At 36.4% G+C, this 71,436-nt stretch overlaps 7 protein-coding genes and 1 pseudogene across 8 annotated transcripts in view; 3 read left to right on the top strand and 5 right to left on the bottom strand.

The window, feature by feature from the left end:
• The first annotated feature begins 32,275 nt into the window (after window positions 1-32,275).
• LOC145113473 (putative boron transporter 2) lies at window positions 32,276-37,577 on the top strand. The gene is made up of 12 exons (XM_079049559.1): window positions 32,276-33,667; window positions 33,783-33,865; window positions 33,962-34,154; window positions 34,230-34,368; window positions 34,446-34,611; window positions 34,697-34,863; window positions 34,956-35,129; window positions 35,215-35,310; window positions 36,065-36,202; window positions 36,295-36,614; window positions 36,728-36,998; window positions 37,083-37,577. Exons 1-12 carry the CDS (start codon window positions 33,564-33,566, stop codon window positions 37,401-37,403), a joined length of 2,172 nt encoding a protein of 723 aa, XP_078905685.1. The 5' UTR covers window positions 32,276-33,563; the 3' UTR covers window positions 37,404-37,577.
• Window positions 37,578-44,861: 7,284 nt separating this feature from the next.
• On the top strand, window positions 44,862-46,527 carry LOC145115201 (transcription factor MYB98-like). Its single transcript, XM_079051435.1, has 3 exons — window positions 44,862-44,969; window positions 45,546-45,672; window positions 46,066-46,527. Exons 2-3 carry the CDS (start codon window positions 45,559-45,561, stop codon window positions 46,525-46,527), a joined length of 576 nt encoding a protein of 191 aa, XP_078907561.1. The 5' UTR covers window positions 44,862-44,969; window positions 45,546-45,558.
• A 30-nt stretch (window positions 46,528-46,557) lies between these two features.
• LOC145115200 (phosphoenolpyruvate/phosphate translocator 1, chloroplastic-like) lies at window positions 46,558-49,435 on the bottom strand. Its single transcript, XM_079051434.1, has 9 exons — window positions 48,952-49,435; window positions 48,174-48,296; window positions 47,924-48,076; window positions 47,741-47,826; window positions 47,540-47,624; window positions 47,333-47,452; window positions 47,173-47,241; window positions 46,955-47,084; window positions 46,558-46,853 (listed from the first exon to the last, which is right to left on the bottom strand). Exons 1-9 carry the CDS (start codon window positions 49,333-49,335, stop codon window positions 46,777-46,779), a joined length of 1,227 nt encoding a protein of 408 aa, XP_078907560.1. The 5' UTR covers window positions 49,336-49,435; the 3' UTR covers window positions 46,558-46,776.
• Window positions 49,436-51,168: 1,733 nt separating this feature from the next.
• LOC145111257 (mitochondrial dicarboxylate/tricarboxylate transporter DTC-like) lies at window positions 51,169-53,867 on the bottom strand (annotated as a pseudogene).
• A 1,673-nt stretch (window positions 53,868-55,540) lies between these two features.
• On the top strand, window positions 55,541-57,585 carry LOC145111066 (uncharacterized). The gene is made up of 6 exons (XM_079047370.1): window positions 55,541-56,029; window positions 56,217-56,330; window positions 56,514-56,594; window positions 56,711-56,883; window positions 56,967-57,063; window positions 57,246-57,585. The coding sequence occupies exons 1-6, from the start codon at window positions 55,730-55,732 to the stop codon at window positions 57,354-57,356; spliced, it is 876 nt and encodes a 291-aa protein (XP_078903496.1). The 5' UTR covers window positions 55,541-55,729; the 3' UTR covers window positions 57,357-57,585.
• A 759-nt stretch (window positions 57,586-58,344) lies between these two features.
• Window positions 58,345-62,799, bottom strand: LOC145114831 (Phox (PX) domain-containing protein). Of its 2 annotated transcripts, none has more exons than XM_079050921.1 (6): window positions 62,672-62,799; window positions 60,684-62,322; window positions 59,631-60,578; window positions 59,184-59,409; window positions 58,930-59,072; window positions 58,345-58,812 (listed from the first exon to the last, which is right to left on the bottom strand). In XM_079050921.1, exons 2-6 carry the CDS (start codon window positions 62,160-62,162, stop codon window positions 58,525-58,527), a joined length of 3,084 nt encoding a protein of 1,027 aa, XP_078907047.1. In that variant the 5' UTR covers window positions 62,163-62,322; window positions 62,672-62,799; the 3' UTR covers window positions 58,345-58,524. The 2 variants fall into 2 exon arrangements, with proteins under 2 accessions (XP_078907047.1, XP_078907048.1); XM_079050922.1 differs by having other exon boundaries at window positions 60,684-62,325; window positions 62,672-62,793.
• Window positions 62,800-65,185: 2,386 nt separating this feature from the next.
• On the bottom strand, window positions 65,186-67,690 carry LOC145116520 (Mitochondrial import inner membrane translocase subunit Tim17/Tim22/Tim23 family protein). Its single transcript, XM_079052850.1, has 6 exons — window positions 67,374-67,690; window positions 66,299-66,382; window positions 66,106-66,210; window positions 65,755-66,010; window positions 65,589-65,666; window positions 65,186-65,500 (listed from the first exon to the last, which is right to left on the bottom strand). Exons 2-6 carry the CDS (start codon window positions 66,335-66,337, stop codon window positions 65,370-65,372), a joined length of 609 nt encoding a protein of 202 aa, XP_078908976.1. The 5' UTR covers window positions 66,338-66,382; window positions 67,374-67,690; the 3' UTR covers window positions 65,186-65,369.
• A 3,515-nt stretch (window positions 67,691-71,205) lies between these two features.
• LOC145111256 (uncharacterized) overlaps window positions 71,206-71,436 on the bottom strand; it is a 918-nt gene continuing 687 nt past the window's right edge. Inside the window, exon 2 of the mRNA XM_079047552.1 lies at window positions 71,206-71,436. This exon is cut by the window's right edge and continues 473 nt beyond it. Coding sequence (XP_078903678.1) covers window positions 71,206-71,436 — 231 coding nt within the window.

Genomic DNA, 71,436 nt, shown 5'->3' with positions numbered 1-71,436 from the left:
AATTGTTGATTTAAATAAATACATGAAATTATATCACCTTATAATATATATTTATTTTATTTTATTTTTTATATTAATATTATTAATTTAATGTAATTAGAGTGTAAAATTTAAAATTTGAAATTTGAAATGAAGAATCAATTTAAAATTTGAAATATAAAATGAATAGGTTGACATGTGACATGATATATAACATATAATAATAAAGATTTCTAATATTATGACATTGTCAATAGAAAAATAAATTTATTCATTTATTAGAATAGACAGATGTAGACCGTTTTTGGCTAATATAAATGTCACATATATTATATTTATATAAATTATTTATATAGTTGTTATTGTTAGACTAATTATGATCATAAATAGCAAAACACGATAAGATGACAACAAATCAGAATTTCCCACAATGGTTTGGCAGATATTCATGGGTGACATGCGAATGCAACTTTACAATTTGTTGTCTTTTTCCTACTGCAGAAAGCTACACTTGAAGTTTTATTAACTTTATCTTATTACAGATAATTTATCCTAGTAATATACTAATATGTATAGTTTGTATATGTTTATTTGTTTTCTCTTAACCTATAAGGTAATATTTACATAGCGCAATTTGTATGTAGTATTCCATTGTAGTATGACAGTGCGTATTAGGTTGCTAAAAAAATATAGCTGTCGCAGTGACAAGGGTAAGTATATCTTTGGTGGGTCAATTGACTTTTTATTTATTTTTTTATTTTTTTTGGAGTTTACAATAAAACATAATTAAAATTGGTGACTTATCTTAAATTTTTTTTAATGAATTTTTTGGCAAAAGTAGCCTAATACAACTTTAAAAAAAATCATGTGAACAATAATAGTCATTAAGGAACCACATTTAATCTTCACTCATCAATTACAGCTTCAGTTTTCACAATTGTTGATCACCATCAGGCACAATGCTCCCCGTCGGTTACAATTGTAATTTTTTTTTTGGCTTATATGACTTATACAATTGGACCTGATCCGAACCCACAACTAGTATTGTTTGATTTTTTTCATTTTATATTGGTTTCATTTAAATAGTAAAAAACCATGTTGTTTTACTTTCTATACTCGTCGCTGAGTTGTCGTTGCCAGGATAACATATAAGGTATTCATGACAAGTTATGATGCTCAAGTTAAGACGACGATTGACCATTTATTATTTGCTTGCCCTGTGTCGGCTTCTGTTTGAAGCTAAGTTGGTTGTTGCTGACATATCAATATCCCTTCTTTCTCTATGTTCTCGGGTTAAGTTTATTGGATTGATCACATGAAGATTATTGAGGTTTAGTGAAAGTGTTTAGATGTCGTTGTTATCACTACCTTTTGGGTTCTTAATTTGGAACTTTTGGAACTTATCGATTTTTAGAACGGTCAAGTTAAATAAGTTGGTCATGTTTGATGATTATGATAGTGTTATAATTTCTTATGGTTTTGTAATAGAAGCATAAAGTTGAAAGTTAATTAAGTGTGTGTTTTGGATAACTTCTGAAAATGGCTTATTAGCTTTTTAGCTTTTCAAAAAGTTAATAAGCTAAAAAAAGTGTTTGTGTATTTAAAAGACGCTTTTTAAAACAGTTTTTTGGATAGGAAAAGTAAAGCTTTCAAAATACTGGAAAATCCTAGCTTTTTAGCTTTTTAGCCATTTTACTCCTAAAATGTAGCTTTTCTTATCTAAACACGTTTTAAAATCTGTTTTTCCTAAAAGTCATAAGCTAATAAACATTTTTCTTAAAAATCACTTTTGTGATATAAAAGCTAACCAAAACACACCCTAAGTTGGTTGACCAAAAAGCTTTTGCCTTCGCGGTATCAAGGTGTGTTATATGTTCATCATCAAATGGTTGAGTGTTTAAGTCATGGTATCAAGGTGTGTTATATGTTCATCATCAAATGGTTGAGTGTTTAAGTCATGTGGTTGACAAATGTGTCATGTTTTGAAAACTTGATTGGAACGGCCGGTTCAATCGGTATAACTGGGAACCAGTCCAAGATCCGGTTCTTAAAGGCAAAAAAACTGTTCGTCATGTGAACCGGTCAAAACCGGTCCAGCCGAACCGGTCAAAAAAGGGATTTTAATTTTGTTTTCATTTTTTGTATTTTTATTTATTTAAAATTAATAATAATATAAATATTACATCATTCGGTTTTTGTAACCGGTTTGACCGGTCATACCAGTTGAACCATTGAACCAGTAAGACGGTCGGTTCGGTTTCCGGTCCGGTTTTCAAAACCTTGCAAATGTGTAGATTTAAAAGAAGGATTAAAGGGTGTGTATGTGTTTACCATAAGAAAAGGAAAAAAAAAACTAATTAGTTAGCTTCCCAATCATCTTAATGCAATTTCATTCTTCTGATGCACTTTTTTAGCATGTTGTTTCTTTTAGATTATCGGAATGTTTGGCAAAAATAGTTATAAGTTGAAGCTTTTATTTGTATGTAAGATTAAGCAAAATAAGATGTAAACTTTTGAAAAATATAGAATGTATAAAATATAAAAAATAAAAACTAAAAGCTCACAAAATAACTTTTGTATTATACATTTTTTATTTAAATTAAAAGCTTTAAGTTCATATTCTTGCATATATACTTTTCTTAAAAACAAAAAAGTAAAACTCATAGTCATATATGTGCTCCAACCAAAGGGTCGTAGCAGTACCAAGATTTTTTAAAATGTGTGCCTTCCATATGAAATTGATGGTCCAAGTCTCATCATTAATAAAAAGAGTAGTTTGAATGTAAGCTTTAGTGGATATGTATTTGTTGTAACTTTGTTTGTAAGAAATAGACTAAATTAAACGAATCGTCTCTCATGCAGGTGTCAAAACGCATATTTAGTCCTTATTTTTAAAAATTAACTCGGACCGTCCATCATTTGTTTTAAACTTACACGCTTTATCCCTATTGACATGAAATGACTATTTTGCCCTTAATAATTTCTTTTATCATTTTCTTTTATTTCTTTATCAGTTTTAAATTGAAAAAAATTATAATAATAAAACAAATATCCCCACCCCTCCCCCTCCCCTTCCATTTCCCCAACTCTTGCAACAAGATTCTCCATAGATTACTCACTACACCTATTATCACCTATCATCGCCAACACCTCCGACACCACCACAAATCACCGCCAGCTCCTCCTACACCGTCAGTTCCTCCGACGCCACCACCTATCACGTCCTTTCAACCAAACCATAATCTGTCACACCCCCGGACCAGAACGGCGGAAACGTCCGGAGGCGGGTGACGTCATTGTGCAGTATCATAACAATTATATATAATTGAAACATAGCAAATCCAAACATCATACATCAATATAGCAAGCTTATATTGTTTTACATCATGTTCATGTTCTTAAATTTTACACAAAAGAGACATCGGTAAGCAAATCCAAAATATAGCAAATAATCTTGAGTCCGCGATCCACAACCTGCTTATTGGTTTCCTGAGAATACAAGTCGTTTATAAAAGCGTCAACATAAAATATGTTGGTGAGTTCATAAGCATTTTTGTATAAAACTTTGATGATAGTTTAGAAATCCAGAAAATCCAATATTTTCTTATCAAATGGTTATATGTCTTGTTTCAACTCGTGTATAGTTGCATGTGCGTCTTAGTTAGTCGTTTTCGAAATCGTATATAATTGTTTCCCCCAGAAAATCCTATATTTTCTGATGTATAAAATAATAGCTTTGAAAACCATAACACTTGTGTAGAAAAGTTTCATTTGAACAAACCAAAACATAGTTGTTTGTAAACCAAAAGTGAAATCTGTAAAAAAAATGCATTTCTGATATATTCTAGTGAGTCGTTATAACCATACTAATATGACGGAGTGTCCATTATGACGTTCTTCAGGCGTCGGTTTCGTTTAAGACATTTGTCACCCTAGACTGGCTGATCAAGCTGTAGCGAACAGCGAATGTGCGGGGTGTCAACCCCGTATAGATCCATACACAAATTCTCGTTCCCCCTCCAGGAGACTCTGGTAATAACTCTTACAGGACTTTAGGCGTAACTATTATATATAAATATATATACAGTGAAGATTGTCTGACTAGAATACCAACAAATTTTTGAACAATCGTGAAATCTATTATTTATTAATTAAATAATAGTAGTTGTACTCGTTGACTAGATATTTCGTTTCGTTTCGTTTGTTTCGTTTCGTTTGTTGAAAATAATCCGTTTTGCATATTTATCGATCGACCCAATATTAGAGAAGTCGGTAAAATGGCTCTTGCCTTTATAAATTTACTAAGTGAGATCCCATTTGTCGGAAGGTGTCAATTTATGATTTATGTAAACTATGACTTGTGTGCACTCATGACAGCAGCTTTATGACATGCAAATTTTTCTGTCATAAAGGCTCTATTTGTACATTTTCTTAATGAAATTATTTATATCAAATATTTATAAATAATTCCTAACAATTTGCAAATAGTCCTTAATAGAACATAAGGTTCCAGTTTTCAAAAATTCTAGAAATAATATTAACATTTAAAAGTCTATTTCAAAAACTTTTTATTTCTAGATATGAAGGCATGGATAAAGGGAGTATACTGGACACACCCAAAAACTTGGGAGGCTCTTTTGTAAACAAGTATTCTTTATGTGGTATTTAAAATATTATTTATATTTCATGAGATTCGTGAATTCTCACGTTCATGGAAGGTTATAATAAAATAATAATATTTCAACACACACCCCAAACACACAGTACATGCAATTATCCAAGGATTTAGAACAAGAGTTGACTTGTATTCTCCCCCAAAAACATTAAAAACTTAGAAAGAGGTGGGGTATGAAGCTCACCTTGGTTAACTTGTTGGGTGATTTGAAGAGATGATGAGGAGTTTCCAAGTTTCAACACTTGAAAGGTTCTTGAACTCTAGAATATCCCAAGAATAATTCTATGTGTAAATATAAGGAAGTCTTAGTACTAATATGAAGAATCAATAAGGAAGATGAGATACATACAACAACCTGGGAATCTTCCTTGAAGGAGTGAGATTTGAAGCTTGAATGAGTTGAGAGCTCACTTAGGAGTTGTTGGATGTGAGGAATGAGGAGTGGGATATGGGAAGGAAAAGTGGAGTTCACGTACTAAGAAGGAGGGGATAAGGAGTGACTTGACCTTTTCTTGGAGGACTGGTGTACAAGGCTTAGTTCTCTTTGGATAATACATGTTTTACTGAGATTTGCATAGGAAAATGAAGGATTTACATCACATCACAAAGTCAAACCCCTTATCTTCTTAGAATCCTAAAAAAAAATCTTAGGTTTTATTTTATAATTAATTTTGGCATAAAATAGGGGTTTAAAGGGTCTAAGATATGAAAAATATGAGTTTGGTGTGATTTCCGACGTCAAAATGCCTTAAAATGGTGAAAAAGTAGGAAAATGACAAAAATCCGGAGTGGAGGCTTGTTCCTGCGAGGGTCCGAAGTACTTAGAGAAGTTCCGGAGCCAATAAGCAAATTCCGGAGTCAACAGGTGCGGTCTGAAGTTAGTCTCATATTTCCGGAGTGCTCTTCTCGGATCCGGAGTCAGGCGCGAATCAGCGGTCCGGTCCGGCCAGGAGTTTCCCAAGCGAGGCGAGGCGAGGCAAAAGGCTTCCGGTGCTGCGAGATTCCGGAATGTGTGGTCCGGATGAGAGGCTTCCGAGATGCGATTTCCTCTTGGATTCCGTAGAAGACATTCCGGACTAAGAGGGTTCCGGACCAGGAGGGTTCCGGACCAAGAGGGTTCCGGATAAGAGATTCAGGACTAAGAGGATTCCGGACCAAGAGGGTTCCGGACAAGAGGTTCAGGACCAAGAGAGTTCCGGACCAAGAGGGTCCTTTTGGGTTTTCTCCTCTAGTTTTGGGCTGTTTTCGACTAAGGAAGGTACATAGAGAGATTTGGGAGAGATTCCACATACTTGGAGAGATTTGGGAGAGATTCCACATACTTGGAGAGATTTGGGAGAGATTTCATATTCTTGGAGAGATTTGGGAGAGATTTCACATACTTGGAGAGATTTGGGAGAGATTTCACATGCTTGGAGAGATTTGGGAGAGATTCCATATTCTTGGAGAGATTTGGGAGAGATTTCACATACTTGGAGAGATTTGGGAGAGATTTCACATGCTTGGAGAGATTTGGGAGAGATTTCATATTCTTGGAGAGATTTGGGAGAGATTTCACATACTTGGAGAGATTTAGGAGAGTTCACATGCTTGGAGAGATTTGGGAGAGACTTGGGAGAGAGAGAGAGAGATACAGTGGAAGAGATTGAGAGAGAGTTTGCCGGGAGTCTTTATTAATGTTTTTCTTCGTAGTTCAAAGACCGTAGGCTTAGTTACCTCCTATTTTGAGTGTTATACACCCCCGAAGGGCACTTAATAGTATTTTATAGAGCTGTTACTTCCCTCAATCAGATTAGGGTTTTAAATCTTGAACATTTGAAACTTTCAAGTGTTACTTTTCATTAGGATTTATAGTTATACATTAGTAAACATAAAGAAATCCCTAACATATAAACACTAGTTGAGTTGACCAGATTGACTTGTTGACCTTGACTTGACTTTGACTTGACTAGAAGCTTGCCGGTTATCACATCATCCCCCACTTGAGGGAATTTCGTCCTGAAATTTTGCTTTGAAGTAGCCTTCAAGGGTTAGAGTATAGGTGGGGGTACTTCTGCAGCATTTGATCTTCACGTTCCCAGGTAAATTCAGGCCCGCGTTTGGCATTCCAACGAAATTTTACAATTGGGATGCAACTTTGTTTGGTACGCTTCACTTCTCTGTCCATTATTTCGATTGGTTCTTCAACGAACAATAGATTCTCGTTTATCTCAATCTCTTCTAGCGGAATAACAAAGGTTTCATCCGATAAGCACTTTTTCAAGTTCGACACATGAAACATGGGGTGCACGTTGCTGAGGTCGGAGGGTAACTGCAGCTTATAGGCCACTGGACCAATTCAGGCAAGAATCTCGAATGGTACGATATATCGCGGGTTTAACTTTCCTTGTTTGCCGAAGCGGATTGTCCCTTTCCAGGGAGAGACTTTTAGTAACACGCGGTCACCCACTTGGAACTCCAGTGGCTTTCGTCTTTTGTCTGCGTAACTTTTCTGTCTATCCCAGGACGCTTGGAGTCATGACTTAATTTGGACGATTTTCTCCGTTGTTTCCCGGATGATCTCAGGTCCTATGAGGGTACTATCTGGTAGTTGTCCTCTTTCCAGCTGGGTGTCACCCACTTCGGCCCAACAAAGGGGTGATCTGCACTTCCGACCATACAAGGCCTCGAAAGGGGCGACTCCTAAGCTGGTGTGGTAGCTGTTGTTATATGAGAATTCAACTAGGGGCAGGTGGCTATCCCAGGCTTTGCCAAAATCTATCACACATGCTAGGAGCATGTCTTTTATAGCCTGAATGGTTCTCTCGCTTTGGCCATCTGTCTGGGGGTGGTAGACAGTGCTCATATCTATTCGGGTTCCCAATGCTCTTTGGAGTGACTACCAAAAGCGAGAGGTGAATCTACTATCCCGATCTAAGATAATAGATATGGGGACTCCATGAAGTCTCACCACCTCTTTCAGGTATATCCGTGTGAGCCTTTCCATTTTGTACGTCTCCTTTATTGGCAGGAAATGGGCGGATTTTGTTAGTCGGTCAACGATCACCCAGATAGCATCCAGGCCGTCTGCCGTCTTGGGTAATTTGGTTATAAAATCCATTGTGATCCTTTCCCATTTCCACTCGGGTATTTCGGGTTGTTGAAGTAGACCCGATGGCTTTTGATACTCCACTTTAACCTTGGCGCAAGTGAGACACTTGCCCACGTAAGTGGCAATCTCCGCTTTCATATTCGGCCACCAATAGTGTTGTTTGATATCCAGGTACATCTTGTGGGAACCCGGATGGATAGAGTACCTTGTTTTGTGAGCCTCATTCATTACCACGTCCCGAAATCCATCGAACCTCGGTGTCCGGATTCGGTCCATCAGATAATAGGCTCCGTCTTCTTTGACCGTCAAATTCTTTTCCATTCCGCGCAATGCCTCATTGGTGACATTTTCCGGCTTCAAGGCTTCGTGTTGAGCCTCTTTGATTTGTGAGGATAGATGGGAATGGACGGTCATTGTCAACGTCTTTACTCGGCGACCCGAGTACTCCTTTCGGCTTAAGGCATCGGCTACCACATTTGCTTTGCCTGGATGGTACTTGATTTCGCACTCGTAGTCATTTAGCAGTTCGACCCATCTTCGTTGCCTCATGTTTAATTCTTTTTGATTCAAGATGTGCTGGAGGCTCTTGTGGTTTGTGAAAATAATGCACTTTGTACCATACAGGTAGTGCCTCCAAATCTTCAAGGCCAAGACCACCGCTCCCAGCTCTAGGTCGTGGGTGGTATAGTTTACTTCGTGGGTCTTTAGTTGTCTTGACGCGTAAGCTATCACTTTTCCTCGTTGCATAAGCACACAACCCAGCCCTTGGTTAGAAGCATCGCGGTATACTACGAAGTCCCCCGTTCCTTCTGGCAAGGACAACACTGGAGCAGTACAGAGGGCTTGTTTCAGGGTTTGGAAAGCAGCTTCTTGTTTTTCGTCCCAATGAAAAGGTACGCCTTTCTGGGTGAGAGTGGTGAGAGGCTTGGCAATCTTGGAAAAGTTTTGAAAGAACCTTCGGTAATAACCAGCAAGGCCCAAAAATTGTTGGATTTCAGTTGGGGTTCTTGGAGTTGCCCAGCCCTCAATGGCTTTGATCTTGGTAGGGTCCACGTGTATCCCCTCTTCGCTGACTACATGACCCAAAATTTCCACTCTACGAATCCAGAACTCGCATTTGGAGAATTTTGTAACGCCACGATTCTCAGGTATTGACTTAAATAAGAATTTCTTTGGTTTTGAGTCCTACTTGGCGAGTTGGCTTCCCTACTCGTCGAGTAGCAGCGGGGTGGGATCGCGTGTTTAGTGGCCTACTCGCCGAGTCCATTAAGGGACTCGACGAGTAGGAGCTGGCAGATGAAACCCTAAATCTCATGGTTTCGCACCCTATTTAATGAGGCTTAAGCCTCCTTTGGCCTCTTTACAGTTCTAGAGAGCTCTTAAGAAACCCTAATTCGTGTGGTGCTCTATTGTGTGTGTATTAAGCTTGGGAGGAAGATCTTTGGAGAGAAGGAACTTGGAAGGTAAAGGAATTAGAGAAAGGAAAGTGTGGGAATCAGAATCTACCTCAGTTAGCATCTTCCAGAGGTATCAAGTCGCCACCTTTACTTCTTTTCCCTTCTAGATCTCTTTTTGGTTGAGTTTGGGGCTTTATGGATCTTTGAGTTGATAAGGTGGACTATGGGCTAGATCTGAAGTTGTAACTTTAGATCTGGACCCTTCTTAAGTCTTAGAGTCATGAAGTTTCTGGTTTGGGCGTGAATGAAGCCTTCCTTGGGTAGGAAACCCCATTACGGGCTTGGATTGGACATTTGGATCCTTTATAGCTATGCATGCACGTAAAGTTTGCAACTTTACGTGAAAAGCATGCCTTAGAAGCTTGGATCTGTAGTTTGGAGCCGCTGCATGGCTCAAATGATTCTGTATGGAAAAAAGGACTGAAGGGACTCGGCGAGTCATATGAAGATAGGCATGAACTCGACGAGTTGGAAGAACAACTCGGCGAGTCCGTTGGAGATTGCCATAGACTCGACGAGTTGTATGAACAACTCGGCGAGTCGGATGAGATTTCCCCAAGTTATGTATGCGTGGGTATCCGTCGAGTTGCATGAAGGAAACTCGACGAGTGGCCGTGGAAGTTCCGATCGTAAACCGAAGGAACTCGACGAGTCACCCCGGTGACTCGGCGAGTGGGCAAGTACTTCAAGGAACTCGGCGAGTAGCCGAGGGTACTCGGCGAGTTAGGGTCAACATGGACTGTTGACCTTAACTGAGGACTTTGACTTTGGCCAATGGTTGACTAGTTGGTTTATGGAGTACCTTGTAAGGTTGAGGACTTATGGGTATATTCGTATTATGGTAATAGGTGGTGGAGTCTTTGGCAAGTGATCCGAGAGTTGGAGTTTATCTACCGAGTCGACATCCGCAAGGTGAGTTATCCTCACTATATCGATAGGGTCTAAGGCACCAAGGTCGGCCCTTTAGTTGTTATCGTTATGGTATGTTATATGTGGATATGATCTGTTAGATTAGAATCAGGATAGACAGTATGTTATGCTCTTATGATCCGTAGGGATTAATATGTTAGTGACCTGCTAGGTCAGTGCTCTAGTTATGAGAGATTGCTATGTTTGGCGATCAGTGAGATGGATATGTTTGATGTTTGTATATGCCAGTATATGTTAGTTATGCGCACATGGTTAATTGCTTGTTGCTTGGGTTGAGGCGGCCCCGCTCTGTGCTGAAGGCCATCACACCTTATAAGCGGTCCGGGGAGACTGTAGGCCCACGTGGCGGTCCAGTCATGCCGAAGGCTCGGTATAGATTCAGTTGGACTGTAGGCCCTGTAGGGCGGTCCAGTCAGGCCGATGGCCCAGTATGCATGTTGATTGATTGATTATTACGGATATGGTATTATCAGTGTGGTATTGGTATTTTGGGGGTAGCTCACTAAGCGCTCGGGCTTACAGTTTTCAGTTTATTGTTTCAGGTACTTCATGAGATCATGGCAAGGCGAAGGCGTGACCGTAACGCTCCTCATCCTTATGATCTTTTGGGACACTCTGATTGAATAACGATTTGAAAACATTTTTGTAAACAATACTATTGGGTTTTATCTATGCTTGAAAAGTTTAAATTTGACGTAAAATTTATGGATGTTACAAATTTTGCGTAAAGTTTTTCTGCTCTCATTGTTTCCAAAATCTGTCGTAAATGTTGGATGTGCTCTTCCTTGCTCTTAGATTAAATGAGTATATCATCGATGAAAAAATTACGAAGTTGTCAAGAAATGGTCGACAGAATCGGTTCATCAGATCCATAAAGGCTGTTGGTGCGTTTGTGAGTCCAAAAGGCATGACTACGAATTCGAAATGCCCATAACGAGTTCGGAAAGCAATCTTTTGAATATCCTCTTCTCGGACTCTTAACTGGTGGTATCCAGACCTCAGATCTATCTTGGAAAAGCAACTGGCTCCTTGGAGTTGATCAAATAGATCATCGATTCGGGGAAGTGGGTATCGATTCTTGACAGTGAGCTTGTTTAGCTCTCGGTAATCTATGCACATTCTGAAAGATCCGTCTTTCTTCTTGACAAACAGAACCGGAGCTCCCCAAGGTGAAAAGCTCTGCCAGATGAATCCCTTGTCAAGAAGTTCGCTTAGTTGACTAGATAACTCTTGCATTTCGGCAGGAGCTAATCTGTAGGGTGATTTGGCGATTGGAATGGCTCCAGGAACAAGATCGATTCGGAACTCAACCTGGCGCTCGGGAGGGACTCCTGACAAATCCTTGGGAAATGCGTCAGGAAAGTCACGTACTTCAGGAATATCGTTAAGGTTCTTCTCTTCCTTTGTTTTATCAACGACATGAGCAAGAAAGGCATGATTCTTTTTATGCAAGCACTTTTGTGTTTGAATGCAAGAAATGAGTCGGAGGTTTGAAACGGGTTTATCGCCATACACTATTAGGGTTTCGTCGTTAGGTAGGTGAAGACGAACGGCCTTGTCGTGACACATAATCTCAGCATGGTGGGGGCTTAACCAATCCATGCCAACAATCACATCAAAGCTCCTAATATTAACAGGCATCAAACTGATTGGGAAGGAGTGATTATTTAACAATAGTGTGCACCCTACGTAGATATCGTTGGTTGATTTTGTTTTACTGTTGGCCATTTCGACCGTATAAGTTTCGATCAATTGGTGGGGATTTTGATTGAGTAGTTGTTTGAATTTGTGACTTATGAAGCTTCGCTCAGCTCTACTATCAAATAAAATGCACGCATAAGAGTTGTTGAGGAGAAATGTACCAGTCACCACTGTTGGATCTTGCACCGCCTCTCCTTGCCCCATGGCTAAAACCCTTTCAGCGTTCTGATTGTTGTTCTTGGGGCAGTTGCGTTTGAAATGGCCGGTTTCCCCGCATCCGTAACATGCGCGGCTGGCACCGACGTTGTTGTCATTGGGCTATTTGTTCTGCTGTGGGGGCATCTTGCAATACCGGACAATGTGTCATTTTCGATTACAGTTGGTGCATTGGAAATCCTTGCATGCCCCATAGTGGTGATAGTTACACTTGTCACACTTGGGATGGGATCCCGCGTATGGCTTTGTTGGCGTGGTTGTAGTTGAGGCTGGGGAGGTTGGGGCTGGTGCTGCTGGAGTGGTAGTAGAATGGACTGCTACTGTCTGTGCTTTCTTGGACGACCCTGAATTTTGTCGCCCTTTTCGCTTGTTCCCCCAGTTCTTCTTGCTCCCACTTTCTTGTTTGCTTTCTCCCTCTGTTTTTTTGGTACTTTTATTATCACTGTGATCATAAAGTTTCTTGGCCAGGCGTTTTGCACTGTCATAGGTCTCGGGTTTTGAGGAAATCACGTTGCCCTGAATGGGAGGTGTCAACCCCCAGATGTGTAACAACCTAAATTTTCAAAACAATTTTTCATTTTTAATCATACTTTCAGTCACACAATAACATCAAAACATAATGTATCCAATGTTGTCGTAACAAACATATCCCAGAATCTCAAAACATAAACTCCATAAGTGTGTACGAATCATGTCGGCGCCTTCCCGCGATCCTCGCTAGTACCAAAAACACATAACATAACAACTGTAAGCATAAATGCTTAGTGAGTTCCCCAAAATGCCACATACGCACATACGCCACTCAAGGCTATAAGACCTTCCGGTCTCTGTGTCTCAGGGGAATTCTGTCCCACAACCCCGGTATACCTTCCGGTCCTACCCGTAATGACCTTCTGGTCCATATCATAATGACCTTCCAGTCCGCATCATAATGACCTTCCGGTCCTTCTCATTCATAACATACATAACACATACATATCACATAACAGCATACAGCACATACACCTCATAGCATACAAGACCTTCCGGTCACACATAGGTACCATTCCAGGTACAGTATAGTGAGAAGACTCACCTCGTACGATATCGGATAATCTCCCGTGTTCGGATACCCGATCTAGCCTCCTCCTATCAACAGAATAACATTCCTAATCAATACTCTCTCATAAACTCATCTCTAATGATGGGTAGAAGACCATTCTACCCCTCCCAGAACTCTCTTGAATCAGTTTGACCAAAACCCTAAGGTCAACTGAAGTCAACGGTCAAACTTTGACCCGACTCGTCGAGTGCACACGGGCGACTCGGCGAGTCCATACGGATCCTCTGAATCCTTCTAGCCTCACTTGGCACGTCGAGTCATCCCTTCACTCGACGAGTTACGCCTATCACGAATCGCGGGGCAACCCCGACTCAACTCGTCGAGTCCACTTATGCACTCGGCGAGTTACTTCCATGGCAACACTCAAATGACCTTCTGAGGTCAGATCTGCTTCTCTAACCTATAGATCTGACCTTCCCAACCACGATAATCACGTAAAGTTTCAGTCTTCACATTCATGCAACGCACACAAGGCTTTCCTTGGTGAAATGGCTTCTAAAATGGCAACATAGTCTCATTCCCTCCATGAACCAACATAAAGCAGAATGGATAAGGTCCTCGGGACCTCTAGAGGTCCAGATCCAGAGTCTAGCACTCAAAGGGACATCATACTCAACATTTCAAGCCAATAAAGGGTATAGAAAACCCTAACATTCAAGGATCTTAAACCAAACAGAGAAAGGGGTCGATTTACTACCTCAAAGTTGCAGATCCAAGCTGGAAATCCACAAAATAGCAATCTCCTTGACCTCCTCTTGCTGAAAACACCTTCTTCTTTGCAAAACAACACCAAAAGGGGTTAAAATGGCTTCCTCTCTCACACAACTCGTTCAAGATCTCTAGGGTTTCTCTCTCTGGACTGGTAGCCGCAGATTTAGGGTTTCTGTCCACAGCGCGGACTCGTCGAGTCCACCCATCGACTCGTCGAGTCCCTTCATTAATCCAGTCAGCAAATCGCGATCCTACTCGACGAGTCTAGGCGTCGACTCGTCGAGTCCCTCCTCAAAACTCAAAATAAATTAACATCGTAGAATACCTGGGAATCCGGATCTTACAATTCTCCCCCACTAGAATTAGACTTCGCCCTCGAAGTCTCGCTCGGCAAACAACTCTGGATGCTGCTCCTGCATCTCTAACTCTGGCTCCCAAGTCAGCTCGGACCCTCTCCTATGCTGCCACTAGACCTGAACCAGGGGCACCTCCTTGTTCCTCAGAACCTTGATCTTCCGATCCAAGATCGCGATCGGTCTCTCAACATAATTCAATCTCGCATCCACCTGAATATCCTCCAGCGGCACCACCGCCGACTCGTCGGCTATACACTTCCTCAACTGAGACACGTGGAAGGTATCATGAATCTGGCTCAACTCCGCAGGTAGGTCCAAACGATACGCTACCCTGCCCACCCTCGCGGTCACTCTGAACGGACCGATGTACCGGGGCCCCAGCTTGCCCCTCTTCCTGAATCGGATCACTCCTTTCCAAGGAGACACCTTCAGGAGTACGAAGTCTCCCACCTGAAACTCAAGCTCGGATCGTCGCCTATCCGCATAACTCTTCTGGCGACTCTGAGCTGTCAACAACCTCTGCCTGACCTGTTGTATCTGCTCAGTCGTCTGAAGCACTATCTCAGTGCTACCCATCACGCGTTGCCCTACCTCTCCCCAGCAAATGGGAGTCTGACACCTCCTCCCATACAACAACTCGAAGGGAGGCATACCAATACTCGAATGGTGGCTGTTGTTATAGGAAAACTCAGCCAACGGCAAGTACGTGTCCCAACTTCCTCCGAAGTCCAACACACACGCTCGAAGCATCTCCTCGAGCGTCTGGATCGTCTGCTCACTCTGCCCGTCCGTCTGTGGGTGGTAGGCGGTACTGAAATGCAACCTCGTACCCAACTCCTCATGGAACTTCTTCTAGAACCTGGAAGTGAAACGTACATCTCGATCTGATACAATCGAGATCGGTACTCCATGACGTGATACCACCTCTCTCACATACAACTCGGCCAGCCTCTCCGCGGAAGAGCTCTCACTGATAGCAAGGAAGTGAGCGCTCTTCGCCAGCCGGTCGACTATCACCCAAATTGCATCGACGCCCCTCGCGGTCCTCGGCAATTTGGTGATAAAATCCATAGAAATATGTTCCCACTTCCACTGGGGAACCTCAAGTGGCTGCAACTTGCCATGCGGACGCTGGTGCTCGGCCTTAACCCTGCGACAGGTCAAGCACCTCTCAACAAACCACGCGACATCCCTCTTCATACAGGGCCACCAATACTCTCTCTTCAGGTCCAAATACATCTTAGTAGCCCCGGGATGGATCGAGAACCTCGATCTGTGCGCCTCCTCCATCATAATGGTACGTGCCCCGCCGGCATACGGCACCCAAATCCGACCTTGAAAGGTCATCAGCCCTCGGCTATCGGTAACGAACTCGGACACCTGCCCGATTACCCGCTCCCTTTTGCGGTTCTCTGGCATCACGGCCTCTGCCTGGGCCTCCCGAATGGTGTCCAACACCGGAGTCATCACCGTCAATCGCATACAAATGTCTCGAATTGGGGAACTCCCTGCCCTACGGCTCAGAGCATCAGCTACAACATTAGCTTTGCCCGGTTGGAACAGGATCTCACAATCGTAATCCTTTACCACATCCAACCATCTCCTCTGGCGCATATTCAGGTTGGGCTGATCCATCAGGTACTTCAAACTCTTGTGGTCCGTGTATATGGTACACCGAACCCCATACAAATAATGACGCCAGATCTAGAGGGCGAACACCACTGCCCCCAACTCCAGATCGTGGGTGGGATACCTCGTCTCATGAGGCTTCAGCTGCCTCGATGCATACGCTATCACATGCCCTCTCTACATAAGCACCGCACCCAACCCCGATATCGATGCGTCGCAGTACACCACAAAATCCTCCATTCCCTCTGGAAGGGATAACACTGGGGCTTCGCACAACCTCAGGCGAAGAGTATCAAATGAGGTCTGCTGCTCCGGACCCCACGAAAAAGTAACGCCCTTCCGGATCAACCTGGTGAGAGGCACGGCGATCTTGGAGAAATCCTTGATAAGAAAACTCCTGATCTCGGTGGGAGATCTCGGCACCTCCCAACTCATCACCGCCTCAATCTTGGCCGGATCGACCAATATCCCCTTCTGATTGACGAGATGCCCCAAGAACTGGACCTCTCGCAACCAGAAATCACACTTGGAGAATTTGGCGTACAGCCTCTCCGATCTCAAAACTCCGAGGATCTCCCTCAAATGCTCCTCGTGCTGCTCTCGGGACCTCGAATACACTAGAATATCATCAATGAACACGATCACCGATCGATCCAACATCGGTCTGCACACCCTGTTCATGAGATCCATGAACGCTGCCGGTGCATTGGTGAGCCCAAAAGGCATCACCACGAACTCGTAATGCCCATAACGAGTCCTGAACGCCGTCTTCTGGATATCCTCCTCCCGCACTCTCATCTGATGATATCCAGACCTCAAATCTACCTTGGAGAACCAAGACGCTCCCTGCAACTGATCGAACAGATCATCGATCCTCGGTAAGGGGTAACGGTTCTTGACCGTCAACTTGTTCAACTCCCGGTAATCAATGCACATCCAGTGTGAACCATCCTTTTTCTTGACAAAAAGGATCGGCGCTCCCCATGGTGAGCTACTCGGTCGAATAAACCCCTTCCCCAGCAGCTCCTGAAGCTGCGAGGATAACTCCTGCATCTCAGGCGGCGCAAAGCGATAAGGCGCCTTGACGATAGGCGCTGCCTCCGGAATCAAATCGATGTGAAACTCCACCTGCCTCTCGGGAGGCACGCCCAACAACTCCTCAGGAAATACATCTGGGAACTCACGCACTATTGGTACATCACTAACCGAACCTGACCCCTCGGCGGCCACTCGTGAATCCATCACATATGCCACAAACCCGCTACAGCCCTGCTGTAGGCTCCGCCTCGCTCTAACAGCCGAACAAAATGCTGAACCAGAACGGGTACCCTCGCCGTACACCGTAAGTACTCCCCCACTAGGGTCTAGTATCGTCACCAACTGTCGCTCACAGTCTATAACAGCCCCAAATCGGCTCAACCAATCCATACCCACTATGACACACACGTCCCCCATCGCTATCGGGACCAGATCTATCGGGAACTCAACACCGATGATCTCGAGTACACATCCTCGAATCACATCCGTAGCATACACCGCTCGCTCGTCAACTATGGAAAGTCGTAGAGGTCGACTCAACGCCTCTCGCCGAATACTGATGTGCCGACTAAACGCTATCGACACAAATGATCGACTCGCACCCGAGTCAAATAACACTAAGGCAGGTATAGAACTCACAACAAAAGTACCTACGCATATAATAATATAAGCACAATATCTCAACCCGACATAAATAAATAAAGAATACATACCAGCCACAACATCGGACGCTGTGCGGACCTCCTCCGCTGTCAACTGGAAGGCTCTCCCGCGAGCCTTCGGTGCCTCGGCCTTCACTGGCCGAACCTCGGTAGCTCTAGCAGCAGGTGCAGATCCCTGTGCTGATCCCTGATGTAACTGCGGGCACTCAACCTTCCGATGACTATTCTGGCTGCAGTGAAAGCAAACCATGAATCCCTTGGGGCAATCCTTCGCGATATTCCCCTCTTTGCCACATTTGTAGCAAGCACCTGATCGACAGACCCCATCATGTCCCTTGCCACAATTCCCACAAGTGCGGCCCTTCTGGCCTCCAGACCTCGTATCAGCGGACTTTGTCCGCTTGGCAGCCGGCTGCGCCTGCACCGGTCGCCTGTCCCTACTCTGAGACTCGGCCTCCTCCCTGGCCTGAGTCTCCAGCTCAATCTCCCTCCTCTGGGCATTTGCCTGGAGCTCAGCAAATGTCCGGTATGACGAGTTCGCCACGAACTCCCTGATATCCCTCCTCAAAATGCTCAAGTACTGACTCATGCGTGCCTGCTCAGACGACACGTGCTCAAGGCAAAACAACGCCCTCTCATGGAACATCCGTGTGATCACGGTCACTGACTCCGTCCCCTGTTTGAGGGACAAAAACTCCTGTGCCAACCATTCCCTCTGCACCGGGGGAACATACTCGTCTCTGAACATGGTGGTGAACCTCTCTCAGGTCACCTCTGAGATCTCTGCAAGAGTGAAGCTCGCCGTCACGAACTTCCACCAATCCTTCGCCCCCAAGCGAAGCTAGTTCAGTGCAAACCGAACCCTCAGATGCTCCGGACACGAACAGGTGTAGAAGCATCCCTCGATATCAGAAATCCACCTCATCGCAGCAATCGGACCCTGCGTCCCATCAAAATCTGGTGGCTTCGGGTTGCTGAACTCTCGGAACAGCAATGAGTCACCCCCCTGAGGTCTAGCAGCAGCCACAGCCGCAGTAGTTGCAGCAGCCGCAGCCTCAGTAACCGCTGCGTACCGCTCATCAAAGGTCTCAATCAATGTGATCTTGATAGACCCAAACATCTCCGGAATCTCGGCCCGGATCGCCGCAGCCATCTCGTCGTGGATCATCTGACGAAGCTCCTCGTCGCTCACGCGGCTCATCTCAGGTCTGTGGCACGTTCCAACCATGATGTCTCTGAAATACAACATAAAATATCAGAGACTCGCTCGAGCATACTCGCACTCGATAACTCAGCTCTACTTGTTCCTTAGTACCCTAAGGATTCTTACTTGGACTGCGCACTGATCCGGTGTCTTCAGTAGTACGGGCCCTATAATACCGTCCACACCGCATCAGTATTCACCCCAAGTCCTCCTCCTAGGATCCCAGATCACAAGTACTCTACATCTCACTGGCACAGGCTACCCTCCGGTAGACCTCTCATCAGCTCCTCACTGCTACCTACTCACTCTCAAGCATCACATAGCAACAGAATTCTTCCTAGGCTAAGGCATCACAAATCAGGCCACTCTAGTCCTAATATGAATACCAAGCCTACTCTAGCATGCATATCATATCATAACATATCTCATAACACATAATGTAAGGGTATTTTGGGAAATCACCGTTCGGGCGCTGGCTGATCGTACACACTGCTTCCTTCTGTTTTTCTCAAATCCTTTTACTTTTTGAAAAATTGTTTATTTTATGAAAAACTTCCTCAAATCCTCAGTTTGAGTTCAAATACACCCGAAGGTGCATCCGAATCTCTCAAACCAAGGCTCTGATACCAACTTGTAAGAACGTAAATTTTCAAAACAATTTTTCATTTTTAATCATACTTTCAGTCACACAATAACATCAAAACATAATGTATCCAATGTTGTCGTAACAAACATATCCCAGAATCTCAAAACATAAACTCCATAAGTGTGTACGGATCATGCCGGCGCCTTCCCGCGATCCTCGCTAGTACCAAAAACACATAACATAACAACTGTAAGCATAAATGTTTAGTGAGTTCCCCAAAATGCCACACACGCACATACGCCACTCAAGGCTATAAGACCTTCCGGTCTCTGTGTCTCAGGGAATTTTGCCCCACAACCCCGGTAGACCTTCCGGTCCTACCCGTAATGACCTTCCCGTCCATATCATAATGACCTTCCGGTCCGCATCATAATGACCTTCCGGTCCTTCTCATTCATAACATACATAACACATACATATCACATAACAGCATACAGCACATACACCTCATAGCATACAAGACCTTCCGGTCACACATAGGTACCATTCCAGGTACAGTATAGTGAGAAGACTCACCTCGTACGATATCGGATAACCTCCCGTGTTCGGATACCCGATCTAGCCTCCTCCTATCAACAGAATAACATTCCTAATCAATACTCTCTCATAAACTCATCTCTAATGATGGATAGAAGACCATTCTACCCCTCCCAGAACTCTCTTGAATCAGTTTGACCAAAACCCTAAGGTCAACTGAAGTCAACGGTCAAACTTTGACCCGACTCGTCGAGTGCACACGGGCGACTCGGCGAGTCCATACGGATCCTCTGAATCCTTCTAGCCTCACTTGGCACGTCGAGTCATCCCTTCACTCGACGAGTTACGCCTGTCACGAATCGCGGGGCAACCCCGACTCGACTCATCGAGTCCACTTATGCACTCGGCGAGTTACTTCCATGGCAACACTCAAATGACCTTCTGAGGTCAGATCTGCTTCTCTAACCTATAGATCTGACCTTCCCAACCACGATAATCACGTAAAGTTTCAGTCTTCACATTCATGCAACGCACACAAGGCTTTCCTTGGTGAAATGGCTTCTAAAATGGCAACATAGTCTCATTCCCTCCATGAACCAACATAAAGCAGAATGGATAAGGTCCTCTGGACCTCTAGAGGTCTAGATCCAGAGTCTAGCACTCAAAGGGACATCATACTCAACATTTCAAGCCAATAAAGGGTATAGAAAACCCTAACATTCAAGGATCTTAAACCAAACAGAGAAAGGGGTCGATTTACTACCTCAAAGTTGCAGATCCAAGCTGGAAATCCACAGAATAGCAATCCCCTTGACCTCCTCTTGCTGAAAACACCTTCTTCTTTGAAAAACAACACCAAAAGGGGTTAAAATGGCTTCCTCTCTCACACAACTCGTTCAAGCTCTCTAGGGTTTCTCTCTCTGGACTGGTAGCCGCAAATGAGGGCTATAAGGTCCTTTAAATAGGTCTCAGGACCGCAAATTTAGGGTTTCTGTCCACAGCGCGGACTCGTCGAGTCCACCCATCGACTTGTCGAGTCCCTTCATTAATCCAGTCAGCAAATCGCGATCCTACTCGACGAGTCTAGGCATCGACTCGTCGAGTCCCTCCTCAAAACTCAAAATAAATGAACATCATAGAATACCTGGGAATCCGGATGTTACAAGATGAATCTTTCGACCTTCTTTCCCTCAGACGTAATCATACCAGGACACAGAAGGGATAGTTCGTTAAACCTTGAGATGTACGCGTCAATGTCCGAGTTCTGCACCGTAAGGTTCCATAGTTCTTGCTCGAGCTTTTGAATTTCTCCTCGGGGGCAGTACTCGGCAATTAACATTTCTTTGAGTTCTTCCCAGGACATAGCGTTTGCAACGGGAAGTGTCATGGCTTCGATATGACCGTTCCACCATGACAGTGCCCGGTCGATGAAAGTGCAGGCCGCGAATTTGACTTTACTCCCTTCCGGACATTCACATATCTCGAACACTAAGTCTACATTCTCGATCCATCACTTCAAAGCTATGACTCCTCCAGTCCCATTGAATGTGTGGGGTTTCGCATTAGAAAAATCCTTGTAGGTACAGGCCTTTACGGGCCCTTGATTCATCCCGTGATGGGAGCTTCCTGTCCCTTGGCCTTATCCACCACCATTATTTCCGGCTTGGATGTGGGCTAGAGTTGCTGTTACTGCAGCTGAGACTGCCGCGTGGAAAGCCGCAGAGTTCATTTCTGGCAGGGGCGGCGATGGTGGTTTGTTTTTATTCCTACGGGTTGATCTCCTCGGCATCTTTCTGTCATGGATCAGAAGGACAATGAGTATCCAAGGTATTTTATTTCACGATTTTATAGAATAGCATCGGTGATTTGGTTGCATATAAGCAAGTGTGGACATAAAATTAACATGAAACAATAGTAATAGAGCACATCACAAATAACGCATCATATATATCCATTTTTCATTGATAATAATTCCTTGCGTACATGAAAATTTGCCTCTATAAGGCATACAAGTACATGAAGTGCAATAAAATCTAACAGAGTAACGACTCCATGAGTAGTGTAATCACTTAATCATGTCATCGATAATACATAGGGAAGTGCACAAAGGAAAACCGATACAGTAGCAAATAAACAAATACTAGTCGCAACGAGTAGGGCCCTGTGGTGCTGATGATGAGGTAGACGCGCCCTGAAGTTCGGCTAACCTATGCTCGATGATCCGCACATGCTCCTCCAGTGCGGTGTGTCTCTCCTGATATTCTCTGACCTCCGCTCGTGCAGTGGCAAGATCTTCTATGAGCCGTTCCATTGGTTAGAAGTCTCGCTCTAGGTATCGCGTTCGAGCATCTGTAACCTGCATAGCTGCCAACATCTACATTACCCGGTCGGTGGTCACTTAAGCCTGGTCACCGATGTCCCTAATACGTCTGACCACGACAGGGAGCGTGTGATCCACTGGTCCTCCATGCTAGAGGTTGTAGTAACCTCGGTTCATCCCAAATGGCGGTTGCTGACCCTAGCGTCGGCCCCATCTCTCGATATCGTCAGCCCAAGGAGGTGTAGGGCCATTGTAGCCCATGCTATGTGGTGGTACTCTTGACATGTAGAGAGGGTTGATAACTTCAGACTCTACGTCAGATTCCTCGTCCTCCTCAACCTCTTCCTCGTTATCTTCCACAACTTCTTCATCGATGTCCTCTTCTTCAAGCTCTATCGGTTCTTCGGGATCCTCTATGGGTTCCTCGGGGTCTTCTTCTGGGTCTTCCTCAATCCAACCTCCATTCCCCTGATTGGGAAAGTAAGGGTCTCTGGGGAGGTGAAAGCCTGCCATGTCGTATGTGCAAAAATATATGAGTACGAGAAAATAGATAGAATGTCAAAATACTCCTATAGTATTTTAATTGTTTAGGTTTGGTTCCTTACAACTTTTGAACTTAGATTTGGTAAGGTTCTAGTTCATTAGCCACCATGATCACTCCCAAGCACATGTTAGTCGTATTCTGAATAAATATAGTTGATCATGCTATATTTACCCTAATACGATTACATAACTGCCCGGGTTTAACTGTGATGTCTAACTCTTAAAAAAAAAACTTTTGTTTTGTTCTTGTTATGATACAGCCTTAGCAAGTATGTATACTTTTAGTCAGAGTGTTTTAGTCCCATTGTATTTATAGTTGTATATCTTGTATGTCTAGATATACTAGTTCACTATAAACAATGCTCTAATACCAATCTGTCACACCCCCGGGCCAGAACGGCGGAAAAGTTCGGAGGCGAGTGACGTCATTGTGCAGTATCATAACAATTGTATATAATTGAAACATAGCAAATCCAAACATCATACATCAATATAGTAAGCTTACATTGTTTTACATCATGTCCATGTTCTCAAATTTTACACAAAAGAGACATCAGTAAGCAAATCCAAAATATAGCAAACAATATTGAGTCCGCGATCCACAACCTGCTTATTGGTTTCCTGAAAATACAAGTCGTTTGAAAAGCGTCAACTTAAAATATGTTGGTGAGTTCATAAGCATTTTTGTATAAAACTTTGATGATAGTTTAGAAATCCAGAAAATCCAATATATTCTTATCAAATGGTTGTATGTCTTGTTTCAACTCGCGTATAGTTGCATGTGCGTCTTAGTTAGTCGTTTTTGAAATCGTATATAATTGTTTCCCCCAGAAAATCCTATATTTTCTGATGTATAAAATAGTAGCTTTGAAAACCATAACACTTGTGTAGAAAAGTTTCATTTGAACAAATCAAAACATAGTTGTTTGTAAACCAAAAGTGAAATCTGTGAAAAAATGCATTTCTGATATATTCTAGTGAGTCGTTATAACCATACTAATATGACGGAGTGCCCATTATGATGTTCTTCAGGCGTCGGTTTCGTTTAAGACATTTGTCACCCTAGACTGGTCGGTCTAGCTGTAGCGAACAGCGAAGGTGCGGAGTGTCAACCCCGTATAGATCCATACACAAATTCTCGTTCCCCCTCCAGGAGACTCTGGTTATAACTCTTACAGGACTTTAGGCGTACACTATTATATATAAATATATGTACTGTGAAGATTGTCTGACTAGAATACCAACAAAATTTTGAACAATCGTGAAATCTATTATTTATTAATTAAATAATAGTAGTTGTACTCGTTGACTAGATATTTCGTTTCGTTTCGTTTGTTGAAAATAATTCGTTTTGCATATTTATCGATCGACCTAATATTAGAGAAGTCGGTAAATGGCTCTTCTGTTTATAAATTTACTAAGTGAGATCCCATTTGTCGGAAGGTGTCAATTTATGATTTATGTAAACTATGACTTGTGTGCACTCATGACAGTAGCTTTATGACATGCAAATTTTTCTGTCATAAAGGCTCTATTTGTACATTTTCTTAATGAAATTATTTATATCAAATATTTATAAATAATTCCTAACAGTTTGCAAATAGTCCTTAATAGAACATAAGGTTACAATTTTCGAAAATTCTAGAAATAATATTAACATTTCAAGGTCTATTTCAAAAACTTTTTATTTCTAGATATGAAGGCATGGATAAAGGGAGTATACTGGACACACCCAAAAACTTGGGAGGCTTTTTTGTAAACAAGTATTCTTTATGTGGTATTTAAAATATTATTTATATTTCATGAGATTCGTGAATTCTCACGTTCATGGAAAGTTATAATAAAATAATAATATTTCAACACACACCCCAAACACACAGTACATGTAATTATCCAAGAATTTAGAACAAGAGTTTACTTGTATTCTCCCCCAAAAACATTAAAAACTTAGAAAGAGGTGGGGTATGAAGCTCACCTTGGTTAACTTGCTGGGTGATTTGAAGAGATGATGAGGAGTTTCCAAGTTTCAACACTTGAAAGGTTCTTTAACTCTAGAATATCCCAAGAATAATTCTATGTGTAAATATAAGGAAGTCTTAGTACTAATATGAAGAATCACTAAGGAAGATGAGATACTTACAACAACCTGGGAATCTTCCTTGAAGGAGTGGGATTTGAAGCTTGAATGAGTTGAGAGCTCACTTAGGAGTTGTTGGATGTGAGGAATGAGGAGTGGGATATGGGAAGGAAAAATGGAGTTCATGTACTAAGAAGGAGGGGATAAGGAGTGACTTGACCTTTGCTTGGAGGACTGGTGTAGAAGGCTTAGTTCTCTTTGGATAATACATGTTTTACTGAGATTTGCATAGGAAAATGAAGGATTTACATCACATCACAAAGTCAAACCCCTTATCTTCTTAGAATCCTAAAAAAAATCTTAGGTTTTATTTTATAATTAATTTTGGCATAAAATAGGGGTTTAAGGGGTCTAAGATATGAAAAATATGAGTTTGGTGTGATTTCCGACGTCAAAATGCCTTAAAATGATGAAAAAGTCGGAAAATGACAAAAATCCGGAGTGGAGGCTTGTTCCTGCGAGGGTCCGAAGCACTTAAAGAAGTTCCGGAGCCAATAAGCAAATTCCGGAGTCAACAGGTGCGGTCTGAAGTTAGTCTCACATTTCCGGAGTGCTCTTCTCGGATCCGGAGTCAGGTGCGAATCAGCGGTCCGGTCCGGCCAGGAGTTTCCGAAGCGAGGCGAGGCGAGGCAAAAGGATTCCGGAGCTGCGAGATTCCGGAATGGGTGGTCCGGATGAGAGGCTTCCGAGATGCGATTTCCCCTTGGATTCCTTAGAAGACATTCCGGACTAAGAGGGTTCCGGACCAGGAGGGTTCCGGACCAAGAGGGTTCCGGACAAGAGATTCAGGACTAAGAGGATTCCGGACCAAGAGGGTTCCGGACAAGAGGTTCAGGACCAAGAGAGTTTCGGACCAAGAGGGTCCTTTTGGGTTTTCTCTTCTGGTTTTGGGCTTTTTTCGACTGAGGAAGGTACATAGAGAGATTTGGGAGAGATTCCACATACTTGGAGAGATTTGAGAGAGATTTCATATTCTTGGAGAGATTTGGGAGAGATTTCACATACTTGGAGAGATTTGGGATAGATTCCACATCCTTGGAGAGATTTGGGAGAGATTTCATATTCTTGAAGAGATTTGGGAGAGATTTCACATACTTGGAGAGATTTGGGAGAGATTTCACATGCTTGGAGAGATTTGGGAGATATTTCATATTTTTGGAGAGATTTGGGAGAGATTTCACATACTTGGAGAGATTTGGGAGAGATTTCATATGCTTGGAGAGATTTGGGAGAGATTTCATATGCTTGGAGAGATTTCGGAGAGACTTGGGAGAGAGAGAGATACAATGGAAGAGATTGAGAGAGACTTTGCCGGGAGTCTTTATTAATGTTTTTCTTCGTAGTTCAAAGACCGTAAGCTTAGTTACCTCCTATTTTGAGTGTTATACACCCCCGAAGGGCACTTAATAGTATTTTATAGAGCCGTTACTTCCCTCAATCAGATTAGGGTTTTAAATCTTGAACATTTGAAACTTTCGTGTTGCTTTGCATTAGGATTTATAGTTATACATTAGTAAACATAAAGAAATCCCTAACATATAAACACTAGTTGAGTTGACCAGATTGACATGTTGACCTTGACTTGACTTTGACTTGACCAGAAGCTTGTCGGTTATCACATAATCTGAAAACCTTGCACATGTATTCTTCCTCGTATATGAATCAACCTCTACACTGCTCATCGTCTTTTCCACCTTGCACCTGCCATCATCCAACCATCACCTTCACGCCGACTTCAATTACGATTATGGAGATACGATCTGAAACCCTAGGGATAATGGTGGCTTTCACGTCTCGGTGGTGGTGTCGATAGTCGACGGTCTCCACATCTCAGCCACGACGGAGGCAAAAATCAATCTTGACCTGTCGAAACCATAACCGATATTGATGGCGGCACACATATGACGAAACCCTAGCTGATGGATATCAGTGGCAGCTCACATGTGAGGATGCGACAATGGCGGATTGGAGGCGATGGCGACAATTACTTGCATGGGACGAAACCGATGGTGTGAAAGGGACGACGATGACTTTAGATGTACCTCCGATGGCCGGATTTTAACTTCATAGGGGAGATAAGGTTTTCAGATGAAGATAGAGAAACGGGAAGGGAGATTTATGATACTTACAGCTAAATGGGGGTGGGGGTGGGTAAGGGTGATATGTTTAATTATTTAAAAATTATTAATAAATATGAAACAAAGGGTTGGAATTTATTTTGTGTTTTTTATAAATACAAAATAAACTAGTAAGGGTAATATAATCATTTTATGTCCAGCAAATGATGAATCGTGTAAATTTAAACTAACAAACGATGAAACGTACAAGTTTAAATCAAACGAGGAATGGTCCGAGTTAATTTTTGAGAATATGGACTGAACGCGTTTTTTGACGCCTGCACAATGGACGATTTGTATAATTTACTCTAAGAAGTAACCATGGAGACATTGTATTGGTTCGACAAATTCAAAATTATATCTTTAATAGATTGTTATATCCTCTAAAAATATTTATACCCTATAAATTTCTATCTTATAATGTTGCCAGACATGCCTCTCTCTACACACTATGGTGGTTGTAATCTTTGTATATATCACATCCAAGTATATTTTATGTTTTATAACGCTATAATTTATATCATCCAAGTATGTTTTCTGTTTTATAACTCTATAATTTATATATAGACATTTTGAATTGTTTTTGTTTCTGTTTCTTCATTTCGAGTTTGAATACTTTTATCATAACGATATTAACCGTTCAAAACACACAAAAACATACCCCCGTAATTTGTTCCTAAAATATCCCTCACAATCATCATCGATTTATACAATAATCAGAAAGGAAGCCACCTATTTCCAAACCACATGTGGTTTCATCCACCCTCCGGCCTCCATGCCGGAGCTCCCTCCACCTTTTATCCAAGATGGCTCATATTTATTATTATTATTTTTCTTTTTTTATCATATTAATGAATTTTTGTTCCTTAACCCATAAATTTTAAGGAAAGCGTCTTGTTTGTATATATCGAACAAATCTTCCTTCCAAATATGAATGTGTATCTCTCTCCAAATCTCTCATCTCGATCAGAACGCCAATTTGACAATAGTTTGGTTTTCCAAGAAGGTTACATTTATTATTTGTTTAACATTAATATGTCGTTTGTATTTAACAAATAAAACGTCTTCATTTTTTTCAACATTTATATAAGATATATATTAGAAGGTTGCAGTGTTAAAAGAAAAGATAGTTTGTTATTTAAAATATATAAAATCTATAAATAATACTAAATCACATGATCATGGATAATATTAAACAAACAAATCATATTTACATAAACGTATTAACCACATTGATGTGTAGATGATAAAGACGGTGGCGATGATGGTGTCGGTAGTGGTAGGGGTGTTCATAAATTGAAATACATTGGATATTGGATTTTGTCAACTAATAATCCAATCAAATTCGTTATATACAACAAAACCATGTTGATCAAATTGAATATTAAATTTGAATGATTTTATCATATATATATATATATATATATATATATATATATATATATATATATATATATATATATAGGGTGAGGTTCAATAGATAACCATAATTAATCAAGGAACCAATCTTTTTTTCAACTTTTAGAACTTATTTTTTATCAAAAAAAACTAAAAATACATAAATTCATAACTTTTTATCATTTTTCCAATGATATCAAATTCAAATTTTTTTTTTTACGTCAAATTCACAATGTGAATCTTTGGAAATTCACAATGTGAATCCGAAAAATATTTTTCACATTCACAATATTAATATATGAATTTAGATATTTTTAGATTTTTTTTTCGATAAAGAATAAGCTCTAGAAATTGAAAAAAAGATTTGATTATTTGAAGAACCAATAATTATGGTTCTCTATTGAACTTTTCCATATATATATATATATATATATATATATATATATATATATATGATTGATTATCCATTATTATCTAACTAATTCTAATATAGTTTCTATCCATTAACAACCAAATATAATTATGATAAATAAAACTAAAAGCACACATAGTTATGGTAAAAAAGACAATAAACGACACTTTAAAAATGGTAAACCTTACAACATGAGCATCTCACGTCAATCCGTCCCAAAATTTATATGTGAGGTCAATCGCGGAACACTAACAATATTTTGGATGTGTCAGAGTTTGAGAGTTTGAACCCTAGACGTATTGTGCTGAATTTAAATCCCCAACCATTAGACTCTCATCGCATGGGCTATATAAAACGACACTTCAACGACCAATGTCAAAAGTTCAACCTATAATAGAAAAAAAAAACGTTTAAACTTCAAAGTTCAATTATGGTAATTAGATATAACATTGGATATTTACTGGATGATAATATTAGACATCCAATTAGATGAACTTTGGTTCGGTTATTTATTGGATTTTTAGGTTCATCTAAGAACCCATCCAATCTATTTGGATTTTTAACTTTCGAAACTAATATAATCTAATCGAATTTTTATCAATATTATAAACTCTTATAAATCTAAGTTTAACATATTTTATATATATATATATATATATATATATATATATATAAAATTTCTAAATATCATATTTACCCAAATTATTATTTTAATAAGTTAATACTATAAATAACAAAATAATTATTTGATATCGAAGTAATTCCGTACTCTCATTGATTTTCTATTTTCATAGTTGACACTTGAAAGAGGTAAAAATCAAAATCTTTCTTTCTTATCAATGGCATACCATAATTACCATGGTAATTGAACAAAAAAAATCATTTTTATATTCCCAAAATAGTTTCATTCTAGCAAACATGTAAACAAATTAAAGATGGTTATGAACATTTTATGCACACATGACATATTTCTTGTCGAAACCATTTTTCTTAGGAAACAATCAAACCAAAGTTTCCAAACTTATTGATAAGGAAAACCATACAAGTTATATTTAATGAACTTTGTATTTCAAAGAAGAATAGTTTGACCAACAAAATACATATAAAAATGACCAACTACTATTTTTACGAGTTTTTTTTCACATAGACCTCACACTTTCAAGATACCACAAGATTTTATATTTTTTCCACATCTCCTAAAATAAATCAAATGCGATTAGAATTTATAAGTATTGATATATTTTTATAAAATAAAACAAAAAAAAAAGTAGAAAACTAATTTATCTACTTTATCGATGTGTTCGATCTTATTTATCATTTTTTTTCTCATTTGAATATGCATATCAACTTCAAGGAGAGGATGAGAGATAAACACAAGGCAACACATCAGACTCGGAGGATATATTTTTTTACGTAGACATGTTTTTCCTCCTTAAAGAGTTCTCGAACACTTTGGGATACTATCTAGTTGTATTTTGTGTTTAGGTTGGGTTTGCAATCCACAAGTTGTTTTTAGATTTGGATTTCTAAGGCTTGATTTGTAGAGGTTAAGAGTTAAGTTAGAGCATCTCCAACTCACCATCAAACTCCATTTCCTTACATTTTCCTCCAACCGTACTCTATTTCTATGTCTATTTTGGTAGAGATTAATAGTATTCCACCAAATATGGAGGAACACTATTCATTTATCAAAAAATGAAATTGAAGTTTGAGTTGTTGATTTTAGTCATTCTCTTCTTATTCTATACATTTCTAGTTATTTTTATCTAATTATAATTTAAATGGAATGTTTAATATTTATAATATTTTGTTATATATTAAATTATATTAATTAATTATAAATATAAAGTTTGTTTTTTGTGTATCAAATTTATATAAAATTTTAAATACATATTGAAATTTTAAAACACGATAACGTTTTTACAAAAACTTATAATTAAAATATATATCACAAACAAGATAACATATGCTATTAAACACGATAACGTATATTACAAAAGCTTATCAAGGATGAACGTGATCTTAATGCATCAATTGGAGCTACAAGAGAAGTACCATTGATAGAGGTTGAAATGATGATGAAATGAAGATAGTCAATTCCAACAATTTCTTGCTCGATATAAACGTATTAAAGATAAAAGTTGTGTAATATTTATATAATTGCATTTATAATATTTATTTATAAGTGTTTTATAAATATAATCTTATTTATTTAATATAATTGTAATGAAAAAGATATATATATATATATATATATATATATATATATATATATATATATATATATATGTTAAATTTTAATTAGTAGAAGGGTTGTATTTGAATATATATATATATATATATATATATATATATATATATATATTCAAATACTTATATATATATTCAAATACAAACCTTCTACTAATTAAAATTTAACATATATATATATATATATATATATATATATATATATATAAATAGAATATACTAGATATATATTTTTTGGTTTAAAAAATAAAGTAAAAAATGAAATAAAGTTGGAGATGAAATGTTGTTTACCTTATTTTTTACATCGTTTATAGGGAAAAAAAAATAAAGATGGGTTGGAGATGGTCTTAGAAGCTTTGCTCATGGAGTTGATGTATTTTTTTGGGAGAATTTTATATATATCATTCTTAAACATCAAAATATCATATTTACCCTTCACAAAGATTCAAAATATCATATTTGTCCAAAAAAAATTTCAATGTTTTTAATAGTTTATAATCAATTTTTATATCTTAGAATTTATTATAATAATTAAAAAATGTAATCATATTATCCCTACGTCTATAATAATTGAACGTGACTTCTAAATTGTTGTAATGTCGCTCTCTTGACAACAAAACGCTTCATCTTCAACAATTTCCATGGAAGGTATGCATTGATTGCTTAGTTTTTTGTTGTTAATTATCGGCATGTTGTAGATTGAGGATATTTTAGACATTATTATTGATATTTTTATATTTAAGAATGTCATATATAATATTTTGATATTTAAGAAGAACATATATGAAATTTTGATGTTTAGGAATGACCTATATGATATTATAAAATTTTATAAACGATAAATATGATATTTAGATATTTAGAAACTAATTTCGACAAATATTTTTTTATTTTTTAAAGAAGGTTGGGTGGGCAGTGTGAGTTTGTCGGGGCCTTTTAAAAGTCATTTTATATGAAATTAAAACTAAAAATCACAGTAACCATTTATGTAAATTTGTAAATATTTTATCATAACTGTTTATCTAATTATTTGACATTAAATAATTATTTCCAAAAACCACCATCAAATAGGCATAGCCCATTGATTGAATTGTAATTAGGCTAAGTTATATGGCATACGTATCCTTTCCTATGGTTATAACTGAAACCTTTCGGTTGCATCATGATTTTGACCCCTTGCACTTCCTCCCCCCATCAATTTCTATACCGCCATTGCTGTATGATGTCGTTCCAATCACAGTGTTACACTATGCTACTAATTTTAACCGAAATTCGTAACTTTCCCCCTTGAATTCTTATACTTTCTCTTTCTATCTCCTAAATTATGCGTGTTGGGTTTGTTTTCTCTTGAACAGAAGCAGGACGAAGTGTTTATTTATATGTTCACTCACCATTGACCACAAATTATCTCTCTCATTAATATTCGCATAGTTTCTTGCCTAAACGACTTCCTTTTTCTCTCCCAATCCCCTCTGCCTTCTTCTCTTCGTGTTGTTCTTTGAATCGATTTGGCTACATTTCCAATTTCATGTAAATTGAAGGTTACGTAAGCGCATGTTCTTCTGCTGAATTTCTGGTTTGATTCTCTTTTGTGATTATAATGTAACAGCAAATTGATTACTACTCTTTCGGATCGTTCTCTCTGTTTAGCTAATGCCCACTTGCTCTACTCTCGTCTGAATCTAAGTTTTCATATCTTAGCCATGAATTCTCGTTAGTTTCACACAAGAATCAAACTTTCTCTGTTTTTGGAGATACCCATTCGCTTGAATTAATATAAATTCTTGTTTTAGTCAATGGGGACTCGTTAGAGTTTTGATCTTTTCTCTGGCTTCCATTTTTTCACCTTGAAACTTGTCTCTTTCTTCAACGTTCATAACATGTAACTGTTCTTGTTATTTCCACTGCATTCCAACTGTTTGATGAAATTCCTTTCTTTTTGCTTGATCAAAGAAGTATATTAAGATGATGGATCTGCTGTTTGATCAAGTCAACCGTTAGTCGAGCGATCTCTATAGATGGGGAGTGCTTTGCTATTTCGTTAATTTATCAACTCATTGACTACCAATGAATTCACTCCGTTAATATCTGTAACACGTATTCTATTTCACATTCATAACTTGATTCTTTGATTATTCAAACAATATATACTCATTGATTCTTTACTGACCCCCCTAAGATGTAATAGTAATTAGCAATTGCACATATTACAACTTTCATCGATTACATGGGGATCATCACTCATCACATAACAACACACAGATGACTAAATATAAATATTTCGATCATCACACTTTTAGTGATGAAGCAAAATCCCTTGTATTTCTGCCCATTTATACACATATCTTCTGTATGCACGTTTGAATCGGTGTGTTCTTAGCCTCTCAAGCCTTTTCTTTCTTCGATAAAGAAGAAAAACCATCATATATATATATATATATGTATATATATATATATATATATATATATATATATTAAAAGAAACTATATAAAACCAAAATATTGTATCTTTATGGAAGAAACATTTGTTCCTTTCCGTGGAATCAGTAACGATCTCAAAGGAAGATTACTGTGCTACAAACAAGACTGGACAGGTGGCATCCGGGCTGGTATCAGGTTCGTGATTCTTTTAGTAATTTTAGTCATAACCATGGAATTTTCTTATGGGTTTATTATGACATATATTTTGTTCTTACGCTTTTAGACATAATGTTTTTTTTTTTTTAATTAGGATTTTGGCTCCAACAACATATATATTCTTTGCTTCAGCAATTCCAGTTATATCTTTTGGGGAGCAGCTAGAAAGGGATACTGGTAAAGTTTTGTGATTTTGATTTTTGATATTGTGAGTTTGTGTAAATGGTGAATATAAGGCTAAAAAGTTGAATTTATAATATTGATGTGATACAGAGGGAAGCCTAACAGCAGTGCAAACTTTAGCATCAACAGCAATATGTGGCATCATTCACTCGATAGTTGGAGGGCAACCACTTCTTATATTAGGTGTTGCTGAGCCAACTGTGTTAATGTACACTTTTATGTTCAAGTTTGCTAAAGACCAAAAAGACCTTGGAAAGCCTCTTTTCTTAGCATGGACCGCATGGTAATTTTGACAACATTTTTTGTCATAAAAATAAAAAATAAAAAAATTTAATAAAGTTTTTTATTTTGAAAACAGGGTCTGTGTGTGGACGGCTTTTCTGTTGGTTTTGCTGTCTATTCTTGGTGCATGTTCTATTATCAATAGATTCACAAGAATAGCTGGTGAATTGTTTGGTCTTCTAATTGCAATGCTTTTTATGCAACAAGCTATTAAAGTGAGTATAATACCTTTAAACCACTAATACTTTATTTTTTCCAATCAAACCATAATAACCTAATTGTGATTTTGTAGGGAGTTGTGGAGGAATTTGGTATACCAAAAAGTCAAAATCCCAGTCAACCCGCATTTCAACCTTCATGGCGTTTTGGAAACGGAATGTTTGCATTGGTTTTGTCTTTTGGCCTTCTTTTAACTTCTTTAAAAAGCCGTAAAGCAAGGTCATGGCGCTACGGGACGGGTGGGCATTTTTGGTATTTCACAATCACATAATAGTGTCTTGCTTGTTGACTTTTGTTGACTCTTTTGATTTTATGTTTTAAAAGGATGGCTAAGGGGATTCATTGCGGATTATGGAGTCCCTCTTATGGTGGTTATTTGGACAGGTGTCTCATACATACCAACTAAGAATGTTCCGGAAGGAATACCGAGGCGACTTTATAGTCCAAATCCATGGTCTCATGGTGCTTATACAAATTGGACTGTTGCAAAGGTGCCTTTTTATTTATTTTTTTTACTTATAATTTTACATGAACAAAAACAGATTTTAATTTTTGTTTTTTGATATTTGTAATCTGTTTGCAGGATATGTTGAATGTTCCTCTTGTTTATATCATTGGAGCTGTTGTTCCAGCCACCATGATTGCAGTTCTCTACTATTTTGATCACAGTGTTGCATCTCAACTTGCACAACAAAATGAGTTTAATTTAAAGAAGCCACCTTCATACCATTATGACCTTCTTCTTTTAGGCTTTTTGGTAAGACACCCTTAATGCTAATTATGACCTTAATGCAATTTACAAAATGTATAATTCTTCCTTTTTTTTTGTTTGTTTGTATCAGACATTATTATGTGGGCTAATTGGCATTCCTCCTGCCAATGGAGTTATTCCACAATCTCCAATGCACACAAAGAGCTTAGCCACCCTAAAACATCAGGTAATATTATTTATTTCATTTTCAACTAAAAAAATAAGATATCTTTTTCCTCTTAAACTAATTGGTCAAACTATTGATGATGTATGATTGTGAATACGCATGCATGTGTCTGTAATATATTTTAAACTATATTGTCCACCTCTAGGCCATTCTTCTTTCTTTAAACACTTACATGTGATCATTATTATTATTATTATTATTTTTTTAAACTTATATATATATATTAAAAACTAAAAGAGTCCACTTTTGTCCCCGCTAAAAGAGTCAACTTTTGACATTATGATTCAAGCATAAGCATAAACTCCAATTCTTTTCTTTTTTATAGTTATATTCTTTACGTAGTTCAATTGTTTATTGATTTTTTCTACACGAAATATATATATTTTTGTGTAACTTTCAAATTAATAATAACTTATTCGACACACAAAAGTCAATTGTCTGTACTTTCTTTGTGGTGGAAGTAGTTTATATTATCATGTTTGGTACTTTGAAATTAAAAAATAGCAATGTACTTTTATTTATTTGTTTACTCTCATTTCTTTCTATTACAACATTTTTCTTATTACCCAATCGAAGCAGTGAAATTGTTTTTGTATTTGGATTTGGATGACATAATTATAATAATAATTGGGTTGATTTTACAAAGTACAATGTTGTAAAAGGGAAAAAAATGAAAGTATCTTGCTATTTCATGCGTAAAATTTACCCAGTTGTTAATGGTAGTTTACAATATGCTTTGGTCTTGTTGAAACAGCTTCTACGAAATAAACTTGTATCCACAGCTCGAAGAAGCATACGCCAAAATACAAACTTGGGTGAATTATACCGAAATATGCAACAAGCATACAACGAAATGCAAACTCCACTCGTATATCAGAATCCATCAACTCTGGTAAATGAAATTACTTCAAAGAATATTATCTGAGATTGCATTATTCGATCGGGTGTAATAATTCAATTAGGGTTTTAACTTTTAAACATTAGGGATTGAAAGAGCTAAAAGAATCTACAATACAACAAGCGTCGAGTGGTGGTTACATGGATGCAGCTGTTGATGAAAGCGTGTTTGATGTAGATAAAGATGTCGATGATTTATTGCACGTTGAAGTGAAGGAGCAACGACTGAGCAATCTGCTACAAGCGGTGATGGTTGGTGGTTGTCTGGCTGCGATGCCGGTTCTTAAAAAGATTCCGACTTCGGTTCTTTGGGGTTACTTTGCTTTCATGGCGATTGAAAGCTTGCCTGGTAATCAATTTTGGGAACGAATCTTATTACTTTTCACTGCTCCAAGTCGAAGATACAAGTAAGTTTTGTAGTTCCTGTATATTTTAAGTAAATTACAACTTTAGTCCCTATGGTTATATATATACTTTCAGTTCAGATCTTTAATTCTGTTGCTATTTCATTTATTGTCAGGGTGTTGGAAGAAAATCATGCGAGTTTTGTAGAAAGTGTGCCATTCAAAACAGTTGCTTGGTTCACATTGTTTCAAACGGTTTACTTATTGGCTTGTTTTGGCATAACATGGATTCCAATTGCGAGTGTTCTTTTCCCACTTTTGATCATGCTGCTTGTTCCTGCAAGACAATATTTGCTTCCAAAACTTTTCAAAAGCGCACATCTTCAAGATTTGGATGCTGCTGAATATGAAGAAGCCCCTCCCACCACCTACAATATGGCATTTCGTGTAATTAACTCAACTTTCTTCTTGCATTTTGCATAAAGAAACCTACTAATTACTTTTGTTTATATAATTTGTTGTGTTTTACAGGATGATGATGCTCAATCAAGAACATCCCAAATGGATAGTGCAGAGGTTCTTGATGGAATCATAACAAGAAGCCGAGGAGAGATCCGTCATTCCAACAGTCCAAAAATAACAAGTTCAACCCAAACTCCCCGACAAATGCTGCCTGCTTATAGTCCACGTCAGCAAACTTACACCAGTCCAAGTCAGCAGCATACTTATAGTCCACGTCAGCAGACTTACAGTCCACGTGGAAGGAGCCCAGGATCGGTTGGAAAAGGGATAGAAATCAAGCAAACACCGAGTCCTGGTCCATCAAATCTTGGTGAAAGCTCTTCTTCTTGAAAACTTTTGAGTGCTTGAGAGGTTTCTTATTTGTGTAAATTAATTATGTTGTTATTGTGATATAAGATGTAGAATGTTGTGAGTGTTTCTTTTTAATTTAATGTATGTGTGTGGTCTTTGGGCAGAAAACAAGTCATCAATTTTATAATGGAATAAACTTTTTTTTTATTGTTCTGTTTTGTGTTTGAAGCCAAGATTGAGTTTTTTTTTTTTTTTGAAACAAAGAAAAATTATAAGTTGATTTTTGAGGGGCGGAAAATTGTATGTCATTGAATAGTAAAACTTTAGGTGCTATTTGTTTTTCAGAGTCAAAACAGCTGCAGTCTGTGGACCACGTTTGCAAGCCTTTGCATAAAAAGAGGTGGACAAAATATCTGCGGTCAGCAAGAAGAATACTATTTGTTTTTTAACGCCCGTTGAAATAAACTAGAATTTAAATAAACTAGTTTTACAAACATAAATTAAATTTTTCAACATCGAGATTTAGATAATTCAAGTCTTAGATTTTTCAACCCCAAAATTTAAATAATTCAAGTCTTAGAACACTAAACTAAAATAACAATCACAATAATTTTAGTCTTACAATAACAATTTTAGTCTTAAAATTACAATTATATTTAAAATAATTCATTCCATATTTCGTATTAACTGCTCAACAATTTCATCCCGTAACTGAGTCATATATTCACAATCTGTTGTAGTACCATGTGTTGGAACATCGTCTTCATTATCATCAACGAGCACATTGTTATTTCAAAACGGGACATTGGGTTCATCATATCCAACAAAGTATTCATCATTCAATCCCTCTTTCCTTATAAAAATATGAAGCACAAAACATGCAATGGTAATGTTTCTTTGTGTAACCAACAGAAATGGTGTCATCCTCTTCAATTTAGGGAATCATGCTTTCAAGACACCAAAAACACGTTCAATAACGTTCTGAAGTTTTGCATGTGCATGGTTAAATTTTTCTTTACAGATTAATGCACGTCTCTGACGAAAATCTCCAAGCCAATACATCACATTATGATAGAGAGCCATAAATCCTCGATTATGTGCATATGCAACATCACAAAGATAATATTTTTTGTAAAAAATGCAAATAAATAATCAGTTTTCAAAGTAAGATATAAAAAAATTAAAACCCTTAAACTTACCTGGCGGTGTAAATGAGAATGGTGCATGTCGATCTGCTAATGCTTCTGATAGTATTCTAAAATCATGTGCTACCCCTTCCCATCCGGCCACAATAAATATAAAAATCATAAAAATCATGTTGAAGTCACAAACTGCCAATACGTTTTGGTAACAATCACCTTTTCCTTTACCTCTATGTAAATCTTGTTTCATAGTAGGGACAATGGCATGTATCAAAGTGTCATCAAGTACACTAACCGCTCCTTTAAAAACCGGTCGTAGCCTCTTGTTATGTCCCGGAATGTTTGGATTCGGATTAAACGTAGTTAGTACTATCATATCTTTGGCGAATAACATCATTTTATCCAACACTTCATAAAAAAAATTATGAATCGTTTTCTTTGAGTGTTGAAAACTACGCTTGATAATCACATAACGTTGATTATGAACGATCATCATAAAAACATAGCCATCTAAACATTCAGGAATTGTTGGCCCTATTGGCACTTTCATCAAATGATGTAGAGATTTTTGCATATCAAGTGCTACATCATCAGCAGTGATAGAAGTTTTAGAAGAGGAATCGGAAGGAGTAGAAGGTGAGCCACTAGTAGCTCTAGGATTTGAGGGTTTAGCCCTCTTGTTGGGCTTATTATTATGTGGAGAAGCAACAAAAGGTGGATCGGGAAAAGGCTCACTAGTATAATGGGAAGTGGCATCATCATCTAATGCAAAAAAAGAGGCGCCCATAAGCTAAAATGGTTGGACATGACAAGAAGATGATCCATTTCCTGATATAGTTTAGGTTGTTTGGCTTGTTTTGCTTGTTTGGCTTGAGGTCCACTTCAAATTACCCGTGGCACTACTTCCATCGAACAAATATGCACAAAGCTCTAGATAAGGTAATGGATGTGTTTCCAGTATTGCAGCCTTCGGGTAACCCTAAACCAAAATTGTTATCAATAATATAAAAATATTATATTTTTACACACACACACACCGAAATTTAAAAAAATACCATCTTAAATTCATCCCACTATTCAGACATTAAGTTGAACATGTTTGATTGAGGGTTATACATATTTCTAGTTTTGTTTTTCAAATAAGTTCATCCAATAGATTATCATAAGTATTTTTCATTTGCTTTTGGGACAATTCCATACCAAATTTTTCTTTAAGAACACTTCCTAATTTAATCCATGAATCTTTGTGCATGCTTAAACTTTTTCTATCAACCTTGTTAACTTCTTCGATGCACGTATCGAGTAAACACTTTAATTGTTCATGGGACCATTGGGTTTTCTCACCTATTTACACAAGCTACATATTAATTATAAACACATATCAAACTTCATATAAACAACTTAAATAACTATCATGTATTAAGATTCGTATAAACATCTATCATGTAGCAACTATCATTGTAATCTACATAAAAACAGATTTCAAGTTCATAAAAACAAATTTTAAGTTCATAAAATAGTATAAACATTGATACAAGCATGTTGTAAGTAATAAACATAATACACATCGATAGAAACTTCAGATTTCAACTAAAATTCACATAGTTTAAAAAAATTTCATCCGCTTGTTTACTAATTTGTATAAAATTAGATTTCAACCAAAGGAAGGCAACATTTGAACTTGCAACAATGCCAAAGGAAGAAGGTAGATGCGACGAAAGAAAGCTCATACACATGTAGACATCATCATGACATCATACACATACACATTCAAAGAACTTGCAGCAATACCAAAGAAAAAAAATTCTGATTACCTGATAAAACATCCGACGAAGGCAGATGCGCTGTTGGCAGAGAGAGAAACAACGATGGGAGTAGACTACCGTGGGCGGCGATGGGAGCAGGAACAGGAACGATGATGGTGGTACTCGGATAAAAAGCGATCGCGCGGAGAAGACGTCTCAGAACAGATTGTTGGAAATGCGACATTCTTTTTTTGAAGGATAAAGTGTCGACCTAATTTAGGTTTAAGTTTTTTTTTATATAGAGGTCTACGAAAAAAGGTCTTCCCGTTCGAAGACATTGGTCCAAGTCTTTTAACACACAGACGTTTTGACGTCTGCAGACTGTTAAAAACAAACGTACTTCTAAGCTCCACAGACGTAGATGTATTTTCCGCCCTCAGACATAATTGCTGACATTTTTCTGAAAAACAAAGAACACCTTAGAGATTTTTATCATTTACAAAATTTCAAAAGGAATAATTTTAGATAACCTTTTTTATTGGTAAAATATGTAAATCTCTTAAAATGGCATATTTCTAATGTTCCTTTTGTCTTTTGGCAAGAACTAGAATTAGTTTGTAATAATTTTACAAATATAATTACTAAAAAATGCATTGCCTTTTTTAATTGTACAATACATATAACCTATATATAATACATTTTTTTAGAATATTTACTTATCTTTTGTTCTTACTTATCTTCTCACTTTTATAAATAATGATATATGAAATCCATTAGGTATGAGACCCATGTATTATATGTGTTTATTAAAAATAAAAAGTTTAATATCAATATGTAAACATTAAACATTTTATAAAGTAATTGATATAGAAAGTAAACCAATGAGTTTGTAACATTTATGTGAATTTATTTTCAAATTAATAAAATGATAACCTTACATGAATAGAATGATAACCTTCCATATATATAACCGTAAATTATGGAAATTTAATGTAAGAATGAAAAACCTCAAAAAATGGCAAGTGTAAAATAAGAAAATGAAAAAAAAAAAAAAAAACCCATGTGGCAAAATAAAGGAGAAGAAGACATGTGGCAAAAAAAACTTTCATTTATTAGAGAGGATTAATAATTCTCTTTTTTAATCTTTTTTCTTAATTTTGAGACTTGTCATGATTAGAAAAAATTAGTTGGAACAAAGATAGGAGGATATTTGATACCAAAATGGAAATATGGTGATTAAATAATTGATTAAAAAAAGAAAAATCAAATATTCTCTTATCTTTGTTCCAACTAATTTTTCTAATCACGACAAGTGTCAAAATTAAGAAAATAGATTAAAAAAGAGAATTAATCCTCTCTAATAAATGAAAGTTTTTTTATGACAGAATTTCATTTATATTCTTACAAACTTTAAATATTACTTATATATCCTTACAAACTTTAAAATTACTTATATATCCTTCGCAAACTATAAAATTCACATTTACATCCAAACTCATAATTTAATTAGGTTTAAATTAATTTAATAATTTTTTTATCTAAATATCAAAATTCCATATATGATTGTACTAAAATATCCTTCTAAATATAAAATTAGGATTAAATCTAATTAAAAAGTTCTTGCGCCTGAATTCTTCCTCGTTGCAAGGTATGAAGATTATCAATCGTCTTTAACCTTGCCATACCAAAGATGTAGACTTTTGGGATTAAAGGCTCCAAAATCTGTATTTTCTATTTGTTCTTTTTAAGTGTGGGGAAAAAAATAAAATGTAGATAATAGAGAAAAACTATGTAATGGAATAGCCAACGAGTTTGCCTCACATCAAATGATCAAATGGATGTGGTTTCCATTACTTCCCTCCTATTACCCATCGTTTAGCTCCTTTGCATTAAATATTACTTTCTTTCTGCTATCGTTTATTTTTCTACATAAACGATTGGTACGTAAGGTCAACGACCATAGGTGTGGGCAACAAGGTGCAACACCAGGTTGTGCCACCTCACATGCCGCATAGGCAAATGGTGTTATAACACCAAGTGGGGAAATGAGCAACAAGATTCAACACCAACTTTTTGAAGGTAAAAAGGTAAAAAAAAAATTGTTTGAATATTGACGGTTGCAAACGGTCATAAGCCAACAACAGTCATTTTTTTCCCGTTTCAAGTCGTTGCGATGGCCACGAGATTTGCTCGACGAGATGCAACGAGTTGGGAGGGGCGGTGTTCCCCCCGTTACGGTGTTGCGCCTTGCCACCTCAGCCTCGTCTCTTCTCGTTGAGGCCCATACCGGGTACTGTAAGAAATATTTGTAGATTACGAAGAAACGACGCACAGGAAGATTTTTAGTATTTAATTAGGTTTCATCTTTAATCTTAATCTTTAATTTCAGAAGGCTAGTTTAGTAATATCACATGGTATTTTCAGTTATAAATAAGTTATTCAATATTAAATTGGTTTAATCCTAATTAAAATATGTGTTTGGATATATATATGTAAATTTTATAGTTTCAAAAGGATATACATGTAGTTTTAAAATTTGTAAGGACATACAAGTAATATTTAAGGTTTGAAAGGATATGAATGTATTTTTATCTTTTAAAATCAGAGTCTAGTTTTGGAAAGCAGGGTCAGGTTTCTTCATGTTTTTTTCATTATGTTTTATGTGGAAAGAATTGAGAATTAAAATAAGATTAACTACGGATGTGCAACGAATCTGAAGAAGGTTCTGATCATGTCCTGGTGGATTGCACTTATGCTAGGAGTGTCTTGGAAGGGGTATCAAGATGGTGTAATACACAATTGGTACCACTCCACACGGTAAAGGATGTAGTGGATTCCATCTCTCAATGGGGGGTGTGCAAAAAGAGGAGAAAGATAATCTTAGCTATTTATTATGGAACATTATGGAGTATTTGGAAATCAAGGAACGAAAAGGTCTTCAAGAAAAACCGGCTACCACCGGATAAAGTCACTGATATCATTAAATCAGTGGTTTATCTCTGGGTGAAAAACAGGGAAAAAATTGACAGGCTGAATTGGGCATCATGGTCTCAATGCCCTTTGTTTTTTTGAATATTCTTCCTTTTGCTTTAGTTTACCTGTTTTATTTTGCTTTTGTGTTTGAACTGAACTTTTGTATGCCACTGACTGTGGCTGCTTTTTTTTCCTTCTATTAATATATCTCATTGGACAGTTCCAAAAAAAAAACTACGGATGTAATAAAGAAAATTTGATGTCCATAATTAATTCAAATAAACTGCCGAATGTAACTCTCACCTCATTCAATTCTTGTTAATTAAAGACAATCAATTCGCTATTTTTTAATTGGCTACTATTATAAGCTTTCTCTATCATTTTTATGGACTAAAGGGTATGTTTGTCAATTTAAATAATTGACATGTTCATGAGTCAACTAACAAAGTACAATGGTGTTCATGAAAATACAAACATCCTAATGGCATTTAAGTGTTGATATAAATTCAGGATTTTATTGTCCATAAATAGGAAGAATGCTCCATTTTGGAAAAAATACAGGAAAACATAATTTTGTTTTTATATTTTTTTATTATATACGCGAATCTGAATATTTCTTAATCATATGTTTATATTTTCATAATTTTATCAAATATCACTTATGTCTGATTTTCTTGAAATTAACAAACATGCATGATAAAAAAATGGGATTAATAAACGACAGGGCAACTTATATTTTATATAACTAAAGAGGGTATAAAAATATGATTAATAAGTTTAATAATATCTAGAGAAATATACCGTTATGAATTACAATTGCAAAATAATTTGTTTAAGTTTTTTTAAACTACAAAATAATGTAATTGAAATTTTTTGTTCTAAAGTTGTAAAGCCTCGGTCATTCTTTTTTTTTTTTTTTAAGTCACTTGCTAAATAGTACATGATTATGAGGTTGTTAAAATAATTACATTTCATTCGGTCTTAGACTTAATTAATACACTTAATAGTGGACAGTAAATTTTGGGTCAATAGACGAGACAAAAGTTTAATATCTCGAATATGGTTATAAAGAAAAGGTTTATTGTGTAATTTGACCAATTTAATTTTGGTCATAAGCTAATCCTAGCCATTGGATCAACACAAACATCATTTAATGTTTGCTCTTAATTAATTCCTTACCTATTAAATACCAACAAAAGTAAACAAATTGGAGTTTAACATAAAGAGACAAGATGGACCATCACTCTCTCTAACCTTTGTGTTCATAAGTTCCTCAATGCTCTAATCTCTCCCATGGATCTTATTTCCCAAAATGAAGTTGATTTTTATGTGGACACAAAAGGAGTCTTTCAAGATTTACACCAACTCGACAATCTTTGTCTAGCGGGTTCATCTTTTCATCCGGATTATGCAACCCATGTTGAGGGTTATGACCCGTTTGGGCCATTGTCATATGGGTTAGGTTCAAATGATCTTGAACTGTATCAGTTTAAACCTCTTGAACATGTAAATGATGTTGAAATGGTGATGAATTTAAATAATTGTGACAAAAGCTTCACGGGTTGGGATTTTTCGAACCGTTTGGAATGCCCGATTCAAGATCCGAAACCCATGAGATTCTTTGTGTCAGATGAAGGATCATGTGTCACTGCTGACAATGGAATCGAGAAAGGTAACAGAAAGACGTATAAAGGGAAAAATACGACAAATTCATCCAAAGGACAATGGACTAGAGAAGAAGACAGGTAATGTACTCCAAAGATTACCTAAAGTTTGAATATAAACAGAATCCTTGCTATTGTCGAATGAATTTTACATTAAGAGTTAGAAGTTTAAATTTTCATATTTTTGTGTGTTATTTTCCGTTTCCCTTTAAAAAAGATATAATGTTAACTATTTTTCACAGTTAATTCATAAAACTACCATGATCCTGAGGTGAATGAACCCCACTAATATTATCTCAAAATGCATGTTGTAAAATATGTAAATATATTTCATCGATTCTTGAACTATTGCAAAAAAAAAAAAAAAAAAAAAAAAAAATATGAAAATATGAGGAAATAAACTTAATTTGTCAAACTTGGGGTTTTAACTAATTTCATTTGACATATTAAGTTTATTGATGTATACCTAAAAATATGTGCAATTATAAAAGCTTGAGTTTAAGCTAATTTCATTTGAACATTGAATCCCGATTGGAATATTTATCTAGATCAGTCAATGTTAATATTCAGACACATATTTGTGCCCTATAATGAATTATTAATGGAGAAAACATAGTGAATGCTAATATATGCATGGTTGGTTGAGGAAATATGCAGGATTTTAAAGGAAATGGTGGAGAAATATGGGGTGAGAAAATGGTCATATATCGCTCAGAAGTTGAAAGGAAGGATTGGAAAACAATGCAGGGAGCGATGGCACAATCATCTTCGACCTGACATCAAGGTTTGTTAAATATATGTGGCTGAGTTTAATATTATTTTTTTAATTTTCCAAAAAAAAAAAATAACTTTTTTTCCATAACACTTTTCCAAACTGAATACAGTTTTCCACAACAAATAGACCCTAAAAGACTTGAAGGATGTAGAAACACATGACAATCTTTGGATCAAAACAATTGATATCATGATAGTCATTCACATGTAAATTGCCTAATATCATGTTGTCAAGTTAAGCTTTGCACATGTAAATCATTATAAGGGGTGTTTGGAATTGCTTTTCTTATATCAATTTTTTTTTCTCTAAAAATGTTTATTAACTTAGTTAAAAAAAACGATGTTTGAATTCATTCAAATTAGGTTATTAACAGTGACAAATCTGAAAATGATATATTCGTAGAAGGATTTTTGGACAGAGGAAGAAGATCGAATATTGATTGCAGCACACGCAGAGGTGGGAAACAAATGGTCAGAAATAGCAAAGAAACTTCCAGGAAGAACTGAAAACTCAACTAAAAACCATTGGAACGCAACAAAGAGAAGGCAATACACGAAGCGAAAATGTCGATCAAAATGGCCAAGGCCAAGCCCTATTTTGCAAAACTACATAAAGAGCTTGAATTTACCAAGGGGAAGAATGAATTCAAATCATAGTAATCTCGGGGATGATTTTGATTACAACGAGGTCCCGGAATTCGCCATGGATGAGAAGTTGCTTGAATGGGATAATGATATCGACTCATTGCTTGATGATTTACCTTCCAACTGTAACAATGGTGGTGAGGAGGTGGATTCGTATTTGCAAGGTGATGTGAAGAAGGAAATTGATTTGATGGAGATGATTTCGCAGGTGAATCTTTAATACATATATAGTTATAAATATAATAACTAATGAATGAATAATGATGGGGGGGATTTTCAAATTTCAATGCAATAAAAGGTTGTACATTGTGCTTTGAAAATAGTACTAAACCAATAATGTAAGAAAACATGCACTCAGGGTTTAAAAGAAGATAGGATTTATGTCCCGAAACACAATGTCATCTAAAATACACATAAGCTATTACCCAAAAATCTCATTTCTTTTTTTTTTTTTTATTCGGATTTAAGTTCAAGCAGTTTTGGTTTTGGGCTTTAAGCGCTTCACCTGCGAGTATAGGAAGACTCCAGCAAGAGCAACTCCGGTCCCTGAAAGTTAAATTAAAATTAATGACAATTGTGCATTTTGAGTATAAATCGGAAAAATACAAAAGGGGCTTTATCGTAATTTAACACGAAAGTTAGTTTACCAATGGAGTTGATAGGTGAGACAGGTGTTCGGAAGAAAAGAACAGATGTCACAATCACCACCACACGTTTCACACAGTTGCCAACAGAGTGTGTCACTGGAGATACCCTTTGTAAAATCATATAGGAAACCTGCATCAAGGGTAAAATTGTCTTTTTAAGTTTCTTAAATTAACAAAATGGATTCCTTTTTATACTAAAAGGAATACTAGTTAGTTACCTGCTGATATGCATGGAAGCAGATTGCAGCAAGAAGAGACCTAATGTACACTTGTTTCACGTTCAACCCCTAAAAAGATCAAAGGGAAATAAGCTTATAAATATAAGCCAGAAATAACAAATTAAAAAACAATGTCTACTTTTAATAAATAAATACTCACAGCAGCCTGCAGATACGCGGGAGTAACCCTAACTCCTTCAGTGAAGAAAGTAACAGGAGCCAACAAGAAAAGTGACATGACTGTTATAACTGAGAAGAGGGTAATATTGTCCAATGATTCCTGTGAAAAGATAAACAAGTGAATACACATACAAATACAATCAACAAGTCAAATAATGAACAAAATAAAAGTGTTTGCAGAAAGTACCTCTTTCTTAACCATAAATTTCTTGCTGAGGACATTACGCGATTGATTTGACAAATTGGATGCCATTGCACTCCAAAATCCAGCCCTGTTTACCAAACGCAATGATCAGATTATAGAAATAATGCATGAAATAAAATATATATATAAATATATTTTAGGAAGATGAAAGAAAAATATCAAAAATATATATTCTGTTCTCACCAATTGAATGAGGCCTCAGTCATTGAGGCAAGAGCAACTCCACCAGCAATAGGTAAAAGGGAAGTAACCACCCATGGTGTTGGCATCTGTGGTGTAGGATAGATAATAAAGAATACAGCATTTAATGTGTAGAGATTAGAAGATTGGAATACAAAAGATGTTTGATAATTGATAGAAGCATACCTCTCCTAGAAACATAGCAGACAACACAACTGAGAAAAATGGCTCCATGGCTTTGATTGTGTGAGTAAATGAAACAGCAACTTTTCCAAGACTCATGTTTGTGAAAAGATTGCCTAAGGTGTGTACCATAGCCAGTGGCAGGATTGCTAGAAGCTGAAAGTTAGCAAGTAATAATAAGTATCAGAAAAGATGATGTTAAGAGACAAATATGTTCCTTCATAATGATGATGAATTGATGATGATGATGTACCTGTGCACCACTGATTTTTGGTCGTTTGTGAAGATTTAATGTCCACATCAAAAATACAATGACACTTCCAACAGCAAACTGAACTGTGGTGACAGTTATAGGATTGGGGAAGACTTTCAAAACCTGCATCGAAAAATGTTATTACTTTTCAAGTACACAAGCCGATTAAAGATTGAAAAGAAATCAAATCTCAATGCATCTTTTTCTTTCATGTATGGTATTGCTTCATTTGGTCATATCCTACTGCTACAATTGGAATAAAAAAAATGCACCTATATCCTACCGTGCTGGCCTGCTCTAAGTTCATCAATAAAATTGTAATCAGTAAATTCAAAGTCAAGGATATGCTAAGAAATAATTAAAATGCATATGAACAATGCTAGATAGGAGAAGTTCTAATATTACACAACAAGTTTAAATCACCAAAAATTACCGAATTGAGCTAAGTTTTCCTGTGATGGATCTTTCAAAATAATTAAACCTTGCATGAACAGATTCTACTTAGTTACTACAACTGTAAAAGAACGCGATTAAGAAAACAAACGTATGTATTATTCTATCACACATATAGAAAACTCCGGCCTATAAATCGACAATTTATAAAGCATTTCACATGTATCTAAAAACATGCAGGAATATTATATGCATCGATTGAATCAGAAACCTGCCGTTTGGTACACCATGTGTAATCCAAGCCACAATCTCTTAAGGAACATGACGTATAGAATACAAGAGACTTTAAATAGAAAGACGGTGAAAAACGGAACGAATTACAAACCTGCTTGTTATAGATATTAAAGTAGATATTGAAAAGGTACCAAAGCCCAAACAATGATCCTAGCACAATTGTTTCAGCCAACTTCGACTTCCTCGCAGCCGCCGCCTCAGCGCCGTCGGCACTTTCAGGAACCGACGCAGCTTTAACCTCGAAACCATCAGATTCACGCTCCGGAACCGGCGAGGGAGTTGAAATCCAATCACCTAGCTTCCTAGGTGAAGAGGAACAGCGAATTGAAGGCAATCTACGAGTGGATGAACCATTGATGGAGCCAAAAGTAATCGATGATTTCAAGGGCAACGGAGCATAACCAGTACTCAATCGGTGATTACGAGACTTGAGATTTGAAATCGAATTGGAGAGAGTGAACGAACTGCTCTGCATTTTGCCAGATCTCAGATGTGTGAGCGGGGGTTGGTGAGGGAGTATTGGAGGCTCCGCCGATGTAGTGGAGGGAGATTTGTTGAGGGGAGGGTGGGAGGGGGTTTTGAAGCCGAATTTTTGTTGGGCTATTTTTTTTTCTTTTGTCTTTTTATGTGTTTTTTTATTGGGGATTTTCTTGGGATATCAGATTTGTTATAACTTGGACACAACCAATCGGTTGTTGAGCAATGCCTAAGACTATAATTTTATAAAAATGAATTTCTCTGTGCTTCAATGAAGTGTTTAAATTCAGATTTAGATATTATAATATTTATGTAATAACGAAAACTAAAATTTGATATTTATCTTTTCCTATTATATTAGGAACAGTAACGTTTTTTGGTTTTGGTGTTTGGTCACAAAGGTTTTAAATTTTGGAGTTTTACCACAAAAGTTTTAGATTTTGATAGATTTAGTCCCTATAATTTTATAATTTATATAAAGTTTCATGTGAAGTTTCTTTTTTTATAAAAATAGTCTATATATTTAAGATTTTTGTATGTTGGCAAGTTTGACCCTGTGTATAAAATAAATTATAAAATTTGTCCGCGTAACTTACTGAAAATGTCCTTGTGCAGCTTTTTTTACATAAACGGTCTATGTGTTTAAAATTACAAAAATAATTCCTACCAAATAGAAAATTTGTAGATTACGCCCCTCGTAATATATTGCCATGTATATTATTCACCAGCCTTTTATATTGTTACATATAATATTTTGAGAAAATTATCAAAATGCTTCTAACTCAGCGACATCAGGTATTGTCATCCCTTTTTGAGGTAGAAGGTTCAAGTCTCGTCTGTGATATATGTGGATTTATGAGTAATTTAGGAATAGATTAGATTTACCATTCAAAAAATATTAAAAAAATTATGCAAATCCCCCATACTGTTTAGGTCAATCTATGTGTTTAGTTCATATCTTTTTCTTACTCGAACATTCACGTGATTTGTTTATCTTTCATTTTTGGTTGTGGCTTCACTTGAAATGACCAATATGCTCTTAGGTCATGTTTGACAAACTAGCTTATAAAGTAGTTTATCAATAAACTATCTCAAACTATATTATCAATAAATTATCTCAAACTAGATTATCAATAAGCTAGTTTATAAGTTACTTTATAAACTAAAACAAGCTACTTTTATGGTTTATCAAACGTAATCTACAATAAACTAGTTTACACTACTAGAAAAACAGTCTGTTACGACGCGTAATGCATGTTGTAAAACGCTCAGACGACGTGCAAATGCGTGCCAAAGAAGGCCCTGTCATAACGAGAGACGACACGCTTTTGCGCGTCGTCTATAGACGACGCGCATTTACGACACGCATTTACGACGCACATTTACGACGCACATTTACGACGCACAATGCGTATCAAGGAAGCCCTCTCATAAAGGAAGACGAGACGCATTTGTGTGTCGTAACCTTACGACGCACGTTTAAGACACGCATTGCGTATCATTAAAGCCCCTGTCATAAATGAAGATGACACGCATTTGCGTGTCATAAACTTCAGCAACCATTTACGATATACATTTACGACGCGTCTTTACGATACTCATTAAAAGTCTCATAATACAAAATAAAATACCATAAACAAGAAAGATAATTCATTGCACTAATATGTCAAATACAAATAATTATTCCCATAGTAAGTAAATGTAACACATTGCTAATATTACATAATATTTATTATAGAAAAACAAAACATGTACAACATTAAAAGGAACCCATGAGTAAGTTCTCGTTTGACAATCTCCATGGCAGCTTTAAGCCTTGCAACTTCACCACTTAAAGATGCATCAACTCATCCAGTGTCGACTCTTTTTCTACAAGTTTCTTGCACTTGGAGATATAAAATGAGTTATCTTGTTAACAAAAAGTAAATTCTGTTTTTTTCAACTCAAATAAATTAAGTATGCTACTATTTCTTGCATTTTAACCAAAAAAGGCCTAAATGCATGAAATAACAACTTATTTTGCAAGAAATAGCAAAGTACATTGTTATTTCCTGCACTTAGCCAATGTCTCCAATAGCAGAGGTGTCTGAAACTGTTGTTTTTGTGGTTTATAATATGGAAATGGTGGAATATGAAAAGAAAATTTGTGTATTACATCAAAAAAAATTCTACTTATAGTAATTGTTTTGTGAAATATCTAAAATGCCCTTCTAGAAAGAATAGAAGAAAGAATCTTATGATCCAAAGTCAAAACCCTTTGACTGAATAACGCTTTAAAGTATGTTAAATAAACCATACTTAACTCGAATAGAAACCCCGCCAACTTAATATTCAAATTTATATTAGTAAGATAATTTCCACATGCATGCTAATATGAATTATGAAATGTAAAATAGCTTTATAACATACCAAATTCATCAAGAAGGGCATCATAGTCATAACTTGTTGCAATAAATGGGCCACCTGCAGTTCGTCCAAAATTTGTTCCTCCATGATACTGCAAAATCAAAATACAACAAAAGAATTAATTTCAATGTGATATTATCAAGTAATGAAGAATTAAGAAATAATATTACAAGAAAAACACTATTATTTACCATATAGTAATTAATAAAAGATCCACCACTTTGAATAAATTTAGCAACTGAACATGCCAAATCTTTAGCTGGTCTATAATGAACTGCACCTCCAAACTCAGTGAACCTACATTTTATATAAATTAAATCAACCAATAAAATTGCAAAAATATAAAAATTATAAATACAATCAGGTCGGGTCACTTACAAATGGATCGGGGGCATCATCTTGTGTACATGACCCATGGAACTCCGGTTCCTAGACCCACCTCCATAGAAGCCCATTTTGTATACTGGAAACCTTGTGTAGAATCTAAAAGGTCCTCTAGCTTTGAGTGTTTTCATGGCACAATCTAGAGATCCTGTATACGGGTATTTCCTTGTAGCATCAGGTTGCATCTTCTGTATTTGTATTTTCACAAAGTCAAAGGGTAAACTACATGCAGCAGCAAAGAACCCTGATATAGAACTTGCCCCTGAAATCATTCCCAAAATTAAAAAATCATCCAGTTCTGTTTTAGTAGTTTTATTACAGTTTTATGGTTTTATGGTTTTGTGATTTGATCTTACCTACAATTGTAGTTGCTTCATAAAACCAAGATTGTCTTTGAAGAACTCAACACTTTGATCATAGGAAGCAAGCATGCCCATGTTCAATGCCATTGCCCTAACCACAGTGGGACCAACACCTTTCCAGATAGCTAAAACTCCTTCATCTGCTGTGATTTTGTAGAGGGCATGGAATACGTTTGTGTAGTTACTACGTTGGGCTGGCATCAGCTTGCATACGGATGAGTGCCAGCTCAGCAGGGCTTCCTACACAGGCTCCGATTGCACCAGCTGTCAGTCCGCAAAGAGATTTTTGATATAAAGGTAGTGGCTTTCCATCGTTGGCTTCAAGTTCCTTGTTTGTCAGAATCCTATCAAGTAATTAAAGAGTCACATAAACAACCAAAAACAATAAATCTGTGTTTTTTTGGTTAATGAACCATTAATGGTGTACCTGAATGTACCAAGTCTGGTTGTTGTGTATGTAGCTTGTCTAAGTAATCCATCAGAAAGAACTTGTTTAAAACAATTTGTTGCATGTAGCTTGTCTAAACAATCAGAAAGAACATGTTCAAAACAATCTGTTCACATCCACGGGTACCCAAATCCGCAGGTCAAATTTGCATCCCTACAAATCTAAGCATTAGATCATTTGAAATTATCAGATCAATAGAGACACAGAAGAGGACAAACATTATAGAAGGCACCGACTCCCTCATTCTTCAGCATAGTCTTTGTCACATCGCTTGCAGATCATTGACCCAATTGAATTCTCAGCTATAAATACCAAATCATGTAAACGAAATTAGATCAAGCATAATATACAGTTCAGATCAAATAAATGGTTATAAGAAGATTTGATTGATTCATCGTGAGACAAGCAATCAGGTCAACATGCTACAATATCAAATAATGTGTGTAGCACAGCACAATCACACACGGATGCTGCAAGATCAAATAATGCACTTGATCAGATTCTTCTCAAGCATCAGATGGTAGTCGCGTGTACGCGGTCAAATCCCCGTATTTTGGTTTGCGATTGAGAATGCCCCGCGTACATATGAGTATGCCTCGCGTACTCGGCTGGTTTGTTGAGTTTGACCAATTTTGACCAAAGGGTAATTCAGGTAATTTGATATTAATTTTAAGTTGGGCAATATTTTGAATAATAGGTGTTGGGTAGAGCCGATTTTCGGAGCAGGGATTTATTCAGTTTTTGTTCGGACTAAGAGGTGAGTTTTCCTCACTGTACTCGTAGGGTCAAAGGCACCAATTTCGGCCTATTAGATTATGTATCCTGGTTATAGGATATTGTTATGATAGTATATGATCGATTAGTAGATCTGTATAGTTATTTGCATTTGTTGGTTCTGTGTTTATGTTGGTTTGTTACATATGTCGACATATTGTGGTTGGGTTGAGGCGGTCATGCTTTGTGCTGAAGGCCAAGACACCCAAGGCGGTACAAATAGGCTGTAGGCCCTGCGAGACGGTCCAGTCAAGCCAAAGGCCCATAGAGCAGTCCAGATAGTTTGTAGGCCCTGCGAGGCGGTCCAGTCAGGCTAAAGGCTCATTTTTCATGCTCTGTTTGTTATGTTGTGTGATGGTACTTTGGGGGAACTCACTAAGCCTTGGCTTACAATTTTAGTTTATTGTTTCAGGTACTTCTGAGGATCGTGGGAAAACGAATGTCTGATCGTGCACATCTTCCTAATTCCATGATATTGATTTTTGGGACACTGTGATATGACTTTACTTTTGAAACAATGGTTCTTTTGGTAAACAATGATGGTTAATGGTTGTTTTTGAAAATTTTAAATTTTTATGATTTTTGGAGTGTTACACATAACTTCTAACACTAGTAAGATCTAGAGAGATAATCATCAAGTTCAGAACTTTATACCTCCTGGGGGTTGCTCAAGAAGTGTACAACTCAGATCTACAAAGCTTGGAGTTCCTTCCTTGCTTTCCAATGGCTTCCTTCATTCTACAATGGACACCAAACACCAAAAATGAGCTCAAAACACCACAAATGGAGATTAGGGTTTGAAAGGGACGAAGAAGGCAATGGAGGTTGATGAGGGAAAAAGTCTTGGGAGTTAATGATGCTTAAATATGGCTCAAACCCTAAAAATTAGGGTTTTCACCAACAACGACTACTACGTCGTGACACCTATTGCCACGCCGTGGTGGTCCATTAAAAGCCCGCGACCCAAACAACATTGACACGTCGTGGTGAGACTCCCTACGTCGTGGCCACATAGAATAATGTTTGACATTAGAAAATTAAATTCCTACTTGGAACGAGTGTTACATGAGATCAACTGTGTAGCTCGCGCAAGTCAGTATAAACATCCTCCCTGATCAATGACACCTCCAACTGTGTTTGGAGGAGGTTGATGACCATGTCTTCTTCCCTGACTCCATTAGACCCGTTCTCTTCCAAATGACGACGACCGCTGAAGGACCATCTGGTAGGGGGGATGGGAGTGACGACATGTTCTTATCAATTAGGGTATGAACTAAAATACATAGAAAATGTAAGAAACTTTGGAATTTTGCCATTTTAGGGCACTAGATTGTGTTTATATACGAAGGCGGTTATGGATAGCGTTGATTTGGGCCCTACGATTCATACATAATACGACGTCGTTCGGTTAAATGGTCACAATTACGTGGTTGTCATGTCATGTCTGATGTGTCAAATACTATGGATGTGACAAACAAACTGGTTAAAACAAGTCTAATTGACTAAATTGATAAGTTGCAAACGAGTTCATTTCCTCATAAAGTCACGTAAATAGTTTAAGGATTAAAAAGATCAACCCTAGAAAGTTCGTAGGATATTTGTTTAATTTCTTAAACAAATTAAATAGGAGTTAGCAAAAATTATAGAATGTATAGAAGAAATATACAAATTCAGCCAACTAAAACAATGAAAAATACGTCAAATATATTAATTCTACTATGCTCAATTGTTGTTTTTATAAAATATAATTTAAAAAACATATTTGTAAAAGTATATAAATATAAATATTGAGAGCAAACGGATACGAGAATTTGTGTGTGATTTGGACCGAAAATCCATTATCCATTCATCAATCAATAACAAATATCATATATTCCAACCCGTCCTCGCCATATATTCTTCTTCTCTCCCGTTTCTCCGATCTTTGCGGATCCCTATTCGTCCTCACAAAAAATCTTTTTATTTTCCAGAAAAACAATCGAATCAAGGAAGGGATTGCACTAATTTCAGTAGAAAATATGCATTCGATGAGCTTAAAGTTGTTTGTCGATTTTAATGATGTCAAATCGAGGCATACGACGCCAGGTCAGGTTAGTTTTGGTGCCGGAGAATCTCCGGTTAGGTTGAGTTTTGGAGATCAAGGGAGGAGGAGTTGTAGAATTATTGCGCATGCTTCGGAGAGAGATGGTGGTGCTGGTGCCGGAGCTGAGGCTGGTGGAGCAGAGAGTCAGAGTCAGCAGAATAAGAGTTCGTTTTTCGCACGGAGTCAAACCTATGCTTTGATGAAACAGCAAATGGAACTTGCCGCCAAGTCTGAGGTTAGGTTTTTGTTTATTTCTACAATTGATTTTGCGTGTATGAAATTCTCAGTCCGATTAATGCTTTCCATACTTGATTTGGTTGAGGAGTGATGGAAAATGTATTTTTGCTTAATCAATTCGACAATTGGGGTTGTTTACACTAATAATAACTGAAAATGTTGATATAAATGTAATACATCTGTAGAATTTCGAAGAGGCTGCTAGGCTTCGTGATTCTTTGAAATCATTCGAAGAGGAGGAACCAGTTCTACGTCTACGAGGTTTGATGAGAGAAGCCATTGCAAACGAGAAATTTGAGGTACTATTTTATTATTATTATTTTTTCTGATTTACTGGTTGCTTTACTCACAAAAACAAAGTATCATCATACAAATTTAAGCTTTTCCACTTGGACATAAGTTTGGGTATATACGATTACAGTTTACAAAGGAAAGCTGTTGAAAGTGCTTTAACTACAATTTCTCCTATTATGCTCTTTTAGGATGCAGCAAGATATCGTGATCAGATCAAAGAAATTGCTCCTCACTATCTATTGAAATGTTCAAGTGATGCTACAACTTTGGTACTCGTTTACTTTCTTTAGAATCATTGCTTTAGAATGCTGAAAGCTTCTGTATCATTATATTTAAAGTGTAGCTCATGGGAGTGTGACAAAAAAAAAATGATCAATTATTTCAGGGGATTAGGGTTCAAGTTAGGAGTGTGTACATTGAAGGGCGCAGCCAACCTTTGAGAGGCCAATACTTTTTTGCTTACAGAATAAGAATTACTAATAATTCGAATCGTCCTGTTCAACTTCTCAAAAGGCACTGGATAATTACCAATGCTAATGAGAAATCTGAGGATGTTTGGTATTGATCCTTATACACTGTCATATACTATAACTCATTAACCAAGTTATTATATTTCTGATTTATTCTTACTTTGATTATAGGGGTATTGGAGTTATCGGTGAACAGCCGGTTATTCTTCCTAATAATAGTTTTGAATATTCATCAGCATGTCCTTTAACTACTCCTAGTGGGAGAATGGTGAGTATCCATTTGTTTTGTATTTGGATGAGATTTGCTATAAGTGGATAGATTTTGAAAATAGAATGTTATAATAAGAAGAAATGGAATTCAGATGCTATAATAATAATAATAAAAATGAATAGAACTACGTTGCTATTTCTTGCATTTATGTACAATATCTGAATCTGATGACATGGCAGGAAGGGGACTTTGAAATGAAGCATATTGATAAAGTAGAATCAAAGACATTCAATGTGGCTGTTGCCCCTTTTGCTCTTTCAACGTTTGGTGATGCTACTGATAGTATTTGAGGTAGTAAACATCTTAATATCATATTCTACTCTTCTTATATCCTTGTAGAAGGTAGTAAATATCTGGCAAATGTTGGATATAAGAATTTTGTTTCAAGAACTCAACTCTAGAGCTACTTGTATAGATTTTCAGATTTTAAAGTTTTGGAAGTTTGAAATTCGGAAATTGTGTATTCTTGTAATCATGAATCACAGGCAAAAACATTAAAATTGATGTTTGTTGTGACAATACTTGAAACATTAGCATACAGAGCTTTTGTGGATACTTGTAGGTGACACATTTGAAGGAATTTTTGTACCTTTCTTTAAGATATATTTTTCAGAAAAAACGTATCTATTCTCTCTAGGTCAATTTAAACTTAAGTTATGTTGCATACAAATTGCATTGGAACAAATTATTATGCAAATTTTGGGGGAAAAAAACTCATGGCAATAATATTATATGTAAACAAATATGATTTAAGTTATGCGTTTACCTAACAATGATGTGTTTGTTATGTTCTATTTGCAAATGAAAAAAAAAACATAAATAAATCAGTAAAAATGATAAAATAAAAGGTTAACAAAATGATGTTAACATCTATCACAAAATAAACACATGTCGTGACATGACATCAATATTTCACAAATTTTTAAAATTTTCTTATGTCGTAGCGACCTCTCATATTACAAATTTACATTTTTATTATTATTTATTTATTTTGCAAAATGCCAAAGCAAATGTTTAACACACGATTTTCGGATTTTGATCATATTATTCAAAATCACTGAAGCATGTGACGTCTTGAAATCTTTCTTTAATATAATTTAGATTACTATTTTAATTGCAAAGTCAATCATACCATATGCAATATGTAATATGTAATTACATATAAAATTCACAAGAATGTGAATGGATCAAAACAAATTTAGCCCGTACAAATCCATCCTAGAAACATATCCATTTTACCAGAAATGAGACCTTTTAACACTTTTCCAAACCCAAATATGAATCTAACAAGGAGCAAAAAAGACTTTTCACTCATTTCCAACCATTTACAAGCCAATCCTTACAATAAAAAATAAGGGGTATAAGTATAACAAGAGTTTCCCAAATAATAAGTTGAATCGGTGAATCAAAATATTTGGTAAAAAGAAAGAAGTAAACAAAATTTCACAAAGAAATCAATCAGCGGGAAGAGCTGGGTAACGAACCCATAGGTATTACAGTATCATTGTCGTTATGGCCCCAAAATTTTGAAGAACTGGCCTTGGATAACAGCCCTGACAAGAATCCTATTGAAGACTTTGATTCCGTATCTTGTTGCACCAAGTTGTTTGGAGGGGCAGGAACGTCATTTGTGCTCCTTATGGACCTTGTTCCAAGATGTACACCACATGGGCAAGTATCCGTTTTCTTGAAGCAAGCCTTGTGATAAACCAATTCGCAAGATTTACACCTCTCAACCTCACCTTCCTGTAAATGCAAAACCCCATTTGTCAAGCATCACATAACAGATTGTTGAAAAGATGGTCACATGGTGATTAATAAATAGGCAGCCGTATTAGAAAAAGATTTTGATAGAAGGTTTACCTGAAAAGGGAAAATGAGAGAAGATGGATCATCACATGCTTGTCGAGCACCACAAGGGACACCCACATCATAACATATCAAACACTCATCCGTAATATGATCCACTATTTTCTTGGATATAGTTTCCACCATCACCGGTAATGCTGCAAACACAATTTACAACCATCAAAAAAAAAAAAAAAAATATATATATATATATATATATATATATATATATATATATATATGGCAAAAACAGTAGGCAGCTAACCAACCTGAAAATATCCCTTTGGAAAGATCAACAAGGTCTTTGAGAGCAAAAAAGTCGCTGCTTTCAAGAATATATCTCCTGGATCCAACTCCTTTGTATATTGACCTACGAAATGGGCAACGAACATATGGCAACATTCGCCCGATTCTTTTTCTCACATTTATAACATGTTGTAGAGGTGGAACTTTTGAGAACAAAAACGGATTCACAGCACTCACACAAAGCATTGGCTGAAAAAATAAATGATATTCATACATCAACAAGAATCAGGGTCTGTTAATGTTTCCTTTTTTACTTAATGGGTTAGGTTAAGCCAAAATACATGGCTTAACTAATGTATCAAGACACAAAAAAAGCATTAACTACTTTACTCATACAAGACCTAATGGGAAATAAAAAGAAAGAGAAATATATAAAAATAAGAACAGCATAAGTTAAAATGCCAAATTACCTTGTCATGTGTAGAATCAAGATATGATTTAGCCAGCTGGGACACCGGATACGCTGTAAAATCCCACCAATGCAAAACTCTCGCAGGCAAAATAGCAGTTTCATTTAAATGACAATTCGAACAAAACACCTGCCCACTATATTCACAAACACGAGGCTTCCCCCACCCAAGTGTCTGTACAAATTCCCATAATCTAGTTTTTCCATCATCAAAGTGTTTATGGCATCCTGCACATGTATAATGTTGTGCTTCTAACATCTGTCTCATCGATTTATGAGGCCTGATTTCAACAATAAGTGATATCGATTGCCCCAAATTTTGTGAATGAGAAACAGGTGAAATTGGACTGTTATTTGGTGGGGAAAGAAACCATATTATGGAAGCAGGAAGACTTGATGAAAACTTGGAGTTCAAAATAGACTGTAAGCATTCTTGAATGAGAACGCTTCTTTCTGACACGACACCTGGCGAGACGTTCCCGAAGTATTTTCTTGATTCCCGGTCAACCGTTGACCAAGGAGAAGGGAGTTCCCATCCTTTGTTGGAAAATGATGTTTTTAATCGGCGATAAAGAGTGAAAAAATCACGGTATCTTCGTTCGACTTCCCATTGGTGGGGCCCGCTATATACGCGTAATTTGTAGACTGTGTATTCCTTCACTCCGACTAATCTTTCACCGAGTGACACGTCACCCTTTTTTTGACTTGCGCCGATTACTTGGATTCCATCGATTTTGTAAGGATTTTGGAGAAAAGAGGGAGAGCTGTTGAGAGTTGAAGTTGAAGCGGTTGAGCTACCGTCTCTTGAAGGGAGAGAAACATTGGAATGGGAATGATGATTCCGACCACGGTTGAATCTGGCTGCGGGAGACTCGCCAGAATCGAGTAGGATCTCTTCCATTTCGTAGACAACTTCATCATAGAATTCATTCAGCTCATAGCTTTCTGCCTGCAAAGTGTGGTTTTGTGTTGGTAAAAAGGGCCAAATATCACAACACAAAGAAAGAAAAAAAAAATGAAGACTGGTTAATACAGAATGAAGATCATAACTAACCTTACTTGCCATTTCAAGATCTTCAGGAACATCTAAAGGAGCTGGAGTAACATTTTGTCTTTTCTCCACATTAATAGTTGGCAATGATGGCAGTGAATAAGGCTTATGGTCTTTGGGGATTTCAGCTACATGATCTTCAACATCTTGTGTCAAACCCAAGGAAACATCACCAAATGTACGATTGTGTGTTGTTTCACTTGATTTTGTAACTTCAGGCTTCCTAGGCGACACATCCATCAAAGGAACCTTCTCCACTCGAGTAACCTCTTCCATCTTGAATTGATTGATGTCTTCTGCTTGTTTACCAATGGCTACTGTATCTTCCTCATGCTTCAAGAGATCAATATGGCTCATAGAATGAGTCATGGAATATGTTGGTGAGTCACAGGAAACATCAATCTCATTGTCCACATGAAGGTCTTTCACATATTCTTGTTTCTGTCTATAAGTGGATTTTGAGGTGTGTCCTTCACTTTGAATTCCATTTTGGTTGTGTCCTTGAATTTCATCTATGACAAATAAATCTTGAGGGGTTTCCATGGTTTCTTGAGTGAAATCATTCCAATCATCTGCACCATATGCTATTGATGATGTCATAAACAATGCATCATCACTATTACTTTTCTTCTCCGGTGAATAATGGACATAACCTCTAGGAGGCAACCCACCAGCTTGTTCCTCATTATCTGAACCATAGCCATACATAGAACCTTCAGATTCTGAGTGTTCTAAATGAGACGAGATTTCCCCTTCAGAACATTCATCCAAGTGTTTTCCACCTTCAAATACATTGTTGACCTGATCAACACCCATAAAAGACTCAGAACCTTCTTCCACCCCTACATTTTCCATGTGTTTCTCCATTGTTTCTGCACTTAAAGATTTATCAGTGGAAGTACTTGGCATTCTTTTGGAGCTAATGTTGTCTTTCCACATATGGACACCTCCTTCATCTGGCAGATCATCCATTTCATCATATAAATGCATTTCATTTTCCATTGTCATCAACCTTTGTTCCAAATTTCCATTGTTTCTCTCCTTTGAACCTGTAATTACATCATGTGAATCGCTTCTCTGACCATAATTGCCTAATTTGCCAAAAGCTAAAGAACTCTTACTCTCAAATTTTCTTTCAAACTTCCCACCCAAACTGAAACTCTCCAGACTACCTACATCCCCAACTCTGGGACTTCTGACAGATCCGAAATCAGAATCAGTGAAGTCCTGAAATGTACCAACAGAGCCACACAAACTAGGTGTACCCATTGCAGAGTTAGCACTACAGTATCTATCAAACTCTGATTCTCCACATGATGAGTAACGTGATGAAACTGGTGATACATCGTTATTTCTATCCAATAGTTGCTGGTTTGAAACTTTACAGGTTAACCCCTTGCCATCAAGTTTATCATCATTCAAGCACACGCCTTCAGGAAGAGTTTCACTACCCCCCTCTCCCTCTCCCTCTCCATTCATCATCCTATTATAGGCAGAGACTTATCAAAGACATGTGAATAATAAACTAACAGCACCGCATCTTTCAGTTAATATCGCCAGATGGTAAAAGCAATCAACTAACGACTCCTTTCTTCTCACCAGAGAAGAGATTGCATCTACTTTACAGCTTTCCCGCCTTGACCTTCTTACACCACAGAAGTTCTAAATCAGTATCATCAAATTGATCGAGAAAAACTAAAATCACAAGCTGAAACTAGAAAAAAATCAGAGGATCCAGATCAAATGACCCTTAATCTACTGACCATAACGATTTGATTTGATTTGACTTAAAACTTTGAGAATTAATTGATCGTGAAACAATTCGTTACTTCAAATCATGAAAGTGAATTACAATCGGAAAATTGAATTGACGGGTAAGGCAGGGTGCTAATTACGAGGAATAGGGTTATTAATACTTATAAATTTATGGTGAAGAATCATCAAAACACAAAGATCGTATAGTTGAATCCAGAAAGAGATAGAAAGCGGACCTTGTCGGGTTAATCAAGTAACGGCAGGGTGAGAGTGAATGAGAGGAACTCAACCCCAACAATGGTGTTCTTCGAGTTGAGATACGAACGATGCTATTGTTGTTGGCTGGTTTCTCACGTGTTTTCACCACAAATTAATATAAACAGGCCGATAGATCAACAGCTTTGACATTTTAATTAATTACTAATATTTAATTATTTATAAATTTGGATGGTTTGTTTTAGTTAAATTGATACATAATTCATTAATTTTTACTTTTTTTTTAATCGAAATCAGAAAAAGACGAATATAACCAAAAATTAAAAATTATTTTTCAAAATTTAGCCAAAAATTAAAAAGTTATCCGTATTAGCCATTTTCGAAGGTGTCCGATGAAAAATAGGTTAATGGACTGCAAAATTAGATAATTGTGTTAATGGACCCTAAGTGATCTTGTATTTTTTTCATTTAATTTGATACCATGTATTTTTATTTTTATCAATTTAATACTTTATTCTGACAATATAAGACATTATATGCTGTGAAAATAATCTTCAAAGATGACTATCACAAAAATCTTTAAAAAAAATGTCTTTTTGACAAAAAAAATCATGAACGACAATTTCACAATTCTTGACCTAGAGGTGCACAAACTTTTTTTTTTCAAACCGAACCGGTTCGGTTCAGCTCAAATAAATCAACACCGGTTCGGTTTCAAACAGGTTCCGTCATAAATAAAATCAAACCTATCTAAATCGGTTCCAAACCGGTTCATACGTTACTAAACCGGTTACAAGGACTATAATCTCGAACATGAGCAAACTGACGGTTCGGTTCTTGAATTGGATCAATTAATAATGAATTGATTTAACTTTAAACCGGTTTTGTCATAAAAAAAACCCGAACCTATCTAAACCGGCGGTTCCAAATTGGTTGATACGTTACTAAACCGATTCTAAATCGTTTACAAGGACTACAATCTCGAACGGTGCAAACCGACAGTTTGGTTCCTGAATTAGATCAATTCATAGTGAACTGGTTTACCGGTTTTTTGGGTGGTTGAACTTGTGAACCGTTTTTTTTTTTTTTTTGTGCAAGTCTATCTTGGCCTACAAAGTTATTGTTTTTATTTTTGCATTTTTCACAGTAGTTAAACTTATGATCTTCAAAACGAAGTTGATTTTGGCAATTTCACATATTTGATAACTATTTCTTAAGAAAGACCTACAAAAACTTTTACCTAGTTGGGAAATCCTTAATTTTTTGCTAAATCTTGAAGAAAAGCTTAGTATTTTTGCTTACATTTGTCTTTTTCTCCTAAAAGATAATTATATATTTTTTATAATATTATCATTTTTAAAAGTTAAAAATATTTTTAGTATAATCAATTGAAGTGATATAATCATTAAGTTTTCTTTATTTTTATTCTAGAGTTATTATAATTCTTTAATAATCTAATTAAATTTTTTGTTTTTCTATATTGTTTTTTGTTTTTATTATTATTTATTTATTTATTTTGTATTTTCCGTCTCTATTTCACCATTTTCATATCCAACAATGTATGTAAGACAATTTTAAGTATAGTTGAGTGAATTTCATGTTATAACATATATATTTAATGAAGTTTACAAACTTGCACACATATTTCAAACTTATACATAAATTTTGCTTATAACTCTTTAAAATTTAAAATATTTTTAGTATAATCAATTGAAGTTATATAAATCATTAAATTTTCTTTATTTTTAGTTTTTTACTCAAGAGTTATTATAATTCTTTAATAATCTAATTAGATTTTTTGTTTTTCTATGTTGTTTTTTGTTATTATTATTATTATTATTATTATTTATTTTTTTGTATTTTCCGTCTGTATTTCACCATTTTCATATCCAACAATGTATGTAAGACAACTTTAAGTATAGTTGAGTGAATTTCATGTTATAACATATATATTTAATGAAGTTTACAAACTTGAACACATATTTCAAACTTATACATAAATTTTGCTTATTTAGGAAAATACAACCTTTTTTCCGTCTGTATTTCACCATTTTCATATCCAACAATGTATGGAACCCAAGACTTCCTTATTAGTGACTCTTGTTAGACACCTTATTAGCCAAGTAGGCTAGCCTCAACTTGTAACCTGTTAAAACTGTATCATTTACCTAGCAAACATATGACTTCTCATCCAAATTCTTCACCACAATTAAATTAGACATTAAACTAGTTTTCAAGAATTTTTTAGCTTAATTTAGCAAACCATTGGAAAACAATACAATAACATATTATTGGACATAATATTATATGAAAGAACTGCTCTCAAATGGTTCTCCCAAGCTTAATTTTTCTCAAAAATCTAGTTTAATATATTATTGTAAAAAAAATATGAGTGAAAACTCATCCTTTTGCTAGGAAAAACCGAAAAAGGCACAAGTTCATTGGTTATGTTCTTTTAGTCGTGGATAGAAAAACGGAAGTATGCTACATTAAAGAGTAAAAAATCAAAGTTTGGGATAGTTGGTTGCCAAAAATGCTAGAAAACAAGTACCTTTTATTATAAAGAAAACTTAGTTACAAAATTTGGACCCACAAAGCCGTATAAGATCCACACTCTTTCTGTATTTTGATCACATTTGCATACATCTGGCAAAATACATACTCACTGGATTTGGTAAACTAATATTTCAAAATTCAGGTGACATTGTTATAAAATTATTATTCGCTTGTGCTTCCTCCAAGCCTTTCAATTGCAGCACCTACACCCCCCTTTGCTTTGTTGCCTTCAGGAAGAAGAACCATACTCTCTCCTTCATTTGCTTTCTCCACTAGTTTCAAATGAAGCCATCCTATCAATCACCATAACATTTCACAATTCAAAACACTTCTCTTAGTAATTACATGTATAAAGTAAATGAATATATTTAGATACATCACCTAAAGGGAAGCAAAATGTTGCACCCAATACGGATCCTAACAGGACATTCCTTCCACGCCATGCAAGTGATCCAGGCACTAAAAAAAAAAAAAAAAAAAAAGAAATTGGAAGATATGATTTAAATGGGATATAAAAACTTATGATTTGTTTTTTTAAACTTCTTACTGATTAGACCAAATGTAGCAGCAGTAGCAGAACCAGCTCCAACTACATTATAAACATCATGAACTCCTCTTTTTTCAGCAAGAAGATTTTGCAACCCATAAAATGCAGCTGTGAACATTCCAAGGCGAACACCACCTACTATTGAACCACGTGTAATTCTGATAAACCTTTTCTCCATTGCATCTCTCATTAATCTATATTGTTCTCTCTTGTCAGATGTGCTCCCAAGTTTCAATGTTACTTCTGCATCTTTGCTCTTAAGAACATCGACACCATATTTATAAATATTCATTAGTTTCTTGAATGAATGATGTGCATATTTTAATGAAACATCTTTTTTTGGGTACTTACAACAGAAGCAGAAGCTTCCTTGCTGCCTCCGTATAACATGCCAGCAAATACTCCAACAATGGTTGCTGTACCCCAGTTAACAGTTCCAGGCAACTTTGGAGTTTTCTGTGTTCAAAGTGAAAAGGGGTTTACCATAAGGCGAATCAATGTATTGAAATCTTGGAAGAAAGCAAATTGGGGAAGTGATTCTTACACGATGAACACTTTCTTCTGGTTCTTCATGGACTTCCATTGTCAAGTACAAGTGATTCCAGTCTCTCTAGAAATTAACTTTACCCTGGAAATTGCAAGCTCAAAAACAACACGATCCTAGTTGACCATTTACTACTACAATCACTTAAACGACAAAGAAATACTTCACGCTGAGACTAACATGTAGTAATCAGCAGAGGGGTTTTAATTAGGTCTATCAATTGAATCAACAATTGCATATAGAAAACTAGTAGTAGAAAAAAAATCTTATGGTTGGTTAATATGAAACAATACATATGTTGATCTACAAATTTGAAACTATTAGGTTTCTTAGGAACACGGACTCTAAAGGAGTGCTTTTTAACCTTAAAAGCGTTTTTTAAGAAAAGTGTTTATTGGCTTATGGCTTTTTCCAAATACTGATTTTAAAAAGTGTTTGGATTAGCTTTTGTGCTACAAAAGCTAAAAAGTCAATAAGTTGTTTTTTAAGAAGTGTTTGGCTTGGCCTTTACCTGTAAAATGACCAAAAAGGACATATTTTCATATTTAGAATGCTTTACTACATTACATATAGTATTTTATAGATGTATCACAATCAACAACATTAATGTGGTTTTCCTCCATAATCTGATGAACACATAGAATCAAGATGTAAACTACATAAATACTTGTTAACAGATTTCACAATCAACCAATTCATAGACAAATAAACCGATGAACACATTTATACATATTTCACCATAAGTTAAACATATTTCACCAAATTTATACATGTTAACAGAAAATGGAGTTGATAAACAACAAACAATAATCAAATCTAGTACAGGTAAGCATCGATCAAACAGAAAAATGGAGTTGAAAAACACAAACAATAATCGATTTCTGTAACAGGTATCTGATGAACAAAAAAACAATCAAACAAAAGAGTTCTGCTGTGTTCTGCTGGAGTGTAGAATCGACACTTCAAGGGTATTTCAGGTAATAATCGATCAAACAAAAAAGCGTAGATGGTATATGATGAACACAGAAAATCGAAAATCGGAACAAACAACTCTCAGATCGATGTTGAAACTTACCGGATCGGAAATCGATGTAAGCGAAGACGCCGGTAGCGGTGGTCTTAATCGGAAATCGGAGGAGGAAAGCTGGTGGGAGAAAAAAACGAGTTCTGCTGTGTTCTTGTGTTCTGATGGAGTGGTAGAGAGCGACACAGGGGAGACGAGGATACAACAAAGGAGATTGGTTGGGGGGGAGAAGAGATTATTTTACTGTCCCTCACTTTTAGTTCGATAAGTTTACCTGGGATTTGATGCTAAGAAACGCCGCTTGTGTGCTTTACCAGTCGCCGGCGATCGACGGGGAAAAGGGAGGATTCCTAAGAAATGAATCTTTTTGCCAGCGGTTGAACACGACGGTAGACTACGTCGTTTTGGTATTACTGAACCGACTAGATTGGGCCAAGTAAAATCTTCACTGATCTAATAATACTAAAGAGACTAAGGCGCTGATGAGGCAAAATGTCTGCAGTACCTTTTCAGTAGAAGAGGTGAACCAAACGTCTGCAGTCTGAAAAAAAAGAGTGTTTGTTTTTTAACATCTGCGGGCTACTAAAATAAACTGAAATCTAAATAAACTGATTTTTTTAAACTTCAAAGTGATTTTTTAATATTTTTATGACTTTGTTATAAATAATTAACGAATCTAGTCAACTTTTATGTATTATTGTATAAAAAATAAAAATTGTATGAATTAACGTATATATTTGATAAAAACCAACAACTTTGGTTGTAAAGTTATAACTAAACATTGTAATTAGTGATCAAAGAATTTGATACATAAATGGATGGAAATAAACTTCGATTTTTTCAATTAAATCCATTAAAAATGTACTATAAATATTTTTTCTCGAGAAATTGACGATACTGTATTAAATAATGTTTTACAAAATTTGGCAAAAAAATATAAGAATATATTATGATTTTTTTTTCATATTTATATAAACAACTTCAACGACTATTATTGTAATAAATCTTTATTTATAAATTTGTCAAAAATATCATGTTTGTATCGTCGAACGTTTTTTTTTTAAGTTTTGTAATTTTTTTTCAAATTGTTTATCATTAATAAAGTTGGAAAAAATATAAATTAAAAAAAAAACTTAAAAAATAAAGATATATATGTTTTTTTAGGCTAGAAGATGTCTGAAGATGTTAGAAGACTCTGGTCCACATCTGCGCCAAGAAGAGGGCGCGCAGACATTTTTAGGTCTGCAGCCTTCAAAAAAACAAACAGTCTGCGAAGGCTAATGTCTGCGCGTGGTCTGCACGGCGCAGACAGAAGAGGCCACGCAGATCTGCAGACAAAAAACAAACACTACCTAACACATTTCGGCCTATATTTGGATTTTAACATGCTAGTTATCATTTTTTTCGTATTTGAAAAAAAAATCAAGCTTATATTATTTTTTAACTTAAATATAAACATAAATTGTATGTATTGAGACTATATTTGATGAAATAAAAACTTAAGACGTTTATCCATGATTATTTATGATTATTTTGTGTAATAGCCCTTTAAACAAATATTTAATATTTGGTAACCGTCTTATAATTGAATAAAAAAAATCACATGAGAGAGAGAGATTGCCCCACTTGAGCAACTTCGGTACCTGAGCTAACACATACATTATGTGCCGAAGCAACCCTAAGCTTGCTCGAATGTGCTATACCTCATAACCTAAGGGTTTAGCCCGTCAATATTTGCTAATCTATATATACAAACTAGTGGGTGAGCCCTTGGTGAACCACGGGTCACTTTTGTGGCAATGAGATGCGTTTTGTTTTATTCACAAATGATGATGATGAAAAAAAATGACAAAACGAAGCCCAAAACAGAAGCACAAATCAATAGGCGGAAAATGGACAAAATAAAGGTAAAAAATGGTCAAAAGGGACTGAAAGTGAGAAATATTAAAACACGTGTGGCCAATTTGTAATGAAATATAAGTAGTAAGACGAAAAAGGGACAAAAAGAATACCAAAATGGTCAAAGGGACTTAAAGTGACAAATATTAATAGACATGTGACCAATCTCTAATTACAACATATCAGGGATTAAAATTGTCAAACTATAGAAAATATTGTGGCAAAATGTTGAAACATACAAAATAGTGGGACTTAAAGTGGCAAATATTAAAAGACATGGACCAATCTCTAATTACACGTCAAGGACTAAATTGTCAAATTATACAAAGTATTGTGGCAAGTTCTTGAAACATATAAAATATGGACTAAAATTGTCAAACTATAAAAAGTATTGTAGCAAATCTTAAAACATACAGAATATACTATTACTAGTGACCATGTCTATTAATATAGTATATAAATAATTTAATTTGTTAGAATTAACTTTGAGATTAGGTATTACTTGGTTAACGAATTAAAAAAGAACCCATAAATTACAGTTTAAAACGAAACGTCATTCCAAATAAACCTGATATCGACAACTATATATATATATATATATATATATATATATATATATATATATATATATATATATATATATATATATATATATACTAGGTTAAAATCCGTGGAACCCACGGATATTAATTTTAAATAGAATTTAAAATTTAGTTATGTAATAAAATATTATTTCATTAATTTAGAAAAGTTATGAATTTTAATATTGCATATTTTAATAACTTTGTGATTTGTACGTGTTTAATTACACAGTAAATGGTAAGTATTTAATTACAAATGGAGATTTTTAAAACCCTGATTTTTGGTGTATGATTCTCGTTGAACATACAGAGATGATGCCTTACCCATGTGTGTAATGAAGTTAACATAAAAAAATACAATAGGTGATTATAAATAAATAAATTAATATGATGGATTAAGTGTGATTTGCTAAAAATGACTAAAAGATGCTATGAAAAAGTTGGTTATAAATTGCAAAAAACTTCCTTATAAACAACATTGGAAGTTTTATTTGTGAGTCTACCAACTTTATCTAAAATTAATAATTTTAATCCCTCTCTGCTTTGAACTCTAGATAATGCAACATATAATTGCCCATGTGAAAAAACTGGATCTTTGAGAAACAAACCAACCTTTGATAACGATTGTCCTTGACTTTTATTAATAGTCATCGCAAAACATACGGCCAAAGGAAACTGTCTTCTTGTGAATTTGAAGGGAATTTTGTTTTCTGATGGAATTAAAGACATTCTTGGAATAAAAATCTGATTTCCAATATTAGTTCCAGATATTATACGTGCCTCAATAACACATTTGCCCAATGATATCACCTGTAGTCTTGTGCCATTACATAAATCGTTTTTCCGATCAATATTTCTCAGTAACATTACTGAAACAGTAATTTTTAAAACTAACTTATGATTTGGTAGACCGGATACTTTGAGACCATTTAATACATCAGGAGAGTATAAATTTGCATCAAACTGATCATGGACAAATTCGGACTCACATATGCTATCTGAACTTAAATATTCAACCTCATATCCTGGAAACTTCTTAAGCAAATGAACGTTTATTTCCTGAACAACTTCATTCTTTGGAGCAAGTATCGCTGTTTCTTAGAAATAATTTGTACTGCTATACTTCTCCAAAATTGAAGGATATACAAACTCAATTAACGAACCTATAGGATCATCTAGATCATTAATGAGAATATCATCCGGAATATCGACAATCGTTTCACCGTCGTTCGGACCACCGAGTTTGCCTAATCCTATATCCAATAGCCAATTTGCAAAATCTCTTATTTTTTCTATATCAGATTGATCCCTTCCAACTGTTAGCCTCATGTTTTTTGTTAATCTATGGACTTTGCAATGTTGCCACAAATATGAAGAACTCAAAGAAGCATTACAATGTTCTGTCAACTGCTACCCGGAACAACAGGTAGAATCTGTCTGAAATCTTCTCCAAAGACAATAACTTTCCCTCCAAGCAGAATATTTGAGATGCTTGAATTTCCACACCTTAATACATCTTTCAAAGTTCGATCTAAAACTTCAAATGCATGCTTATGTGCCATAGGTGCTTCATCCGAAATTATTAAAGAGGTTTTTCTTAATAAGCTAGCCAACTCACCATTTGTATTTATTTT

Source organism: Lactuca virosa, chromosome 5 (assembly GCF_052849685.1).
Source record: "Lactuca virosa cultivar CGN04683 chromosome 5, Lactuca_virosa_CGN04683_v6, whole genome shotgun sequence".
Taxonomy (NCBI): Eukaryota; Viridiplantae; Streptophyta; class Magnoliopsida; order Asterales; family Asteraceae; genus Lactuca; species Lactuca virosa.
Note: the sequence above shows the minus strand (reverse complement) of the source record. Positions and strands in the feature narration are given on the sequence as shown.

Bases quoted from the DNA above. Each gene is read 5' to 3' on its own strand.
- LOC145113473 (XM_079049559.1), top strand. From the start codon at position 33,564: ATGGAAGAAACATTTGTTCCTTTCCGTGGAATCAGTAACGATCTCAAA. The intron at 34,612-34,696 runs GTGGGCATTTTT...ATGTTTTAAAAG, and splicing joins GTCATGGCGCTACGGGACGG to GATGGCTAAGGGGATTCATT. The intron at 36,615-36,727 runs GTAAGTTTTGTA...ATTTATTGTCAG, and splicing joins GCTCCAAGTCGAAGATACAA to GGTGTTGGAAGAAAATCATG.
- LOC145115201 (XM_079051435.1), top strand. From the start codon at position 45,559: ATGGTGGAGAAATATGGGGTGAGAAAATGGTCATATATCGCTCAGAAG. The intron at 45,673-46,065 runs GTTTGTTAAATA...ATATATTCGTAG, and splicing joins ATCTTCGACCTGACATCAAG to AAGGATTTTTGGACAGAGGA.
- LOC145115200 (XM_079051434.1), bottom strand. From the start codon at position 49,335: ATGCAGAGCAGTTCGTTCACTCTCTCCAATTCGATTTCAAATCTCAAG. The intron at 47,625-47,740 runs GTGAGAACAGAA...TTTGGTAAACAG, and splicing joins ACTGAGGCCTCATTCAATTG to GGCTGGATTTTGGAGTGCAA. The intron at 46,854-46,954 runs GTAAACTAACTT...TTTAACTTTCAG, and splicing joins CTCACCTATCAACTCCATTG to GGACCGGAGTTGCTCTTGCT.
- LOC145111066 (XM_079047370.1), top strand. From the start codon at position 55,730: ATGCATTCGATGAGCTTAAAGTTGTTTGTCGATTTTAATGATGTCAAA. The intron at 56,331-56,513 runs GTACTATTTTAT...ATGCTCTTTTAG, and splicing joins TTGCAAACGAGAAATTTGAG to GATGCAGCAAGATATCGTGA. The intron at 57,064-57,245 runs GTGAGTATCCAT...ATGACATGGCAG, and splicing joins CTACTCCTAGTGGGAGAATG to GAAGGGGACTTTGAAATGAA.
- LOC145114831 (XM_079050921.1), bottom strand. From the start codon at position 62,162: ATGATGAATGGAGAGGGAGAGGGAGAGGGGGGTAGTGAAACTCTTCCT. The intron at 60,579-60,683 runs GTTAGTTATGAT...CACACTTTGCAG, and splicing joins ATCTTGAAATGGCAAGTAAG to GCAGAAAGCTATGAGCTGAA. The intron at 59,410-59,630 runs GTAATTTGGCAT...TTATTTTTTCAG, and splicing joins TTGATTCTACACATGACAAG to CCAATGCTTTGTGTGAGTGC.
- LOC145116520 (XM_079052850.1), bottom strand. From the start codon at position 66,337: ATGGAAGTCCATGAAGAACCAGAAGAAAGTGTTCATCGT. The intron at 66,011-66,105 runs GTAAGTACCCAA...GATGTTCTTAAG, and splicing joins AGGAAGCTTCTGCTTCTGTT to AGCAAAGATGCAGAAGTAAC. The intron at 65,501-65,588 runs GTGATGTATCTA...GGTGATTGATAG, and splicing joins AACATTTTGCTTCCCTTTAG to GATGGCTTCATTTGAAACTA.